We start from the raw sequence: 70876 nt of genomic DNA on the forward strand, positions 1-70876 counted from the left end.
AAATATATTAAAATATAAATTAGATACACAATAAGTATACATGACCAAAACGTTATTTTGCTGTACAAAAAGAATCAGACTCTGAAATATTGTACAATTAGCTTGTGAAGGAAATCAAAAATGCAGGTGTGCATAAATATAGGGATTGGGAATTCAATGTAATGGTTTTTAGTCATCTCCCAGAGTTCTTTTTCTGGGCATAGCTAGTTCAGTTCATTACTGCTCCATTAGAAATGATTTGGTTGATCTCGTTGCTGAGGATGGCCTGGTCCATCAGAACTGGTCATCATATAGTATTGTTGTTGAAGTATATAATGATCTCCTGGTCCTGCTCATTTCACTCAGCATCAGTTCGTGTAAGTCTCTCCAGGCCTTTCTGAAATCATCCTGTTGGTCATTTCTTACAGAACAGTAATATTCCATAATATTCATATACCACAATTTATTCAGCCATTCTCCAACTGATGGACATCCATTCAGTTTCCAGTTTCTAGCCACTACAAAAAGGGCTGCCACAAACATTCGTGCACATACAGGTCCCTTTCCCTTCTTTATAATCTCTTTGGGATATAATCCCAGTAGTAACACTGCTGGATCAAAGGGTATGCACAGTTTGATAACTTTTTGAGCATAGTTCCAAACTACTCTCCAAAATGGTTGGATTCGTTCACAACTCCACCAACAATGAATCAATGTCCCAGTTTTCCCACATCCCCTCCAACAATCATCATTATTTTTTCCTGTCATCTTAGCCAATCTGACAGGTGTGTAGTGGTATCTTAGAGTTGTCTTAATTTGCATTTCTCTGATTAATAATGACTTGGACCATCTTTTCATATGACTAGAAATAGTTTCAATTTCTTCATCTGAGAATTGTCTGTTCATATCCTTTGACCATTTTTCAATTGGAGAATGGCTTGATTTTTTATAAATTAGAGTTAATTCTCTCTATATTTTGGAAATGAGGCCTTTATCAGAACCTTTGACTGTAAAAATATTTTCCCAGTTTATTGAAGAAGCAACATTCTCTCCCATGTTTCTCATTTGAATTGTTCCTGGTACTACCCACAGCCCTAAACCCCCAAATCTTGAAAGAACAAGATGAAGGGAAGGTAGGAATGAGGATTTCTCTCAATTTCCCCTCTACTCATCCCAGTCCTTTAAATAACACTTTAAAATCCGATCAGGGCTTTACAAATATGATCTCATTTGAGCTTCACAAGCTAATCCAGTATTACTTTTATATTCCAATAGATTGGTGATCTTATTTCCAATTATTAATGATCCCTTCAGTATAACTATGTATTTATATTGGATACAGAGTGTCCTTGAAAGTTTTAGTGTCATTTTAAGCTTTATTGGCTTGGGATAGCCAATATATCCTATATTTTATAGGATATCCTATATATACTTATCTAGTTTAGATCCTATATTTACTTATCTAGTTTGTTCTATTATGCCAAAGTTCCCTTTTAATGTTGTGACCCAGTTTCTCTCAATTGTCCTATTTAGTTATTCTGCCTTAGGTTATAACCGTTCCCTCTTAATGTTTGAGATAAAGATTTTATAGACATTCCTTCTTAATGTTTGACAAGATAAAGGTTTATCCATTTTGGATGTCATTAGAATATCAGTAACCTCCCTCCATTACGTTATCCCCAGCTAGGTACCTCCACTGTCATTGTTGTTGTTATTCTATAAAAAACTCTTTGAGATGATAATCTTGTCTAGCCCTGGGATCAACCATGGATCCATTGGTCCCAATATTTCTCTCCATTTAATAAACTATTGAACTGGTCTCTAATCTCTTGTCTTGCTCAGTTTCTTAGGCATTACAGTTCCTTGAATTAATGAGATTGAGAATTAATGAATTAGTGGCTGAGACATATTTCAAGCAAAAAGTCATGTCAAAATAGCTCAAGAAACAATGAGGAATTCTCAGTCAAGAAAATCATTGGTTCATCTCAATCATTTCTGTCTCTGTCTTTCTGTTCTGCACCTTCCCACCCTTTCCTGTCTACCATCCTCACTGATATACTCCCTTCAAGCAAACATACATAAAAAAGAGAAGTGGATATTATTGAGAAATCAAGAGAGTAGGAGGGAAAATGTGTGATGGAAGAATTTTTTTTTACTTTTTTCAGCTTCATGTATGGAAATTATTCTTTCAATCCCACTTATTGAAATAATATACAATTCTATTAGTCTTTAGGACTGTACTTCCAAAAGCGATGTTGGTATTAGCATTCTCATTATAGAGAACAGAAAAATGAGGAACAGAGAGTTGAGGCTAATAAACTGTCAGAAATAAAAGTTCTTTCCTATGTAGAGTTAGATCTGAAAGGGGTCATTAAAGAACATCTAATTCATCTTGACAACCTCATTTCCTCATAAATAAAGACTTCTTATTTTAGGTTCAGCACCCAATTTTTAAGAACAAATTCTATGATACCAAGTCTCAAACTAGAATATAAAACGGCAACCATCAAAATTATTTGGTCCTGGTTATATATATATATATATATATATATATACACACACACACACACACACACACACACACACACACACATATATTGATGAATGGATTAGGAATATATAGAAACAAATATCATGAACTCAAGGCAACCAATATATTTTAAGCACGTACTAGGCAGGGACTGCACTGAACATACAAAGGCATAAAATGGTCCCTTAACTCAAGGAGCTCCAAGTCTAATTATAACATGATGTTTGTTAAACCCAAAGACTACAATTCCCAGGTTAAGGACTTGCTATTCAACAAAAATCACTTGGAAAACCAGAAAACAATGTGGCAGAAATTAGGTTTAGACCAACAACACACATCATATGCTACAAAAAATTAAAAGTTTTACTGTTGCCTTTTAAAAATATATTACAGTCACTTCTGGATACTCTTCTTCTCTACAATCTAGACAATACATACAGCATTCTAAAACAGTAGTCCTCATCTTACTATAGAAGAGAAAAACAATCTATTTTCTCTATCTATCTATAATCTTAAAAAAAAAACTATTGTAAAAATATTTATTTTTCCCAATTGCACGTAAAAACAATTTTAACATTCTTAAAAATTTTGAATTCCAAATTCTTTTTGTCTTTTTCTCTTTCCCTTCTTCCTTCCTAAAATGGTAAGCCATTTGATATATTATACATGTGCCATCCTACAAAACATTTCCATATAAGTCAAGTTGTAAATGAAAACACAGAGCAAGAAACCCAATCCAAAAAAGAAAGTGAAAACCAGGATGTTTTGATCTCCATTTAGACTCCATTAGCTCTTTCTTTGAAGGTGAGTGACATTTTTTAACAGGAGTCCTTTAATTCTTGGATCACTTTATTGCTGAAATTAGCCAAGTCATTCAGAGTTAATCCTTGTACAACACTGCTGTTACTGGGTACAAAATTTCCTAGTTCTTCTCCATGTGTCTATAATCTTAAAAAACAGTTAAAGAAAAGATTTCTTCCCTCATCTGGAGGATCTGAGTTTAATGACTTCCTTTGATAATTGGGATAACTAAGTTTTCTGAAATAGTAGTCTTGGACTTTTTTTTCCTGAATTAATTGGAGTTAAGTGACTTGCCCAGGATCCCACAGCCAGAAAATGTCTGAGGCCAGATTTCCTCCTGACTTCAAGGCTGGTGCTCTAGCCACTTCACCAACTAGCTGCCCCATACCTTAGACTTTTAAAGAAAAAAAAAAAAAAACCTCGTCTGTTTTGACCTTTTTAATGGCACTTCAGCTTCATTGGTTCTGGAACTAAAAAGTTGGTTTTCCTCCTCTTCTTTGAACTTTGAACTTATCTGTTGAAAGATTGAGAGACAAAGGGACAGAGACCAAAACACAGTGTGTGTGATGAATGACTTCCTGAGTTCCAACTAGGTAATCAGCTGGAATTCTGTGTCCTATCAGCAAAATGCCAATCAGCGTGTCTACATCCTCTTGGGGAGGTGTCCTTCACCCGCCTCCAACCCCCAGATAATTTGGTCTCATCAAATTAATCTAGGATTTCCCAGGTCCTGACTCCACCCTGAGATATGTTACTGGATTTCCATCCGGGTTCTTTGCCATCAAACCCAGTACCCTTTCTAGTGGGCGAGGTCTGCCATCATCATACAACTGGTAAATGTCAGACTTGGGAGTTTTTCATTCATTGCTTTCAATCCTTTAAGCAATAAGCATTGGTTAAACTCCTTAATATGTGCCGGGCCCTGAGCTGAGTTCTAGGAACACAAAGGATGCTTCCGTTCTTCCCGGTGTCTCACACCGCACACTAGACAAAGGCAGCCAGGAAAGGTGGCTTTGGGCAAGGCACTGGAAGGAGGATGGGACCTTATCAGGTGTGTTTCCTTAGCAACGGTGCAATTAATTTCAGGTTATCGTCCCTCGGGCATGAGATTGAGGAGGAGATGGGCTCAGAGGAGTGCTGCCGGTGGAGCAGGAGGACAGCAAGATGCCCTCCACTTTTACATGTTCTGCACACTTCTATATATTTACAGGGTGTGATAGGGAGAGCTCAAGCCAGGAAGCCTTCAGTTCATATCTGATCTTCGCCCTTTAAACTGTGTCATCCTGGGAGAATTACTTAATATCAGTCTTCCTGTTTGTTTGTTTGGTTTTTTAATTATAATGACACTTAGTTTCCAGGGTTGTCAAAGATCAAATGACACTAAAAAAAAAAATACTCAAAGAGCTCTATAAATGCAAGGTATTATTATTATTGTTTTCTTTTTCATTAAAATGGGAGTTCCTTGAGGTCAGGGACTATTTTTAGCCTTTCTTTGCATCTCGAACATAATAAGAAATTAACACATGCTTGTTGATTGACTAATCAGTGTCCTGTGGACGGGACTGATGGAGCATCCTCTGGGACAGTGAAAGAGAAGGAGGGTTGTATCACCCTCAAACCCATGCAATTCAATTTCAGCTGAAAACTTAGTGAAATAACTCCCCTCTTGTTGGAAGAAGCAGAGTATCTGAGGACCAGGACGGCTTGGGGAAGCAGCCCCAGGCTGCAGTACACTCATCTATCCGGAATTCTCCACTGTAGAACTATATTCTGGCCTCCCAGATTGGAGGCTACAAAGGCCCAGAGACTGGTTTTCTTCAAGCTTTCCATGTCAGAGGCATCCTGGCCACTGAGATGAGCGGATCTGGGTTCAGATTCTGGATGAGTTGTCAACTTGAATTGGTAAGGGAGTTTTCTCACCTGGAAATTACAGGTCTGGCCCCTCTCTGCTAAATCAAACTGATATTAGATGACAGCAGAGTCCCTGCCTACATAATGGCCCCCTCTGGAGAAAGATATTTTCCTTTTAAGAAAGCAGCAACGATGTGCAGCAAGATAACTGGATAAATATATATACATCTATTATATTTAACATACTTAACATGTATTGTTCTACCTGCTATCTGGGGAGGGGGTAAGGGGAGGGGAAAAAGTTGGAACAGAAAGTTTTGCAAGGGTCAATGTTAAAATACCCATGCATATGTTTTGTAAATAAAAAGCTGTAATTAAAAAAAAAAAAAAGATTTTATCTTAAAAAAAAAAAAAAAAAAAAAGAAAGAAAGAAAGAAACAGCAGGGAGTAATATTAGACTTCCGAAGTACTTGTGGATCAGATGTTGAAAAAAAAAAAAAAATGGAAATTTCCTGTCTCGAGTGATCAGGACTGGAAGGCTTAGGAAAAAAGTCTCTTCCTTTGAAAAAAGGTTTTCAGAACAAGGAACCCTCCCACCCCCACCCCTTACCTCTAGCTCTCGTGGCTGTTAACGGCTTCTGGCCGGTGAGTTAAGAAACGGTCCAAAGACCGAAGCAAAAAGGGGTCTTTAATTTCCAGCAGGCTTTTCCCAATTCCCGGTTCCCCTCTGGGAATCGGGTAAGGAACTGAAACTATCAAAAAAAAAAAAAAAAAAATGCAACCACGAAGGGATTCGAACCCTCAATCTTCTGATCCGAAGTCAGACGCCTTATCCATTAGGCCACGTGGTCGCTGTGAGAACAAGGGCTGCTTGAGACTTTGAAAATACTACAAAGCCTTTTTTTTTTTTTTTTTTTTTTTTGACTGCGGATGCTGAGAAATGATGAAGGTGAACGTCTCCGCGAAATTGAAGCCACAGACGCGGACCGTCTCCTTGGAGACCCACGCCCGCTTCTGGCAGGGATCCCTTTGGAGGCCCGCGTTGCCAGAACCACAAACCACGGTGTCCGCAGGCAGGCTCTGGGAGGGGGCAGACCCTGGCCCGGCTGTCGTTCAGCCACAGCTCGCAGAAACGCCCACACTTCTCACACATGGGCCATTGCAATAGCGGACTGGACTCCATCCGCTCGGGGCCCTTCAGACCCCGCCTCGGGCCCACGCCCGGGCCGTCCTTCCCCGTCTGAGCGGGCGCATACGCACCTCAGAGGCGGCAAACACATCCCGACTTGTTACCTGGCGCACGGAGAGCCCTTCATAAGCGCTTGTTGGGTCATTGATTGGTTAGAGGAGATTTGACCTCTATTGACCATTAAACGTTCTCATATTCGGTCCTGCCCATCCTATGCGAGAGCTGGGGAGGAGTCTGCGAGCAAAGGAGCCAAATGAAGCAAATCCAATGGGGAGCAGGTGCGGAGCTCAAGGCTTGAGCCCCAGCCAGCCCAGGCCTCCCTGGAAGCGCCAACATTTGGGCCACACGCTAGCGCAGCGGGAACGGGAAGACTCGGGGAGGAAGTTTCTCGGGCCGCTGCCCGGAGGACCCACCTAAGCGCGGACGATAGATCGTTTCCCGGAGGCTAAGGGGAGAACCAGTGATAGGGGCGTATTCAAAGAGCGTTTTCTCGCCGAGCAGAGTGGCGCAGCGGAAGCGTGCTGGGCCCATAACCCAGAGGTCGGTGGATCGAAACCACCCTCTGCTACGTGAATTTTGAAAAATTGAGACACGTTTGTTTAAATAATCCTCTCGTCAAATTGCAAGGAACCGGAAAGCTCGTGGGTGGAAAGGAAAAAAAATAAGCTTGTGCAGCTGCGGAGCTTTGCAGGTGGCCCAGTCCCCCTCGCCGGCTTCTTCTCCAGGCGGTTCCCCCGCGGCTTGGCGGAGCGGGACCTCGAAACCTACCCCCCCTTACAGAGCAGCTGCAAGGGCGTGGAGACGTTACTTCTCCTGTAAAACGCAGATTCAATGTAAAATTATTTATTAAAGGCACGCTTTGTTCTCAGACCAGAGGCTGACAATTACATCCCTTAATCAAGTCAACAAGCATTTTTCACAATAAGGTTTTGTTTCTGATGTTATTATTTACTAAAATAGGATAGTTTTAAAAAAAAATAAAAGGTTTTTCAATATCAGAGGCACTCTTGGGATGAGTGGGCATAATCTTAGACTAATATAAAGGGGTGGTCAATAATTACTCCTTGTTTTTCCAGTCCGGAGAGGCTTTCTCTCTTCATATTTGCATCCGAATCTTTATTGCAAGGACTAGTTTTCCCTTTTTTTTAAAAAAAAAATCTTTTTCCTTATTAATTATATTGTGAAAGAAACATCAGAACAAAAGGGGAAAAAAATGAGAGCTACCCCTCCCTTCAAGCAAAAAAAAAAAATAGTATGCTTCCATCTTGATTCAGTCCCAAAGACGTTCTTTTTCTGGATACGGATGGCGATTCCATCCCAAATCTATTAGGAATTGTCTTGGATCACTGTGCTGCTGAAAAGTCTATCATAGATCTTCACATAATCCTGATGTTACTGTGTACAATGTTCTCCTGGTTCTGCTCACTTAATAGCAGTTCATGTCATGAAGTCAGCCTGCTAATTTTTTTTTAAATACCAGCTTTTTATTTTTCCAAATTTCCAAATAGTTTTCAACAATCACTATTGTGAAATGTGTTGCAAAATTTTCTCCCTTCCCCCCTCCCCCCTTCTTTAGATAGCAAGCAATCCAATATGGATTAAATATAGATTTTAACTCAACATATTTCCATATTCATCATGCTGAGCAAGAAAAGTCAGGTTAAAAGAGGAAAAAAAAAACCACGTAAGCAAAAATCAACAACAAAAAAAGGTGAAAACACTATGCTTTGATCCACTTACATTCTCCGTCTGGAGGATGGCTCTTTCCATCATAAGTCTGTGGGAACTGCCTAGAATCACCCCAATATTGAAAAGTGCCAAGTCCATCACATTGGCCATCACATAATTTTGTTGTTACTGTGTACAATGTTCTCTTGGTTCTGCTCACTTCATTCAGCATCAGTTCATGTAAATCATTTCAGGCTTTTCTGAAATCAGCCTTATAAATCAGTTTCTTAAAAACAACAATATTCCATTACATTCATATATACCATAACTTATTCAGCCATTCCGCAATTCTTTGGGCATTTATTCAGTTTTCCATGGGGACTAATTTTCTTGGGTTTACAGTGGGCTTTCTTTTCTTCCAAGCTTCTTCTAGTGTCTAGTGGTTGTCTCCTGTATCAGTGTCTGCCTAAAGAGTGTCTCCCTCAATTCTACTCCAAGATTTTTTGGTATTGTCTCTCCAACTATAGAAAAGGTGCCTCAGAGAGATGAGATAGAAATCCCCTCCTTCTCTGGTGATTCTGGCCTTTTTCTATTGGCTCCTACCAGCCCTGCCTTTTCGGTCAGTAAATGGATCTTTCCTTTTCAGCAGAAAAACAAGTGGCTGCACTTTTTCAGGGAATACCTGCTTAATAGAGGAATGCAAATTCATGTCTGATACTGAACCAACTAAATACATGGGAGAACAGAGCTTTCCATTCACTAATGATGGATTAGAGATGAAATTGTCTGGTAGCTCTTCTCCAGAACTTTTCTGAATCATATGATGAAAGAAAGATCAGAGTAGAAAGTCAAGGATGTTTGGAGGGTTTTTTGTGTTTGCTTTTGTACAAAGGTTCCATTTTTATTTTCCATCTTGTTTTGTTTATCATCTTGAGGATGCTAACCTTATGAGAGGGAGGAGAAGGGGGACACCTTTGGCTAAAAACATGTTCAGGAAATGAGAACATTAAATTATGGTTGAATATATATTTTTAAAACCATTTTAACATATATTAGATTGCTTGCCATCTAGAGGAAAGGCGGGGGAGGAGGGGGATTTTGGAACACAAGGATTTGTAAGGGTCAGTGTTGAAAAATTATCCATTCATACGTTTTTAAAATAAAAGACTTTAATAAAAAAATAGTATATTGATTTTAAAATTATGGTTGAATCCAATATCAGATTGGTATGGTTGCTTTTAAATTCCCACCTGTCACTGAAGGAATTCATTTTCTATTTTAGCCCATTCATCCAGCTCAATAAGATTTTCCTGTTGTTGATTTCCCAATCAACTTGTTTCAGTAGTCTTGCAACAACTCCATGCTTGTAGAGGCAGCTAGATTATGTCATTTTGAGGAAATCTCCTTCTCTGAGTATGGAAAAGAGTCAAAGCAGCACCCCTTCCTGGGTTTTCCTGAATCCAGGGCCCCAACTCTCATTGTACACAACAATGGGGGATACACATTATCTCCTCCTTAAGAATGGGAAAATCCTGACAAGAGAGCCCTGGGGATAAACTGTCCCACTTTCACCAGTTTCAACCTCATTTTGAAATAATAAATAGTCATGATGCCATATCCAATCTCAGAACTTCTGATGTATTCAAAACCTTTTGCTATCACTATTGATCCCTGTTCTTAAACTGACTGTTCTTCAGAAAGGGGCCCCCACATCTGCCCCTGTGTTTCCCTTTTGTCTTCCTTTCTTTGGGCACAGGGGGAAAATATCTTTTGTGGCTATTTAGTTTCGCTTCAGATGAATTTGAATTTTACTTCACTTGCCCATTAAAAAAATCAAACATAGCTCTCTCATCAATCTTTTGCAGTCTACAATTCTGAGTTCCTTAGAAAAACTGGGCCTTTTACTTCAAAAAAGCCTCAGAGAGAAAACCCTTTTGCAGAACACCTTCCTTCCTCCTCCCCCTGCTTTTTCAATTCTCTTACATAACAAGCTAATCTTAGAAAACCTCACACAGATGAACACAAATGGAACAGAAAGCCAAAATCTGAGATTAAAAACAACTTTGTTTCCTTGCTTTAATCTCACTTAATTTACTCACTTTCCCTAACAACTAGAATTCTTTTGACACAACTCAGCCTGAAAAGGTTAAGAATAGGACCTCAAGGTCCTCTTGGGCAATCCCACATATCTTTATACTTTAATTTACTTAATTTTTAAAAATTATTTTTATTTCCCCCATATATGTAAAGCATTATTTTTTCAGTTTATACATGTACATTCTTCCATATTTATATTGGGAGAGAAAAATCAGAATAAAAGGGAAAAAACATGAAAAAAAAAAGTGAAAATAGTATGTTTCCATATAGATAATTTGGATAGTAGTTTTCAGCCAAAGTTTATTGGGATTTCATTGAATCATTTAACCACCGAGAAGAACCATTCTATTATAGTTGATCACTGCACAATCCTGTATAATGCCCAGAATTCATTATTAAAATACCCTGGTCCTATAAGAAATTCAGAAAACGCTGCTAGTGCTTTTGGGGCTCATCAGTAATTGGTGATAATATTTTGAATTTCCCAATTGATTTCTTACTAGGTATACAGATTTTTTTCCTCTCATCCCCACATAGCTTAGTGGAAAGAAGCTTTTTTTTCAATTAGGCATGTCTACCTTATGATAGCCTCCTGAAAATTAGGGGGAAAAAAAGTGACAACACAAACTTAACAACAGACATATAGCCACATGTATACTTACCCATATAAAATGTACTTACTGGTAAAAGGGAGAGTCAGATCATGGTCAGAGTCCTAAGGGAGAACTCTCCTTGTGGAGAAATTCTTCATGTGGACTTATTTGAGAAGGGCTCCTTCTTAAAAATCTAGGGTGAAAAGGTTCTGATTCCTTCCTCGTTAACCATAACTGTGATGATTAAAAAGTTTTGAGAGACATAGTTTCTGGATAATTTAATAATTTTATTAATAAGACCAGCAAGTTTTTTTTTTACATTTTTAATCATTTTTATTGAAGTCTTTTATTTTCAAACCATATGCAAGAATAATTTTTTCAACGATGACCCTTGAAAAACCTTGTGTTCTAATTTTTCCTCACTCCTTCCTCTCACCCTCTCTCCTAGATGGCATGTAATCTAATATATGTTAAATATGGTAAAATATATATATATAGGTTAAATCCAATGTAGGAATACATATTTATACAATTATCTTGCCATAAGAACCATGAAATGCTGGTCAAGTTGGGATATTTTGGAGGTGAAATGGTTAGATTTCTGGATTTTGAATCCAGGAATTTCAGACTTTGTAAAAACTAAATAAATACATAAAACCCATCCCAGCCCCCTTTTCATTTACAGAAACATATCTTTCAGGCAAGATGCCTCATAGAAATGGATGGTAGGATTGTTGACTTAATTTGCCATGAGAGGGAAATGGGACAAGTCAAGAACACATGTTTGCAAGAGAAAGTGTGATCTGTGGCCCTTCTGCATTTCTAGCCATTTAGTGGAAAGTTTTGATTAAGCAATTCTGGAGGAATTTGACTAGGTTTGTTTCTCCAAAAAATTTGTTCCTTTGAAACAGTGAAAAAAGTGTTAGCAGGAAAAAGCTATATGGTACCAGGTCAGAAAGGGATGTAAATTTTCTTCCTTTTATGATTCCTCCCTCCCAATATCTATATATTTTAATTAGTTCTTTATCAGTTATATTCTCTCTTGTGCACTGGTATACATATTAGAAAAGCTTATTGCTGAGAATACATGATGATCAATTCTTTTGAACATGACTCTCTTCAACAATGAGATGATTCAAACCAGTTCCAATTGTTCAGTAATGAAGAGAGCCATCTACTCCCAGAGAGAGCAATGTGGGAACAAGTGTGGACCACAATATAGCATTTTCACTCTTTTTGTTGTTGGTTGCTTACATTTTGTTTTCTTTCTCAGTTTTTTTTTTTTTTTTTGTTTTTGATCAGATTTTTCTTGTGTAGCAAGATTACTGTATAAATATGTATACATATGTTGGATTTAACATATATTTAACATGTATTGGACTACCTGCCATCTATGGAAGGGGCTGGGGGGAAGGAGGGGAAAATTTGGAACAGAAGATTTGGCAAGGGGGAATATTGAAAAATTACCCACGTATATGTCTTGTAAATAAAAAGCTTTAATTAAAAAAAAAAGAAAGAAAAGCTTATTGTTGGTATTTTTCAATGTGCTGCCTTTTTACATAAAACATTTTTGATAATGCTCCTAAATTCTTTTAATCTGTGAACATAAGCCAGCAAAAAGCTGTATCCCATGAATAATGCAGAAAGTGAAAGGGGGAACTTTACTTAGATCTGGAGAATTTACTCAGTAATAGAATAGCATAAGAATAATTATAATGATACCTGACATTTATAAGTAGTATCTGAGCCACACTCTCCCCAAAAGCTCCTTAGGGTTCAAGAGTCAACATTCCTTCAAAACCATATCTCAAGAGCCCCCACCAGTGTGTACTATTTTTAAACCACAAAACCAAAGGTTCAGTGTAGAAAATCTTTAATCAAACAGTTAAAAAAAAAAAGTGACACTGAAGATTCTCCTCCATAAATATTAGCATAAAGTTTAGTGTTTGTGGCCAGGGCAATTTGAGGTCTTAAGTTTCCCCTGGGACAAAATCTGTGGGATGGGTGGGTGGAGAGTGCGCCAAGAACAGTCTGCTGAGGGTACAGTCTTCCCCGAGCCGGGGAAGAGAAGTTAGTCTTCAGAAGAGGAATGTCTCAAGAGTAAGGGCCTAGGTTCAGGTAAGGGAAGGGTTGTAGAGTCATAATGTCAGGAAACCTCCTTCTATTTCAGCTTGGGCCGAGACAGAAGAGTGAGCCATGGTGGTTTCTGGACAGCTGCTTGGAAGGATTCTCCCATCTTCCCTGTCTTGGTTCTCTGGTGAAAAGTCCTACTTATAGCTCTGTATGGAATCATTAGAACTGAAAGGGGTCTCAGAGGTCCCAGATGTTTATTTTTCAGATAAGCGAACTAAAACCCATAGAAATATTTGCCCAATGTTCTGCAGAATTTCAAACCCAAATCCTTTTCCAAATCCAGTCCTCTTTCTGATATACCATTACAAAGTCTTCATCCAGAGGTGTGCTGGTATTTTAACAACTTGTTGGAGGGATGAGGAGTGGGAAAGTACTTCTGATACATTTTAAAGTTTGTTCTGCACCATTAACAGTATTAACATAATGAACATTTTCTCCATCATCTTAAATCTAGACAATCAATAAAGCAATAGACTCAATCCTGATTTTTAGGGTTTGATTTCTAAGGTGTAAATCCTCATCCTGAAAATTTTACAATTGACCTTGATAGGCAATAAGAATGGGATACATTATACCACTGAACTTTTTGTCAACTTCTCAGAACTCAGTTCCCTTCACAGTCCATTTCATCCCCATGCAGAATAGACTTTTGGTTCTATAGACCCAAGATTTTTTTTTTTCCCAATAGTATTTTATTTTTCCAAATACAAGTAAACATACTTTTCAACATTCATGTTTTTGTAAAACTTTGTGTTAACAAATTTTTTTCCCATCCTTCTCTCCCCCTTCTCCAAGACAGTAAACAATCTGATATAGGTTAAATATATACAATTTTTTTAAACTTTATTTTTATTGAAGTTTTTTTATTTTCAAAACATCTGTAAGGATACTTTTTCAAAATTGACTCTTGTAAAACCTTTTGTTCTAATTTCCTCTCTTCTGCCCACTCCTTTCCTTAGATGGCAAGTAATCCAATATATGTTAAATATGGTAAAAAATATATGCTAAATCCAATATAAGCATATATATCTAAACAGTTATCTTGCTTGTGCAATTCTTTTAAATATATTTCCATATTTGTTATGTTGTGCAATAAAAATCAGATCAAAAGGGAAAAAACCTTGAGAAAAAAAACAAGTAAACAACAATAACAAAAAAGTGAAAATACTATGCTTGATCCACATTCGATCTCCATGGTTCTCTTTCTGGATACAGATGGCATCTTCTATCCCAAGATAGGCTCAAGATTTATTTTTTAATTTCCAATTTGAATTTATTTAAAAAAATAATAGCTTTTTATTTCAAAAATACATGCAAAGATAGTTTTCAACATTAACCCTTACAAAATCTTGTGTTCCAAATTTTTCTCTTTCCTTTCTTCTACCCCTTCCCCTAGACTGCAATTAAACTAATGTGTGTTAAGCATATATATTTCTTCTATGTATATTTCCACATTTATCATGCTGCACAAGAAAAATTTAATCAAAAAGGAAAAAAATGAGAAAAAAACCCAACAAAAAGCAAGCAAACAACAAAAAAGGTGAAAAAAACTATATTGTGATTCATATTCAGTCCCCATAGTCCTCTTTCTGGATGCAGATGGCTTTCTCCATCACAAGTCTATTAGGATTGGCCTGAATCACCTCATTGTTGAAAAGAGCTGCATCAATTTGGAACTATGCCCAAAAAGTTATCAAACTGTGCATACCCTTTGATCCAACAGTGTCTCTACTGGGCTTGTACCCCAAAGAGATACTAAAAAAGGGAAAGGGACCTGTATGTGCCAAAATGTTTGTGGCAGCCCTGTTTGTAGTGGCCAGAAGCTGGAAAATGAATGGATGCCCATCAATTGGAGAATGGTTGAGTAAATTGTGGTACGTGAATGTTATGGAATATTATTGTTCTGTAAGAAACGACCAGCAGGATGAATACAGAGAGGCTTGGAGAGACTTACATGAACTGATGCTGAGTGAAATGAGCAGAACCAGGAAACAACAGCGATGCTGTATGAGGATGTATTCTGAAGGAAGTGGATTTCTTCAACAAAGACAAGATCTAACTTAAGTTTCAATTGATCAAGGATGGACAGAAGCAGCTACACCCAAAGAAAGAACACTAGGAAATGAATGTAAACTGCTTGCATTTTTGTTCTTCTTCCCAGGTTATTTATACCTTCTAAATCCAATTCTCCTTGAGCAACAAGAAAATTGTTTGGTTCTGCACACATATATTGTATCTAAGATCTACTGTAATCTATTAAACATTTAACATAATCTATTTAACTGCTTGCCATCTAGGGGAGGGGGTGGAGGGAGGGAGGGGAAAAATCGGAACAGAAGTGAGTGTAAGGGATAATGTTGTAAAAAATTACCCTGGCATGGGTTCTGTCAATAAAAAGTTATTTAATTTAAAAATAAATAAATAAATAAATAAATAAACTGTCACTTTAAAAAGAAAAAAAAAAAAAAAGAAAAGAGCTGCATCCATCACATAATCTTGTTGCTGTGTGCAATGATCTCCTAGTTCTGTTCATTTCACTTTGTATAAGTTCATGTAAGTCTCTCCAAGCCTTTCTGAAATCCTCCTGGTGATTGTTTCCTATAGAACAATAATATTCCATAACATTCATATGATATCACTTATTCAGCCATTCTCCAATTGCTGGGCATCCACTCAGTTTCCAGTTTCTGGCCACTACAAAGAGACCTGCCACCAACATTTCTTCACATGTGGGTCCCTTTCCCTTCTTTAAGATCTCTTTGGGATACAAGCCCAGTATTAACACTGCTGGACCAAAGGGTATGCACAGTTTCATAGCCCTTTGGCATAGCTCCAAACTGCTCTCCAGAATGGCTGATCACTTCACAACTCCTCCAACAATGTTATTAGTGTCCCAGTTTTCCCAGATCCTCTCCAACAGTTATCATTATCTTTTCCTGTCATATTAGCTAATCTGAGAGGTGTGTAGTGATATTTCAGAGTTGTATTAATTTGCATTTCTCTGATCAATAGTGAGTTAGAACATTCTTTTATATGACTAGAAATGGCTTTAATTTCATTGTCTGCAAGTTTGGACTCATGATCTTAAGGAAGATAACAGGAGGAGTGATTTATTCAGAAAATCTTAGCTGCATTGCCTTTTAACTATTGCTGTAGTACACTTGGCTTGGGAAGTCCCCTGTCTGTTCCTATGACTGCCTTTTAGTTTGTTATCTCTAGTCTGACTTAGTCTTTATATGACAGTCACAGTCCCCTAAAGTCCCCCTTCCCCTTTCCTTCTCCTTTGGTTTAAACCAAATTCCACAGTATTACTAAACTCATATTTCACTACTGACTCAAAAATCACTTCCTCATTTCAGCCAGCTCTTCCTCATCTAGCTTCTCCCAGTGGGAAGTGAAAAGCCAGCCCTGTGACCAAAACTTTGTAATAAAGCCATGACATGGAGGAGAGGGGAAGAGATCCCACTTCTGATTTAGTCTTTTTGTGCTGTGTTTAAGAATAGGCTGCTTGGTATTTTGGAAAGGGCTAGAAAATACTTTATAAATGTCAGTTATCATTATTGTTATTGATATTAGTCCTGGCTGTGTGACTTTGGGCAAACCACTTCTCCCCTTTTTCCCCTTATTGTAAAATGAGGGGATTGAACTAGAGAAACAAAAAATAATAGCTTATATATCTGTTGGCCATGTGATTCCAGGTTTGTGTGCTCCCATGAAGAAGCTAGATCTTTTTTCCCTTAAACTCTGAAAAGAATGATCTATTTTATAGAGGAGAATAGAGAGAAGAAAATCACTTAGGAGAATGAAGGAACGGAAGTGGGTCAGTAGGTATCATCCAAGTACTGTACCAGGACGCCATAAGATTTTAAGAGAACCAGAAAAAAGTCTCCAGAACTTTGAATAGACCCGAGGCAAGGATCTACACAGGATGGGAAATTGTCGATGGATTTACAATTGTTATGATTGCTCACATTGATGAAATAGTAGATACGTTGGTTCATTCTGAGAGGGGAATAATTTTCTTTTTAGATCTTTTTAAAAAAAGGAAAACCTATATACTCTACTTTAGGCTTTGAGGAATATAGGAACATTATCTTTGGGAACCAGCTTCTCTTTATAGCCGGTTATTCAGTTAAGGAGAAGTAAAGAGGTAGAGGAGCGAGCTAACCTTATTTCTGACCCTTGGGCAGATAATCATGATCAAAACTGCTTGACTTCTCAGGACTCCAAGACACCTCTTTAAGAAAAGAACCTGGGGGGAGGTTTCCCACCATGGCAGGGCTGCAAGGGCTGCTTTATATTGGTCTTTGTATCCCTACCATTTAGCACAGTAGAAGTCTGGTTTATGATTGGTCAAACGTAATTAATAAGTTACTTTTTGGGAGTGATTGACAGGCCTTGATTGGTTTACCCTCGTTTGTTTGTTTTTCCTACTCCACAACCCCTGCATGCACAAATCTTAATGAGAATTTAGAGACAATGTATACAAATGTTTCCAAAGCATTTCAGACCAAGCAGACCCCTGGACAATACGGACAAGGCTCGCTAATCGGGCTGGCATTTAGGCTGCAGAAACTCTGCAATTACTGTTCCTCAGGGAGGGTAGGTGCTGTTACTATCTCCAGTTTGCAATTGAGGAAATTGAAGCAGAACGCGGTTAAGTGACTTTCCCAGGGCCACCGAGCTGATTAATGTCCCAGATCCTGACCGCTGACCTTCCTGACTCCAGGGCAAGAGCTCAGTCTGTGCACCAACTAGAGCTGGCTTCAAATGTCAGTGACATGATGCGAGTTATTAACAAGGGCAAGTCCTGGGAATTTCGTGGTCCAGGCCTGAGGGAGTAACGTTTTACAGGCACAGGAGCGGGTTTTTCAGAGGACTGCATTTAGCAGCTTCGCTGGGAGTCCAATGACTCCAGAGCGGAGGTTCCAAGGCATCTCCTCGCCTGCCCTCTCCTATGATTTTCCTTTCTTTCCCATGCGCCCCTCCCCCAGTCTTTTCCTCCCCCTTTCCGCCCTCGACTCCTCCCCCCTCCGTTCTGCGGGGGTTCGCGCAGGCGCTCTGGAGTTGCTGAGTCAATCTCAGGCGGGCGGACGGGGGGCGGAGGCGAGGAACGTGCCCGGATTGCGTCTGCGCAGTACGCAGCTCTGGGTGCGCCGGGGTTTAAGCCGCGGCAGATCAGCAGATTCCCCGCATTGCAGATCGGCGGTGTCCGCGGGAGACATGTTGTGTGCTCTGCTCCTCTTGCCCAGCCTTCTGGGCGCGGGTAAGCCGGCTGGGGGCACGCGGAGGGGGTCGTCTCGAGGCCGCAGCGGCTCCCAGCCCCCTCCCGCTCCTCGGCTGGTTCGGGTCCGGGCTGGAGGAGCGCTCTGCGCAGGCGCCGCCCTCACCCCGCGGCAGGGGAGAAAGGTGGGGGGGCCCCGGGCGCCGGGCGCCGGCAGGTACTGCCCCGCCGCCGGCCCCTGGGGAGCCTGGCTTCCTTGGCCCTCCGGGGACCTCCCAGCTTGACCCACCCTCTGCTTCCCTGGGCGGGGCGCGTGACGAATGCGGGGGGCAATAGGTGCAGGGGCGGTGGGAGAAAGGGGAGTGCGTCCGGGCCTTGCAGTGACCACTGTCCGCCTGGGGCGTGGGGTCCTGGGTGTCGGAGCCCCTCCTCCTAGAAGCCTGCCAGCCCTTCGAGGACCAGTGACCTTCCCCCCGTCCTTCAGGTGTCCTAGGCCACCGTCCCCGCCCCTTCCAGCCCACTCCTACCCTCTGGCCTTCTCTTGTGCATTGTAGCCCGCCGGGACGTTCTCTAGGCGTAATAAGCACTTATTAGTCTCCCTGCCCGTGTAGGGCACAGCTACCTTAGCGCGGCCAGATTGGGAGCCGTCCGTGCGGACTAGGTAGGGCTCTGTCTCCTTCGGAGATTGGGTTCCTCCCAGTCCCGAGCCGAGGCCCTGCACCCAGCAGGCGCATGTTAAATGTTGATTGCGTAGTCGGATGGGCACCCGAGGGTTGCCAGCATCAGAGGCTTACCTTCTGCGTCTTGGTGCGGCCACAGTTGTACATAACCCGGCATCCTTTCTGCAATCACTGCCTTCCCCAGTCTGCTCTCGACTCCGGGCCTGGCTGTACTTGTAGGTGGTTCCGGGCTCGGGGAGAGACTGGAGAATGGAAATTTACATGGAGCTTTGCATTCTGTTCCCCGACTATGAAATGCTGACTCATTTCGTGGGCCCCGGGATTGCGGCACCTCTGCGATGCTAGCACGCTACTTTGTTTCAGGGGAGAGGTAAAGGCCTGGAAGTTCGCGCAGGACGCTTGCTCTTCCTACTTGATGGGGTTTTCCCTGAACAGTACGGTTATTTGTTGAACTCTGCGGCACAAGTGTCTCTTGAGATAGAGAGTCCTAGCAGGGGGCTCATAAGATCCTTAGCACCTCTTAGCCACTTAGCAAACTAAGGTAAAAATATGTCAGGAAAAGTGGACCTTTCTTCTCTAAAATAGGCTTCCAGCATCCCAGGTCATTGTGATAGGGGGGAAAACTGGAAATGTGGAAGTACATTCTCTGAGATTCGATTCAGACAATTAGGTGCCTAGTGTATCATGTCCTCAGTTGAAAGATAGAAGAGTGAATTTGGATGCTAGGTGGTTCCTTGGATGGCGAATCAGCCTTGAAATTTAGGAGGACGGGAGTTCAAATTCAGCCTCAGATAGTTATTAACAGCTTAGACTTGGACACAATTGCCTCAAAAAAAAAATGACTAAGACAAGACTCCTTTGGTGGAGTTTATGGTGCCTTAATGGAATTTATAATCTAGTGAAATGTGGTTATTGGATAAAACTGCCCATGTGAGATTATCATACTGCACAATTGAGCATTTCTAGAGCTTGCTTTTTTTTTTTTTTTTAGTCCCTTAGAAGAGGTAAGTAAAAATTTCTTTTTGATAACTAACATGAGTTTTTTGAGATAAAGTTTAATTCACTTGTTTCTGGCCCTTTGTGACCTCTTTTGGAGTTAAAGATATGGAATAGTTTGCCTTTCATTCTTTAGCTCATTTTACAGATGAGGAAACTGAGGTAAACTAGGTTAAGTGATTTGCCCAGGTCCTATAGCTAGTCGGTGTCAGGCCAGATTTGAGTCATCCTGACTCCAGGCCTTCTGCTCTGTCCCCTGAGCCACCTCAGTGTTCCACAGTAGCATGCTATAAGTATATGCTATTTGAAAACAAATGGGAAGACTGTTATTGGGACTTAGTAATCATCTAACTTGTTCCTTTATTCCCCCTTAGCCACAGGGTTAGAAAATGGAGGACATGGCTGGAGATTTTGATAGTAAGTCTTGAGCTATATATAATAATAAGATAAGGGCCATCCATCTGGGAAGCCACACAACTTTTGCTCTACTTAATACTCTTCCATGAGGACCCTCACATGGATATGATCTTTAGTTATCTTTAAAAAAAAAAACAACTTTTCCGTAGTAATTTGGGGGTTAAATTAAAATAGATTGTAAGCTCCTTGATTGAAGTTGGGGATTGTCTTGCTCCTTTTTGCGTTTTTTAAAAACTGGCTGTATGCATTTAATCAATGTTAATTGATTGAGATGTGGCCATCATTGTTTGGAACATTCCATTAAACCAAAGGAATGAAGTCATTCCTTTTCCATTATGGATAAAGGGGATCCCCTTGGCTTCTTTCAGGGTTAAATTCATGTGATATAGTACTTAACAGAGAATTCTGGCTTGCCATAACTTTTCTTTTAACTTTAAGAGCATAGGGCTTGGGACACACGAAGTGATATTGCTTTTATCATGTCCATAAGCGAGAAGCTGGTATCCGAGTTGGATCGTAAAGGATGTAGGTAGAAATAACCAGGTGAGAGGGGGAGGGAGGACATTTCAGGCATAGTTGATGAGCAGAGGAACCCAGGTGGGACATTAGCAAGAGGGAGGGAGCCAGTTGGGCTAGAAAAGTCTATGGCATTAACTAGTGACATAAACCTGGAAAGATGGGGTGGAGTGCCTTAAGTGTAGGCAGAGTTTGCATTTTACTAAGTTTTGGCAATCAATTCTTCTGCCCTTGACCAGATCTCTGCAGTAAGAAAACTGTTCTGGTGGCACTAGGAAGGATTACAACAGTATATGGACAAAGGGCAGAGAGCACAGATAGGAAGACCTGCTGTGCTGGCTGGTTCCATCAGTGGAGGAACTGGAGGTGGGAATGAGGACTCACCAAGATTCATCCTAAAGGGAAGTGGGTACAGTGAGAGAAGTGGGAATATGGGACCACCAAGATTCATCCTAAAGGGAGGGAACAGTGAGAGAAGTGGGAACGTGGGACCACCAAGATTCATTCTTAGCCAGGAGTCTTGGGAATCTAGAAAAAGACTAATGGGGGAGAGTTGGGTGGGAATGGACTTAAGAATTGATATATTGATTCAGAGGTGTAGAAGAGTTAATTAAACAAGAGGACTTGAACTTGGGAGATTGGGGGAGTGGTGGTGCCTGAAGCATGATTTGGGATGGCGATCTAGCTGAAGTTGAGGGAGAAGTAGGTCTGAGGGGGGAAGATAAATTTAGCTGAGCCAGCCCCTGGCGTAAGATAAGTGCAGCTGCAGACAGGTTTCCATTACTAGGGAGACATCTTGATGAAAATCTTCTGTACACCGAAGGGATTGAGACTAGAGACTGAAGTTGGCTGGTGAGCAACAAGGACCATGGAGAGCACCTTGTGGGAACCTCTGTCTTGGTGGGAACCTCCATCTTGGTCCGAACAAGACAGGGCAGCTTTTTCTGGAATAGTTCCTGAAGCCAAGGAAAAACAAAAATTGCCAGAAGGAAAGGTGATTAGCTGTGCCAAATGCCTCAGAAGTTGACAACGGAGAAGAGGAAGAGCCTCTTTATGTGGTTATGGGTTTGGAAGCCAACTTGCAAGCGATTCAAGGAGGTGGAAGACAAGTGTAGGTGTGGGGTAGACAAGAAGAGAATAGCCAGACTTGGTGTAAGACTGGAGGAAAAAGACTTTTGGCAGATGAGGAGGAGCTCTGGCAAGTCACCTGTTACACGTGGCTGGGAATATGATGGCTGGAGCCTGGTCCTCTGAGTAAAGAGTGATTGACCTTAGTAAAGCTGTGACTGTATTTTCTGAACATGCAGACACATCGAATGACACATGATCATTGTTTACAGCCAAGCTCTAGTTTGTATGATACACGTGGAATCGATTTAATCCTAACAATTGTGATGATTTTTTTCCTTGTCTGAATCCAATTTCATCGTAGGCAGCTTCCATCAGAGCAGACAAGCATCTAGTTTTTGAGAATTGATTGAGACACTGAGAAGTTTAGGGACTCGTCCCTGGAGTCCCTAAAGCACAGTTAGGATTTGAACTCGGGGCTTCTATTCCTATGTCACTTTAGAATTGAGGAAAGGTCACATGATTGTACTGTTTAAGTGGGAGAGGCCCGATGCCAGTCCTTGCCTTTTTGTCCTAGAGGCTACTAGAGTTAATTTCAGAGAGATTTTAGATTTTAGTTCCATTTAGATCTTTAGTAAATGCAGAATCAGACTCTCAAAGGGAAGTCAGATTATATTTTCTTTGTAAAAGAAAATTAACAAACAACTAATGAGAACAACGTATATAGAGCAGGAGAGGCTTATATGTGAAATTTAGTCTATTCTGTACAATTTGTTTTTCAAGTATGCAAGAAATTTGAGATGGTATTTTATTTTAGTTTAAATAGAATTGCCATTTTTGTCATATTGGCTCTGCCCACCTATGGGCAAATAATAATTTCCTCCAGTTATTTAAATCTGACTTTAATTGTATAAAAAAGGCTTTATAGTTACATTCATATAATTCCTGAGTTTGTACTGGCAGACATACTCTGGTATTTTGTATTGTCTATGGTTATTTTGAGTGAAATGTCTTTACTATCTCTTTGTAGGACTTATGCTGATTTATGTAGATTTATTTTATATCCTGCTACTTTGCTAAAATTATTTACTAATTGTTTTTTGTTCATCTCCGTGAAAAGAGATGATTTCATTTCCTTAATGTCCATTCTGATTCCTTTGTTTCTTTTTCTTATTGCTATTGCTAGCATTTCTAATACAGTATTGAACAATATTGATAATAATGGGCACCCTTGTTTCACTCCTGATCTTATTGGAAAGGTTTCTTGTTTATTTCCATTAAAGATAATGCTTGATTTTAAGAAAAAAGCCTTCTTTGCTTCTGTTGATGTAATCATATGATTTTTGTTTTTTTTGTTTTAATGAGTTATGTTAACAGTTTTCCTAATACTGAACCAGTCCTGTATTCCTGGTATAAATTCTACCTGGTTACAGTGTATAATTTATATTTTTGCATCTATGTTCATTAGTAAAATTGATGTCTAGAGTTTTCTGTTATTATTCTCACTGGTTTAGGTATAAATATCATATTTGTTTCCTAAAAGGAATTTGACAGAATTCTTTACTTATTATTGCAAATAATTTATTCAATATTGAAATGAAATGATCTTTAAATGTTTGGTAGAATTTACTAATATCTCCATCTACTCCTGATGTATGGAAGCTCATTTATGACCTGTTCAATTTCTTTTTTAAAAATAGGTTTATTTACATCTTCCAACTTGTTCTCAAAGCTGTCCTGTTTGATTCCTTATGGCCTTTCTTTAGTTCTTCTCAGCATTTCAAAAGCAAGTTTCAATGATCTTACTTTCTTTTGTTCCCCTATCATATCTCTTCACCCACCCACCTCCTAACCCGTGGAGAAAAAGCAAAATAGCCTTTGTAACCATTATGCAGTCAAACAAAACAAGCAAATTTCCCCATTGCAGGCTCTCTCATTCTACAACTGAGGTCCACCTCTGTGATGAGGTAGGTCACATCCATCATCTGTCCTCTGGAATCGGAGGAGGGGTTGCATTCTTTAGCTTGTCTTTACAGTGTTAGAATAGAAATGTTTTTTCTTGTTTCACTTTTCATCAGTTCATGTACATCTTCCCTGGCTTCCCCCAGATCATCCTTTTTGTTATTTCTAACAGTGCAATAAAATTTCATTATTGATGGGTGGTGCTCCTGTACCATATTGTGCACTAGTACAGCCAGGCTGAATGGAACAGTGCGCTTATCAAAAAATAGACCTTTAGGTCTTAGAACTGGGGTCCACACTAACCACCACACTGAGCTTATTGACTGTAATTCATGGGGTCTTTTCTTAGGGGATACGGGCCAGGTCTTCTTGTTGCAGAGTATTTGTTCCGGCATCTGGATCCAGTGTTCCCATAAGAGTTATGTCTAAGGAGGTTTTGAAGCTTATCTCCATTTTTGTCACCTGACTTCTGATGATGATCAGGAGATGTTTTTGTTGTATTGGAGAATAATGTGGCTGAGTGGACTAATTGAGATTGTGCTCTTTGTACCTCACCCCACTCCCTTTCCAGCATCACTGGGGCCTCTGAAGACCTCCAGGGACTGGAGCGTCTTGTTTATAAAGCATCCCATTCCCTTTAGAGCATTTTTGGAAGGAATTTTTTATAAAAGGTTCTTAAAACTGGCCTCTGAGACTTGTGCCACACTGTTTGAAATGTGCAGTCAGTGAAAACTGTGCCCTGCCCCACACCTGGCTGTGAGAGTAGAGAAGAGGGAGGTTAAAACTTGGGCCAGAGAACAAAAGGGACAGAGGTGAGGGCTGAGTCTTTGATCTCTTCAGTGTGGCTGTTGTTGCTGATGTGCCAGGGGACAGGAAGGCAGAGCCAGCTCTTGGTTCCTGCCTGCCACAGATCTTCAGGGTCTGACCATTTGTTCTGGCAAGGGGTCTGGGCTGCCTGCACTGGACCCGGGTGCTTGTGGGGCAAGGGAGCTTCCCTTGGAATTGCATCATAGAGGGCAGAGATCCTACTGTGGCCACCACCGTTTGGTGAACCTGAGAGAGGTAATGAGCTCCCCTGTGGAATGTATGGTCCTTTGGGCCCGAGACCTCATTAATCACGGCTTTGTAGCAGCTTTCTGCTTTTTGGAGTGAAGCTTCACCTGGGCAGCCACCTGCATTGTTCTGCTTCTTATGGCATCTTTACCAGTGCACTGAATAGTCTGCAGGGGTTTTTAGCACACATTTCCTAAAATATAGGCTGAAAGGTTCTTTTACCCCTAGTACATATTTCCTGAAATATATGCTAAAAGGTTTGTTATGTACGTTATTCAGTCCTGGAATGGGAAAACTTATCACAGCTGTAATAGGTTAGACATTAAAGGTGTCTTCTCCTTAGAAATCTATTGAACCTGGCTACTTATGCTTATGTATCTTTCTTTCCTTTTGTGGATAAACTCTTTGAGAAGGCCATTTACACAGGTGCTGGTCTCCTGCATTTTTTGTCACCTCGCCTCTGAACTAAAACTGCTCTCCAAAGTTACTAATGATCTCTTCTTAAATAACATTTAATTTTTCCAATTGTATTTAAAGATATTTTTCTCCCTTTCTCCTCTCCTTCTTAAAATGGTAAGCAATTTGATGTTGATCATATAAATGCAGTTGTATAAGACATTTCTGTATTAGTCATAGTTATGAAAGAAGAAACAGACAAAAGGGAAAAAAAATGAAAAAATAATTTGAAAAGAATGTGCTTCAATCTGTATTCAGAGTCGGGTTAGGGTTAGGGTTGGTGGGTAGTATGAGTCCTTTGTAATTGTCTTGGATCATTCTTGTATTGCTGAGAAGAGCTAAGTCATTCATGATTGAATATACTCCTACTCAATATAATGTACTCCTGCGTTCTACTCATTTCACTTAGGATCAGTTCATATAAATCTTTGTAGTTTTTTAAAAAATCTGCCTCATCATTTCTTGTTGCACAATCATTCCATTATGTTCATATATCGCACTTATTTACCCATTCACCAATTGATGGACATCACTTCAATTTCCAATTCTTTACTACCTCAAAAAGTATTGTACATGTTGATCCTTTACCTTTTTTTGTGATTTCTTTGAGATACAGACGCAGTAGTGGAATTGTTGGATCAGAGTATGCTCAGTTTGGTTGCTCTTTGGGCATAGTTCAAAATTGCTCTCAGAATGGTGGGATCAGTTGACAATTCTACCAACAGTGCTTTAGTGTCCCAGTTGTCCTCTATCTTTTCCAGTTATTTATTATTTTCCTTTTCTGCATAGCCAACCTGACAGGTGTGAGATGGTACCTCAGAGTTTTTGCTTTTTTCTACTTAAAAGTGATATAGAGCATTCTTCATGTAGTTAGATATCTTTGATTTCTTCATTTGAACTGTCCATATCCTTTGACCATTTATCAATTGGGAAATGGCTTATTTTCTTATAAATTTTACTCAATTCTCTATTATCTTGGAAATGAAGCCTTTATCTAATACTTGTTGTGAAGAATAGATTGTTTCTCAGCTTTCTGCTTTTCTTATAATTTTGATTGCTTTGGTTTGTGTAAAAGCTGTTTAGTTTAATAGAATCAGAATTATCTCCATTTTATTTCATAATGCTTTCTATCTTTTCCTTCTCCATAAATCTTTCAGGTAAATTATTCTTTGCTCTTCCATAAGAGCAAATTCTCTTCTGTTGGTCTTTACCTAGTTTCTGCTGTATTGTTCCAGTTTTCTCAGCAGATTTTGACAAGAGTGAGAGGCTAGGGTCTTTTGGGTTTTATGTAGCACTAGGTTACAGTGGTCATATATATTACTGTATATTGATTACATTGATCCACCACTTTATTGCTTAACCAAGACCAGGTAGTTTTGATGATTACCATTTTATAATTAGTTCAAGTTCTGATATAGCTTTAATTTTAAAACTTAAAAAAAATTCCCTTGTTATTTTTGACTTTGTTTTTCTAGATGAATTTTGTTATTTTTCTAGCTCTATAAAGCAATTTTGGTAGTTTGGCATGACACTCAATAAATAAGTTTAGGTAAAACTCTCATTTTTATAATTTTGACTTAGCCTGCCCATGAGCAATTGATATTTTTATAATTTAGATCTGACTTTGTGTGGAAAATGTTTTGTCATTGTGTTTGAGAGAGACAGACAGACGGAGACAGAGGCAGACACACCGCCATTTGGACATTATTAGCCACAGCTTCTCTGCCCCATCTTCCCACTCTTCTCCATTCCACTCAGAGCTCAGGTTAGTTTTAAAGTGCTTGTCTGACCTGTGACCTGGCTGTAGCTCCTCCCTATACGTTGTCTCCAGGATCAAGTAGAAAATGCTCTTTTTCCCTTTAAAAACCTTTTACCCTCCACCCTTCCTATCTTCCTCTGCAGCCTGGAGACATTGTGCTCCTCGCTATGCCTCCAACAAGATGAACTCCCCTCTCCCCCATGCATTTCCCGAGACTCTCCTCCTCTCCTAACCCCCCCCTCCCCAATCTCTCTCCTTTGCCTCCTGGACTCCAAGAAGCCTCTCCTTGGCCTCAGTCTCAGTGTCTGGGGCTTCCCCCCTCCCCCCAAGGTCACCCTCCGTTTATCTTTTGGATGTTTCACTTGTACATAAAAGGCCAAGGTCTCCCCGGGCCTCCAGCACCTCCTCTGGTCGTCCTGACCTGTCTCTGGCCCCCGGACCCAGAAGGCTCCGGAGGGGAAGGTGAGGCCGGTGACCTTGCCCAGCCCAACTCGCCTGCATGTCACGGGCCCCTCCCTGAGGTCCTGGGCCTCTTAGAGAAGGAAGGACAAACGGGGCCCCGGGACCGTGCCCATTTTTAAAAGGGTAATCGCCTAAATGAAACCTGTACAGAGGATCACAGAGAGACCACAGAGAGATGACTGCAGTAAATGGGGAGTTAACCAGATTAGGAAACCCCCTAACTCCCTGCCCGAAGGCTGAACTCTGCTTTCCCGAATTTACAAAGGATCCTGTTTTTTTCTAAAGCCGTCCTAGAGGCAGATTTTCACATGAAGTCTGAGTCCCTCTGTGCTGCATTTTATGCCTGATCAGTCAGCATTTATTAAGTGCCCACACAGTAGTAGCAGAATTCCTGCTAATTAACTAGAATTTCCACAGTTAATAACTAGAATTTTTGCAATTCAGGAATAGCCCTTCCTTCAAACTGTGGAGGGAGCTGGGGACGAGCTGTTGTCCCTAAGCACTCCCTGAAAGCATGTGTCAACGTTGCTACTATTCTAAGGCTCTCCCCACCCCCTCGGTAACTTGACTCTTCCCCAACTCCCCTCTCTACTCCCCGGAGAATTAGGCTTCTTGGGGCCTGGGACTGTATCCTGGCTTTTGTGTTTGTGTCTCTGGGGTATTGCACAATACTTAATGAATGGCTTCTACATTCACTTATTGAGTCTATGAATTTGGACATAATAACCTGAATTTTTTTGAGGGGAGGGAGGAAGAGGGGACGCTGTTTTTTCTCCCAGACTCTAATTACTTGTTCATTATATTTTGATACAATAAAAAAATTTTTTAAAAATAATAAAAACGTTATTTAAAAAACTTCACTATTTTTATTGGGAGAAGAGTTTTGAGGTTAGATGGGGCCCTGGAGGTTTTTCCTGAGGGCTTTTGTTTTTGTTTGGCTCTGTCTGGGCATTAAATCATGTAGTGAGAGGATATTGTGCTGGGGATTTGTGTAAAAATCAGCTGATTATAATCTAGATTAAAAAGATGGTTGGTTGGCCCCCTGGAGATAGTGCAATACCTTTTGAAGCTAACTGCTGCTGTTTTAGTTTTCCGGTTTTAATTTTTAGTTGTGTTTCCATTGATATTGCTGAAGGAAATAATCATTCATTGTTCAGTCTGACTGATCCTACCCAGGGTTCTCTTGGCAAAGATACTGGAGGGGTTTGCCATTTCCTTCAGCTCATTTTACAGATGAGGAAACGGAATCAAACAGGGTGAAGTGACTTGTCAGGGTCTCACAGTTACTATCCGAGGCTAGAGCTCAACTCGGAAAGAAGATTCTCCTGACTCCAGTCCTGGTGCCCTATGCACGGTGCCTCCCTTTAAGATTCCTTACAATCTACAATGTGCTGAGCTCTTTGCAGAAGTTTCATTTAATCCTCACAAACACCACGAGGGGGAGGGGCTGTTATTAATCCCCTTTTACAGTTGAGGAAACTGAGGCAGACGGGGTCAGTTCAGTAAGAAGCCCATACTCTGAGCTAATCGTGTCTGAAGTAGGATTTGAACTGAGCTCCAGACCCGCCCGGCTTCTGTGCTCATTCACTTTGTGCTGTTCACAGCAGACCTCTGGTGCTTGCCATTTGTGGCTTTCAGTGCCACTGGTCCCAGCACCTGTTCCATTACATTCACACGCTGCAGCTCATTTCCCAATTCCCTAATTCTTGACAGCTGTAAAATAGAGGCTTTTAAAAGTCCTCTTCCCTGGGGTGGGTACTGGCCAGCTTGGAGCTCTGGGTCAAAGGCTGTGTCTTAAGATAAAGGATCATAATAGACTTTCTTAATGCTAATGGAGATTGTCTGCTGTTTATACCAGGTGATGTTTCTTTTCTAATCAGGAGTCAGAATGAGATTTTCGGTTACATTTAGTAGACCTGCCTATAATCCTGTTCTGAATTTAGATAAAGGACTTATCTAGATTGGCTTTAATCTGTGTTAACTTGACCCCAGATTTATTGTTGCACATTTCTTTTTTTTTTTTTTTTTTTTTTTTTTTAATTTAATAGCCTTATTTACAGGATATATACATGGGTAACTTTACAGCATTAACAATTGCCAAACCTCTTGTTCCAATTTTTCACCTCTTACCCCCCCCACCCCCACCCCTAAATGGCAGGATGACCAGTAGGTGTTAAATATATTAAAATATAACTTAGATACACAATAAGTATACATGACCAAAACATTATTTTGCTGTACAAAAAGAATCAGACTCTGAATTATTGTACAATTAGCTTGTGAAGGAAGTAAAAAATGCAGGTGTGCATAAATATAGGGATTGGGAATTCAATGTAATGTTGCACGTTTCTAGAACAAACAGGCTGTAACAGCTTTTCCTTTTATGGAAGCACAATCTTATTTATTTACCCCAGTATTTTATAGATGGGGAAATTCATGATCATATAGCGGGGAACTTCATACATAGGTGTCTGAGCCAGGACTGGAACCCAGGTTTCCTAACCCCCTCTTTCTAATTTGGCCAAGTGTTTGATCTCTTAACAAATCTGAGAAGCAGAATGAGACCAGGAGAAGACAAAGGCAAGCGCGATGTTACAGAGGCAGAAATGCCGAGATTTCCTGTTGAGTCTTCCCATCTAGCCCTATCCTCTCTATTAAATATCTCAAAAAATGTCTGGAAGACATCTGAAATGCAGCATGTCCCAAACTGAACCCATTATAGTTCCCCTCCCTCCATCGAGAAGCCCACCATTCTCAGAGCCCCCTAGGGCCAGAACTCTCTCGTCTCCCAGGTCCAGCCTGTTGCCCAGGCCACTTGCACGTGGGCCCCTTCACCCCAGCGCTGCCCAGTCCTTATCACCTCACTCTTGACTTGCAGTTGCAATTCCATAGCACGTGACCACTCACAATGTCAGGTGGAAGGCTCTGACCATAGGCAGTGAGCTCACCACTTGCTGCCTTTTACTCCCGGGTGAGAGCCACTGGATGAGCAGGGGAGGGTCGGTTAGTAGATACTCTGTAGATTTTATTATGTTACCTTCACCTTCCATCTTCTAGATCCCCCTGTTTGTGGAAGTCGCCGTCATCCTTCCTACCCTGTGTCGCCCTGCGCATCTCCCTTCACATCCCAATAAGGCAGTCACTCAGCAAATACTAAGCACCCACTGTGTGGCAGGCGCTACCTTGAGCCGTGTGTGTGTGTGTGTGTGTGTGTGTGTGTGTGTCTGTCTGTCTGTCTGTCTGTCTGTCTGTGTGTGTGTCTCTTCCTTCAAGCCCATCCTTCATTAGCTGCATTGCATTTGCTCATTTGTGGCTGATCTTTAGGGGACCATTAATGTGGCCTTGAGTAGTGTGGCTGATCTGAAGGGAATTGAAATGGTTTTTCTCGGAGCTTCTTCCCTCGTCCCCTCCCCATTTGGTGGAGAGCCCTCCACGAGCAGTGCTTTTGTTTCTAAAAGGCATTAATTAGTATGTTGACTGTGATCTTTTAGTCCTTTAAGGAGAGTCTTTTCCCCCCCTACAATCATTTTCTTGGTCTTCAGAATGCAGAGCTTGGAGATTTTCTCTGTACGGATAGGCTCGGTGGGGTGCTTTCACTCAGGAGAACTTTTACTTACCTTTTCAGTTCTTCTCACAAAGTCAGACCCTAGTATAAGGAATATCTGCCTTAAATGTTTTATGGTGATGTTTCCCTATTCTTTACCATATTCATCTATAGCAGTGATTCTCATACCTTTGCTTTTATTATCTTTATACCAATAAAACTAATTGAGGATCTGGGTTTTTTTTGCATGTGGCTTATGTTTGCAGATGCCATATTAGAAATAAAAGTTTTGAATGTGTAAGGGTTTCAGAGACTACCGAATTGTCCAGTCCACACTGCAGAACACTTTGTGGAACCATTGGTCTAGAGAATGGAAATGAGCAACTTGGGGGCACTTCATCTATTGCTTGCACCGCAGCCCCTAAAGCCTAGCACCCGATTCCTGATAGAGCTCTTCAGCCCTCCCACTCACCACACCCCTGGCTCAGGTACCCATCTCTCTCCCTTGCTTAGACTCCCCTTCAGAGCTGGGACTAGTTTTGTAGCAGATTATAACCTCACTGAGATAAAAACGTGGGAACCCACTTGCTGTTTTATAATGTTTCTATAATGTGGAGCTGCTGCCCATAAACCATTTGGAATACACCCTCTTCCTGAGTCGGGGGGGGGGGGGGGGGGGGGGGGGGGGGGGGGGGGGGGGGGGAGAGGTCTTTTGTGTTCTTTTCCTTTTCTTTGCTCCTCCCTCCCAACAACAAATAAGCCAAAGTAAGCATAAGCTGGGGGAGGGGAGGTGCTGTAAGTAACAGGTTTGATCCAGGAGACATTAAATGAGTAATGGGAACAATTTGAAAATTCATTTGATGTCTAGATCATCATAGTAATCTAGTCTGACGTCACCCTCTCATAAAATAGCCTTGCTTGTTTGGCCCATGAGCCTGCCCACCAGCACTTGTGACTTGGGATGCTGTTTCCTTTCAGGAGGCTTCACTGGTGGTGGGGGAGGGAGGAGACTCCTTCACAACCTTTCATAAGATGCCAGTGTCCAGAAGAAAACCCGGCCTGAGATTCAAAGCTCTTTAAGATGTAAGGTCCCTCTGACTCTGCTGTTGGCCACACAAGAGAGTGCGTTCCTGGACTCGGGCGTTCTCACAGGAGCCTTCTGTCATCCCTCTGGCTCCTTAAACCTTCCTCAAGGCTGACCTCTGCAAGAAACCTTTCTTAATGATTCCCCCTTAATTTTAAGCTAGTGCTGTTTAATTCTGTCATGTCCAACTCTGGGTCACTCCATCTGGGGTTTTCTTAGCAGAGATATTGGGGTGGTTTGCTGTTTCCTTCTCCAGTTCATTTTACAGATGAGGAAACTGAGGCAAACTGGGTTAAGTGACTTGCCCAGAGTCACAGCTCAGTATTGAGGTTGGATTTGAACTCGGTTCTTCCCAAGTGCTCTATCCTCTGCACCAGTTAGCTGCCCTAAGTGCTGTACATAACCGTGGCAACATAAAAATCGGGTATCTCAGAACTCTTTAAACCATAAATTAGTGAAAATTTCATCCTAGGTCTACCTAAAATTATGAAGTTACAGAAACCCAAGTGTATTGTTTTAAGAAAGAAAATTTATGCACATGCTTATATTGGATTGCTTGCTATCTAGGGGAGGGGAAAGGAGGGAGAAAAAAATGGAACATAAGATTTCCAAGGGTAATCGTTGAAAACTATATTTAAAAAAAAAAGAAGAAAATCCATTTTGTGGGCTTGGACCCTCCCTGCGTAGGAGCAATCATGGAAAGCTTTCGTTTTCCCCTTAGCCTCTTTTACAGCCTCTGGACACTGGGAATCTTTAGTGTTCAGATGCCTTCTGAGTTAAAATCATCTTCAGCTTCTGCAGGAAGGCAGAACTTATATATCCATTCGTCCATTCATTTAATTATTGTTCTGGACAGTAGATTGTGGGTGAGCTGTTCAAAATACAGGCTTGTCTCCAGTTTCTCTTACTTGAGCTTCTTTCTGTCTGCAGGCAGCTGAGGCGGGAAGGGGTTGCATTGACCTGGAGGGAGGGCTTCAGGTGCCCCTCGCCCCAACCCCGGTGGGTCACCTGCTTCCAGTGTCTTCCTCCAGTGCAGGTCTACCCTCCAGCCTGTTTCTTGGTGCTTCCCCTTTTCTCATTTCTGACTAAAAAACTCGGGATGATTTACCCTCATCACTTAGCTATAACTTACCGTTATCCCTTAGCTAGCATGGCATTTTCTGCCTTCTGGGTTCGATACAGCGATGACTGGTGCTTTGTTTTAGAGAAGGAAAAGAAAGAAGTATCCGGAGGATGCCTTAAAGCAAGTTTTCCATGGAGTTGCTTTTAACAAGATGGTAGATTTATAGTGGGAAAGTTCTTTCAAGACTCGGAAAACTGAGATAGTTTAAGGGAATTTCCAGCGTCAAGGAATTTGTTCAGTGATCTGTGATCTCATACCTTGCACAGCTTAAAACCCGGTTGTCAGGGCCATGTGCCTTCTATCATGAGGAAGCGAGCTGTGCGTGAGGGCCTAGGCAGTGGGTCCTGGCCGCTGCTGCCCAGGAATGCTGAGCTCGGGCCCGGGCAGTCTCCTGGGTGGGAAAGGTTATCGTTTCTTACTGTGCCCTCTCTTTTTTAGCTCTGGCTGGCTCTGTGTTCCAAAAGGAAGACTGTGCAAAGGGTCCCGGGGTCTGGTGCCGGGACCTGAAGACGGCCTCCGAGTGTGGAGCTGTCGAGCACTGCCGGCAGGCCATCTGGAGCAAGCCCACGGTGGTGAGTGTTTCTGGAGCAGACCGGTGGCTTGGGTTGTACAGGGGTAGATGGGGGCAAAGTAGCTTCCAGACTGAAATGGTATCTCGAGCCCAGCCTGGGGCGGGGGGGAGGAGGTCCTTCTGTGGTGATGAAAAGTTTGTCATCTATCCCTTGGTAAATCATCAGGACAGATGGAGTTGCCAGGATTACACCAGTGCTTTTCTAAACAATCATGAATCGAGTTAATTTAGGAAATAATCATTTTCAGATTTAGTTTTTAATCTGCTTTTGGTTTGGAACTTAATAGTGTTCCTTTTTTTCACTTTTGTGTGGCACAAAAGTATCTACTCTGCCTGTGTTGAGACTCTAGGTTGTAGACTGGGAGATCTTTCGAGGTCATTAGCTCATTTTGGAAGGGAGATGCTGGGGGGTGTGACTCGGCCAGTATCACACTGTAGGGTGTAGAACCTGAGTTGGAACCCCAGTGGAGGCCCAGACTTTTCTTTCTACCCGTCCAGCATCCTTCCCTGCTTTTTGGGGCCCCAAGCCAAGCTTTGCCCCTACAGAGATGACATAGGGGCCTTCCCTTAACCAGCCCGACATTGTCTTTACCAGCAAAAAGTGTCATCTGGGGTAGGAGGGGGAGATTCAGGGACAGGAGAGAAGAGTTAAAGCCAGCTCTGCGCAATCCTGCCTTCTGCATCTAAGGGCCCAGAATTCTAATTTCCCCAATTCTTCTAAGAAAATAACTTCTGCAGAAAGAGAGTCTTGGGAGGTGTGCTTTGGGTTTTGGCTCCAGCTAACTCTGGGCCCGCAGGAAAAGGGTTCCTGAGCTTGCTCTGCAGTCGCTCACTTGTACAGGAACGCGGTCAAACCCTCCGATCCTGCGTGCTGGCCTGCCTCAGCCACACCCAGAGGCCCTCGGTCATGACATGAATCTGGAGACGGCTAAGTCCATCAAAGCGCACCCAGCAAATTGGCATTCCCAGGCAAAATCCTGTTAGGGAAGCTCATTCAGTTCAATGTTACATCCATCCAGTCTCTCTGGATGTGGTTCACTGGCTCCCAGGTCATTCTTTCTCTCCTTCTTTTCTCAAGATCGCCTCAGAATTCTCCTCCTGAACTCCTTATATACGAGGGCATTTCACCACATGGATGTTCTCCAACTCCCCAATCCCTCAGTCTCATGGCTCCCTTAGTCCACCTCAGCCCCATGCCTGGATAATCACACTGCCTCTTCTCCCCCCTCCCCCGTTCCTGTGATAATAACTTTCTCCTTATGCCTTGTTCCTTCTAAATCTGTTCTTTGCCATCATCTTGACTCTAGGCAATGTCCCTTTAGTACCTAAAGGAGTGTTACTCCTGCTCTGACTCTTTTCCCCTTATATTCTCAAATCAGTTAAACCTACTCCATCTTGTCCTCTTGTCCCTTCCCACTCTCGTTTGCCTGTCCCTGGTCACCCTTTGCCAATCCTCAGCCTTATATTACTCTCGCCATTTGCCCTCCACCCCAGTCCTTTCCCCTTCAGCCAGATGGAGCTGGAGGTTAGGACTGACGAAGGCAGGTCAACTGGCCACTAAAGGTGATCCTTTTAGCCCTCCTTAATTGAGTCTGTCTCATTGATATGCATGAGGAACATTTTTCAAGCCGTATTTTTCATCTCTAGGTGAATTGCCCTCTAAGCCAAGGCCCTCAATCTCTGTACAAAGACCAGCTTCTGATTTCCTCAGGTTTCTGCACTTCTCTCCAATGCCTCCATTTCCATGTGCCTTCAAGCATGCCCTAGTTCCCCCAAGATGATCCCATTTCTCCTTTGCTCAGCCAGATTCCCTGTTAAAATCCCGTCTTTCAGCTTCTCCTTCTTTCCAGTCCTTAGCCCTTGGAAATAAGACTCAGTTGAAACTGCCCTCGGCTTTTGGCCCTGTTGGTTGCCTGTTTTTTCCGGGTAATCTCGGAGCTTTGGAGTGCGTTGACACTGGGCAGTGCTCTTGGTGGGTCCGGCTAACGGCTGTGTCTGCCGACTCGCCATCCATCCATGGCGTCCGGGCAGCTGTTCTCTGGGCCTCTTTCCTTAGTAAGTTACTATTGGATTAAGCTTCTCTGAATCCCGGGATCTCAGACTGGGAAGGGCCTCAGGGATGACGTTGGTCCCTCTCCTTGTGTCCCTTCTCCAGCCACCCGGGTGGGTGCTTGCAGGCTCCCAGGGCCGGGCGCTTCCCAGTGGCCTGGGCCGCCTGATGCCCCGCGGGCTGGCTTGGCTTGTCAGTGGGTGTTCACTGACCCACACGGTTCCTTTCCCGTTTCTCCCACGTCCAGCCCTGGGCCCAAACTTTGCCCTGTGGGTGTGAGAAGGACGCGGCCTCTCTTTTCTCAGCCTCACAGAACGATCAGGTGCTGCTGCTCAGGGTCTTTGATCAGCACAAGGGGGAAGGAAGGCTCTGCCAGCTGAGCATTTACTGAGCATCTTTGTGCCAGGCACCGTCCTCTGCTTGCCCCCTCCTGGCACTGCCGAGGCGCTGCCTTCTGGGGGGCGCTCAGAGATGGGGAGGGGGTGTGGGGGGCTCAGAAAGCGTTTGGGCCACAGCCCCGACTTCTAGATCTGCCTCCGCATTCTGAGCCTGCACCAGACTCCACCCCTGCTTCCTCTTTCAGAAATCCATCCCCTGTGAGGCCTGTAAGAAGGTGGTCACCATAATTGAGAACTTTCTGAAACAGAATGGCACCGAGGTAAGCCGCTCTTGGGCGAGGGGCCCTGCTCCGGAGAAATGGGGGGGGGGGGTGTTCCTTGGAGAGCTTTACCATCTGGCCCCAGAGATTTTTTTTCTCCCCTCTGCTTGATTCCCCTACCTCCTCCCCCAGCTGCCAAAAGGAACCAGGAATCGGCATTCACAATTCTGCCACTGGTTCCCGGTGACTCATTTCTGCTTGAGGGAGGGATTGATGAAACCTGGGGAGGCAGGGGGAGGCTCCAGCTGAGGGGCAGGTCCTGCTGGCAGTTTCCCTTCTTTCTACCCAGCCAGGACCGATGAGCACTGATAGGGCCTCGGGATCCCCTAAGGGAGCTGTCCCTGGGAAATTCCCCCCGCCCATGGGGGCTGGGAGCCCATCTCAGGCCTCCTGTTGATGTCTCCTTGTCCCAGGCTGAAATTGAGAGTTACCTGGAGAAGGAGTGCGAGATGCTTCCTGAAGCCGACTGGGTGTCTAAGTGCAAGGAGATCATGGAGTCCTACCTCCCGGTTATCATCAACGCCCTCGAAGGGGAGATGGTGAGCACCAGGGCTGCCCTCCCCAGGCGGGCATTCGTGCGACCCAGGCCTGCGGCAGTCCTCAGTGCAGCCCGTCCCCTCACTCCCTGGTGGGGCGGCATCGGGCAGGGCAGCCGGGATGCAGCGGGCTTGGAACCAGCGAGGTTCCTCACTCTGCCTCGGTTCCCTCCTCTGTGAAAGGAGCCAGAGAAGGGAATGGCAAACTGGGGTCGTGTTCCCCGTGGGGTCCCTGTGGACTGAACCATAGCAGAAAAGCTTCAAGCGTGGTTGAAGCCCTGGAGGGCAAAGATGGCCCCAGGAGCTTACGTTCTAATGCCGGAGACAGCTGGGCAGTTATAAATAGATGGGACACAGCCCGGGCAGCAGGCGTGCAGCCAAGGGCATTGAGGAAGAGGCCCCGTGTGGAGCCTGGCCTGGCCCTTAGAGGGGCCGGGGCAGTCAGGATCAGAAGGGAGCTCGGGGGGAGCGTCCTGGGCAGCTCTGAGACTGTGAGACTGGACCGCGGCGTTGCAGAGCGTGCAGGGTACGGCATCAGCAGGGCCAGAGAGCGGCTCGTGTGTGGTCCTCCAGGGCAGCGTCTGGCCCCGGGCCCAGGCCCCTGCTGCTCCTGTCTCTCCTTGGCCTTCACGCTGTCAGACAAGGCTTTGTATCTGGAAGGAGCCTCAGCTCCCGGCACTCTGGGGTTGGGCCTGCACCTGTAGTCGCCAGCCCTCGCAGGGAAGCGGGCTGGGGGCAGGATGGTCACGGCCCCCTGGGGCTGACTGAGGGGGAAGGACTGGTCGGGAAGGCTGGCCCCTGATGGCCTCGGTCAGTGAGGGATCAGGGTCGCGGGGCTGCCCCCTTGGAGGGGAGGAGCAGGTCTCTGGGCGGTCAGGAAGAAGGGGATACAGGTGGCAGAGCCTGGTTTGGGAAACGTGGAGATGGCTGTGACATCCAGTCCAAAACATCTCGAAGCGGAGTGTAAGTGGGTAGAGACGTGTCGTCTTCGGGAGATAAATGAACCTCTGGGAACCATTGAGGTCACTCAGTGAGGGTAGAGAAAAGGGTCCGGGACAGAGCCTTGGGCTGCTCCCCAGTCATTGGTTGTGAAGTAGGCGGTTAGACAGGAATGAGGACAACCCGCAGGCAGAAATGTCGCAGAAATCAGGAGGGAAGGGCGGGTCCTGGAGGCAGAGGCCGGGAAGCTTGGGGGGGAGGGGGGGGGCAGGGAGGATGGCCCACAGGCCACTGGAAACTAAGAGGTCCCTTGTGACTTGTGAGAGTGGGTGTCGGATGGACGCAGAGGCCCTGAGTGGAGATGGATTGTGGAGGTGGTTTTTTTCAGGGAGTTTGTTTATAAAGAAGAGCCAAGGCTGGGGCTGCCTCTGAAACTTCTCCCCTGCTGCCAGGCCGCAGGACCCAGATTAGTCTTCCTGTGGGGTGGTGGCCCCGGCTGGACTCGCTCTCTCCTTATGCACGTCCCCTGTGCTTTGTCCTTACGTTTCCATTCTCTCCTTTATTTTTTAGTGAGTCATTTCTTGATTTCCTTTCTTCGCTTAGTATTGTTTATCGCTCTTTTCCTTGTCTCCCTTACCCCCCCCCAAAAAAAAAAAAACAAAACAAAAAACAAAATTCTCCCTTACATCAGACACACACAGTTCTGCCAGACCTTTAACTGAAAAGGGGAGCAGAGGCATCGTATCGGAGGCGGTGGGTCCTACTTGGGGCGTGTTTGGAGGCAGGAAGATGGAACCAGAAGGTGGGAGATTGCAGATGAGAGCCATACATACAAACATGCACGCAAGCACCCACACCTGCATGTAGAGTAGTTTGTCACCGGGGAAAAGGAAAAACGGAGGGATGTTATCAAGGGATGTGAGGAGGGGAGAAGGTGGGAAGTGAGTGGCCCCCGTTATCTTGGCAGAGGATGAAGCAGGGTCCTGGGGGGAAGCTCTGCAGGAGGAGCTGGGGCATCAGTTGAGAGAGGGGAACTTGCCTGCGGTGAGGGCCCACCCTGGATAATCAGTGAGTAGGGGAACCAATAGGTAGAACCATTCATGGTTTTCTTCATCTTAGGTCTGCAGCCTGTGTCTGGGAGGAGAGAGGAAGCTTTATGGAAAGAAAGCCTCAGGGTTGTCTGGGTACAAGCTGGGGAAGGGTAGAGAAGCTTGGCATTCCAAGGCAGCTTATATTATGGAGTTAAACTGGTTAGCCAGGCTGCACCTCCCCAGCAACTCATTCTGTGACCTCATTTGTTGCTTCATGTGTCTCGTTTTTTTTTTTCCCCTAGAATTTTTGTACCTGAAGAAATGTTCATAATTTGAGTCTGATTTTCCCCAGAAATGTAGAGAAATCTTCCATCTTCAGTAAACAAAGATCCCTCTTTTGTCAGCATTTATAGAATCTTAAATGTCTAAAAAAGGTTTTGATGGGGTTTTTTGTAGTGGCAGGAAAAATTGTTGACAAGGTAAAAAAGCCTGCGTTCTTCACTGTCTCCTCACTTGCTGGGTATCCGCTAGGTCTCCCGGGGCCTCAGAAGGAAAGCCTTTCTGCTCAACTCGGGGATGGAAGAGAGCATCCAGACTGCTGTGCTCCAGGGAGCACCACCCAGCTTGGGACCAGTGCAAGCACAAGCCCCTTGGAGGGCAGAAGCGAGCACAGAGCTCAAGGGTGGGGCATTCCCAGGAGGCCCCCAGCTGGCTCCCTGCTGTTCTCGAGTCCCTTGGCTTTCTGCAGGGGTCCTGACTCCAGGCTGGGCAGGGGGAGCACCGGGGAGCCAGCGTGATGCAGGGGAGAGGGCACTGAGCCTTGGAATTAGGTCACCTAGCTCTCTGGTAAAATGGGAGAAATGGTGTGGTCGGACTCGGGAAGAAAGCACTTCAGAACCCTGAGTCTTCCCCGAGAGGGGTCTTGGACCCAGCCAGGAGGTATTGGGCCGCTCTCGGGCTCAGGCCTGTTATCCCAAGCCCTAACACTGCACACCAGGCGCAGAGGTGACCACCCTGGCTTGGGGTGGAGACGGGGTGCACACTCTTCTTCTCTTGAGGGCGCAGGTCACTCTTGACTGCGCTTTGGCCGGGGTCAAGGGTCCTCATGTCCTGAGCTGGAACATGGGCTAATGGGAATTTTGGTTCCGAGCTTGGGAGCCTGACCACCATTTGTAATGTCGTTCGTGCCTTTGGAGCAAAGTGCGTACATCAAACACTGGACACAGACGTGGCTTTTAGATGCCATGAGCCTGATCCCTCGTTGCTCGGGTGGAGGCTGGAACTGGCTCTCCCGGTCCCTAGAAGTGACTGACGCGGCAGAGACCAGGCCCCTCCTGCAGCCGAACCCCCGGCTGGCCTCTCACAGCCCCAGTGAGGGTGGGCGGCCTTGGGATTGCTTAGCGACCCCTGCAGTCCGCACAGGGAGGGCCAGAGGTGGCCAGACTGCCCGTCAGTCCTGAGCCCTCGGGTCCCTTCCCGTGTGAGGGACGGGCCAGTTTGCTGCTCTTGTTTTGGGAAGGACGGGGCAGGCTAGAGCGGGTCTGGAGGAGGAGCACGAGGGGTTTTTCCTACAGGTTAGACCTAAGGGGGAAATGGTTCATGGCCTCAGGCTGTTTGAAGGAAGGGTCGGTAGACGGCCTCAGGACCAGAACTAGGGTTGTTGCATGATAAAAAGTCAGATTTGGGGTCAGTAAAACAAGGAGCTGAGCAGCCATCAGAGCAACCCCACATGGAATGGGTCCCCTTGGGGTTGTGAGCTTCCTTTCTCAAACCAAAGGGGTCTCTGAAAAGCAGGACCCGCTGCTGGCGACGTGGGGCTTGTGTCAGAGGAGGAGCAAATGGCCTTGAGAATCCCAATGTCCAAGTGTGTGATTCCGTGGATAAAGTGCCTGGGACTCCTTGAGTGCTGGGGCCTGGGGCCTTGATGATGGGGGAGGAGAGAGCACCGGCTGCCCCTGGAGCACGGGCCCCGGGGCCAAAGAAGAGCCTGCGGGTGCTGTGGTCTTGGGGGACTCTGGCACGGGGGCAGGGGGGGGGGGGACAATTCCGAGACCAGGGCGCTGTCTCGTGGCTGGGGTGGTGAGGTAACTTCTGGCTCGCTCTCCCTGTCCCTCCAGAGCAACCCCCAGGAGGTGTGCAGCGCGCTCATGTTTTGCCGGTCCCTTCAGAAGCACTTGTCTGCTCTGAACACGCGGCGGCCGGAAGTGGAGTCCAACATGATCCCCGAGGCGGAGCTGCCCCGACTGATGCCTCCCTTCATGGCCAACGTCCCTCTCCTCCTCTACCCTCAGGGAGAGACCCAGAAAAAGCCGTCTCTGCCAAAGGTGGGTGGCCGTCCGGCAAGTCGCCACCTTCTCAGCCGCTAATGCCCTGGGGGGGGGGGGGGTGCCCGTGGCCCTGGGAGAGGTGGGGGAGCTCTTTCCCCAGCTCTGCCCCCATGACGGGCTGAGCCTTCTCTAGGCTTTTAGCCGTGAGAGGTTTTTAGACTCTGAATTCCCATCAGTTTGAGAGTTGTGTTATTTTTCATCACAATGAAAGTTTGGTTGGAAGAAATCACTTTCCCCTGGGATGGGTGCAGAAAACTAGCTAGCTGGGAGCCTCCTCTCGGTGTCCGTGTGGTTTGGGTTCTTGGGGGGAGTGGGGGGTGGGAGACGGGCAGCAAGGAGGCTTAATTGTGACCTTCCCTTTCCTCAGACCGGAGATGACGTGTGCCAGGACTGTGTGAAGATGGTGACGGACGTTCAGAACGCCATCAAGGCCAACGCCTCCTTCGTAGACTCTCTGGTGGATCATCTCAAGGAGGAGTGTGATCGCCTCGGACCCGGCATGTCGGACATGGTAACTGTCTCTGGCCCCGCAGAGCAGGAAGGCTTTCTGGTGTTCCCAGGGCCTGGGCGTCCGGGTGCTTTGGTGGTCTTTAAACCCAAGAATTGGGGCCTTCTTACCATTTTTTGGGAGGCTTTTAATGGCACAATTTCAGATGGTCTAAGGCAAAGCAACAAGATGAGTTAAGTTACAAAGACAGCAAACCTTGGGGCTGGTTCAGATACGGTTATCTCGTCCGGTCCTCTGATTTAACAGCAAGACAGATGAGATTTGGCCCAAGTCAAACAGATAGTCATGCTAGAGAAGGCTATTTGAAATCTAGAGATTTATTTAAAAATTAAAGGCAAAAAGGCATGCAAGAAATTGATGTTTCTGCTTAATATATGGCATTTCGATATTGAGATAAACTAAAATCATTTCTTAAGGAATTTAGGTTCTGTAGAAAAGAGTAAAATATGTCTATAAAATGACGCTACGAAATCTGAGGATGAGGGGAAAAGCTTTATCTCATGGGTGGGGGCTGAAGAGGGCTAGAGGAGGAAGATCAGGGTAGTTTTCCTTGATCTTTGAAGGAAGGGGTAGAGCCTGAGAAGTGGAATTGAGGACTGACTCCAAGCATGGCAGCAGATGGTTTGTGCAAAGGTGTGGAGGCAAGAGAGGGAATTTTGAGGTCAGGGGACATTCTTGATCCTTTGGGAATGCAGTATGGGTGGTATGTGTTAAATCCAATATGTATGAACATATTTATACAATTCTCTTGCTACACAAGAGAAATCAGATAAAAAAAATAAAGAAAACAAAATGCAAGTGAACAACAACAACAAAAAGTGAGAATGTTTTATGCAGGCTTTTCAGTGCCAAGCTCTTCTGGCCAAGAAAAAACCACAGACGCTTATATCTCAATAAAAGGACAGTGAAGGGAAAGAGATGAAAGAGGGTGGGGCTAGGTGGAGGGTTTTGTTCCTACCAGTGGCTGTTGGCAGGCGGTGAGAAGCTGCCTGGAAAGGTTGGGACTGCCCGAGCCAGGAAGGTGAGCTCAGAGGATTGGAGATAGTGCCGAGGAGATGCCGGGGCCGAGGGTGGGAAACCAGTGATTGGCTTGCTGTGTAGCCCACCCTCCCAGAGTGGCGCATGTAAATCCTGGAGGAGAAGAGCGATGGGGGTCCAGAGCAAGGGAAGGGGAAGGGGTCCAGGAGCCGTGCTTACTAGCAAACCCTGTGGTTTCTGCCAAGCTCCGGCAGAATGGGAAACCTTCTTAAATAGTGGTGCTGGGAAATTCTGGATTTGATCTCTTTTTAGATGGGTGGTTATTCATCTTTAATTAAACTGGACTTTTTTCTCTCTCCCCACTCCCAGTGCAAGACCTACATCAGCCAATATTCCGAAGTTGCCATCCAGATGATGATGCACATGGTAAGTGGCGGGAAGAGCTTCCCGGTGTCTGACCACCCACCGTGGTTTCACCTTCGGCCAGAAGCCGAGTAATTCTTCCAGCTTCAGAATTACGCCGGCTCCCTCTATTGGACCTTGCAGGATTTTGGCAAAATTAACCCTCTTACTAATGTGCTTCCCCCTTAGATTTGAGCTCTCCTTATTTGCAGAGGGGTGTAGCGCCTCTCATGGATTTGGCTCCTCTCGCGGGCTCTGTAGGCCCCCCTTAGCCCGACTGTCAAATTGCTAATTCTGATGGTTAGCTCGGAGGCGGACCCATTACTGGGGACCCGATGCTCCGTCTGCTCTAGAGTCCCTGGATCCTTGAAATTGCCGAGCTTGAGCCTCATGTGGAAGGAGAGGTGGGGGTCGGCGGGATGGAGGGGGCTGTGATTGGGCTGCTCTGTGGGGCGCCTGCACCGGGGCTGGTGCTGCTTAGTCCAGAGATGGCATGCTCCCCCCAAGTGTTCTGCCAAGGCTGGAGGGGGCAGAAAAGGGTTCCCCAGGAATCCCGCAGGCCCTTGGTCTGGTGCCGAGAACTCTGCTCGCCTGCCAGGAGCATGAACGGCCGGCAGCGTCCTGTCCCCATGAGATGAGTGGTTCTGGTGGCAAGGATGGGCTTGTTCCGAGCCACCCACACTCCCCCCTTTTTCTGAGAGGAAGCTAGGGGATAAGGACTGGCTCAGCAGAGATGGTTTCTAAAAACCATCCAACGAGTGAATGAAGTCTCACACTGTCACTGGATGAACTTGGTATTGTCCGCCAGAAATAAACTCGGCAGTATTGACTTCATTTGGTTGGGTACTTCTCTCTCCTTTGACCTTTACCAGTTGGCATTCCTTTACCTTTCACCCTGTAGTTGAGAATCCTTAATCTTTGGGTCTCTGTCCGTTAGAGAATTGGGAATTTATTCCTTCTCACCACACATGGATCCATAGAAAGTGTCGATGGGCTCAAATCACATGTCCTTGGTTTAAGTGGGTGTTTAAATTTAGAATTCACTCGGGCATGTTGAGGTCCAGAGAGTGTGCTTGGGCCGCCTGGGAACCCCTGCCCACGTGGCTGCCCGGCAGGCAGAGCCCAGGTAGGTTGCCACCCCTGAAGACAGGCGGGCTCCTCAGCTTCCTTGTGACCCCTTTGTTGACATGTGGTTCTCGGCTTGATTTTGTTTTATTTAACATTTTTTTCTTGCCTCTTGTGTCCTTTCCTTTCTCTGATTTTCCACTCCGATCTCCTGTTTTTATTCTCAACCACAGGATCAGGTATGTGTCGGGAAACTTGTCAGTCGTAGTGGTAGCGCTGGTTGGCGGCTGTGTTTCCTTTTCAGATTTCCCTTTCCTAGCTTTCTCAAGGGCTGTCCTTTGACCTCTCGCTTATCCAGTCAGAGTCCTGGGGAGGAAGAAGGGCAGGCCCAGGGACTGCAGGTGGTGAGAGCCCACCTGCATCTTCCTGCCGGGTCCCGGGTGTGGCTGCCAGTGAGGGTTGGAGCAGCAGCTCATTCCTCAAAGATGGAGGCCACGTGTCTTTTGGGCTGAGGATTGCATGCCTTTAGACCTGTCTTTCATAACCCTAGAAATGCTTCTGCTGCATGAATGAATGATCTAAAGCCACAGAGCAGGACTCTTGGATCCAGGGAATTGGGACTTCAGGCTCTGGCTGCCTTTCGGGAATCCTGCTGAGGCCGGGCCTGCACTGGTTCTAGCTGGGCCCACCACACCTGCCTTGGAAAGGGACACGGTCCAGGTGTGAGGCTTAGATGTCCACCTGACCAAGAATATTCTTTATTTGAAAGGAGGACTGGGGGACCTTTAACCTGTAGAATTGTGGTGTCCTTAACCCTTTCTCCCCATATGGATGGGGGAAGAATGATAACTTGATTTTTACTTTTATTTTTCCCTCCAATGGAGGATGTTTTCTTTTTTAGCTTGATTACAAAATTATTAATAAACCCAGCTAATCTACGTCATGACAGTTTAGACTATCAGCAGGTTCACTAAACATTAACTGGCACCTATTAATTTTGTAAATTAAAAATCAGTGTGATAGAAAACAGTTGAGAATATTAACACTGGCAATAACAATGAACTTGAAAACTCTTGGATGCTACATTTTTACACATGAGAAACCAGCTCAAGAGAAGTTGTCCGGGCTGCGCAGTAAGTCAGCAGCAAAGCCAGGACCAGTAGTCAAGAAACTCCTACTTTGGATGTGTCTCTGTCAAACCAACGAGTCCCTTCTTCAGCGGAGCTTTGGATTGTTGCTGATTTAGCTGGATTAAGTTTTTATACCATAAAACTGTAGCAGAGAAGTCAAGGCAGCAATAAAAAGCAAGTGGCAAAATTTTAATAAAAAGCCACAGCGTTTGAAATTTTAGCAGTTACAAAAGCAATTTTTAATTACCGTTGAAAAGGAGCATCACCTGCCCCAACCTCAAACCAAGTTCTTTTGTCAATTATGATTATTCAAAAACCCCAGAGGAGGGAAAAGTAGGAAGAAGATAAAGGATTGAAAAGTTGTTGGAGCAAATGTAAAAAAGGAAATGTTTTTGCTAACTTCTAGTTGAAATGTGTCATTTCCTTAAATTGTGAATTTAAAAGAGCACCATTCCAAGAAGCGGTCTCCCACGGGGAGTCGACAGGCACTGCTGAGGGGTCCCAGACTCAGAGCCCCCTGTTTAGTTTGCCGAGGGCCTTCTAGGGAGAGCAAGAGACTCCTCGCCATAGATGGGTTTGGAGCCTGGGCTTCTTTGGGACTTTTGGGTCCTGCTCCTTTCCGCAGCTTTTCACTAATCAGATATTTTGGCATCTCGACTTGCTCTCCCCACGTCCCTGTGGGGCAGAAGCCACAGACCCAGGTAGATTTTGTTGTCCGTGCGGGAGAGAAGCCCCTCCTTGAGCATTTGGGAGTCTGCGCTCACACCCACGCCTCTTCCCCAGTCCCCGTCTCCTGCAGCTGCAGGGCCACAGAGGCCTGGGCTTGGTCCCTCCGAGGAAGGAGGTTCTGGGGGGTTCCGAGGGGGAGCCGCCTCCGGCTCAGACCCGGCGCCGGCCCTCTGGTGCTGTCTGCTTCCCTGTGTTGGCTGCCTGAGGGGCTCTGGGGCCTCCTGGGCAGGCGCCGGGCGCCGTTGTAGGGCTGGAGAGGCTCGGCAGCTCTGAGCAGCTTCTCCACCTTCTCTCCCCGGGCCCAGCCTAGAACAGGCCCCGCCGCTGCCCGCCCGGGGGTCGTCCGCGAGACCCTCCCGGGCCTGGGCCAGAGTGGCCGCTGGAGCGCGCCCGTGCCGGGCCCCTGGGGATGGCTCGGCCGTGGGAGCCGGAGGAGGGCAAAGCTGCCCGGCCGGCACTGATCTCGGGCTGGGGAATTGGGGAGGGGCCTGTGGGCAAGGAAGCCAGAGTGGGGCCGGGGGCGGGGCTGGGTCAGCCTTGGGGGAGGGGGCAGGCTCTTGTCTCACGGCTCCTCCCCCCGCTCAGTCCCCCTCAGGGGGAGGCCGTGGGTTCGTAGGGGGCGCACCGGCCTTCCCTGGAGCTCACTTTCCCCTGTGCTTCTCCAAAGCAACCCAGGGACATCTGTGAATATGCTGGGTTCTGTGCAGAGAAGGAGGTACCTCTGCAGGCCCTGGTCCCGGCTCTCGCGGCCAGCACCAAAGTCATTTCTGCCCTGGAGCTGGTGGAGCCCGTCAAGGTAAGCCGGGGCCAGCAGTTGCCCAGGGAGGGGCAGGGGGCGGCTGTGTGGCCCAGCCTGTGTGGCCCAGCCTGCCTGGGGACGCACGTGGAGTGCCTTGCTTCTGGGCAAGGCTCCCTGTCTGGCCCTGCCCTGCTGCAGGCCTGGGTCTTTCGGTCTTGGGGCCCCTCCTCTCGAGACTGGCTCCGAAGCCCTTGGGGCCAGGGAGCCGGCTCCGTGTGGGCCTGAATGAGGAGGTGAATGTTCCCAGAATCACTCCTCCAGGAACCCTCAGATGGTCCGAGGAGAGTACGCTGAGGCCCGGAGAGGTTAAGTGAGGCGCCTGAAGCCCCCAGGAGTGGCCGGAGCCGGCCTCAGTCCAGGTCTCATGGGGCATCCGTCTCCCAGAGCGCCGGCCGCGCCTCCCGCGCCTCCCAGCCACCCTCCCTCTGCTCCCCTCCCTGGTCCCGTCACTTACCTTTCACAAGGAAAGGCCCAGGCTTAAGCGCCTGTGGGAGAGAGGCAGGGAGCCAGTGCTGCCGCCCACGGACCCTGCGGTCCAGGAACTTGGGTCACTAGGCGGGGGTCGGCCGCGGCTCACAGGCCTGGGGGGGGGGGATGGGGGGGGCTTTCCTCGCCGAGGCCCGGGGAAGTTCCCCCAGGAATCTAGGGCCCTCCCGCCCGAGGTCCCCTCCCCCCGTGGGGTCCTGTGGCCCCACTCTCCCCATGCTTGGGGAGCAGCCTCGGGCAGGAAGCTCTGGGAGGGCCCGGGCTGTGGGGAGGGGTCTGCTGATCCCGACCTTGGTCCCCTCGCTCTCTTCTCAGAAGAACCTGGTCCCGGTGAAGGCCGGTCCCACTTGTGAGCTGTGTCAGTATGTTGTCAAGGAGGTCATCAAACTGCTGGAGGGCAACAAGACCAAGGTGTGTGTGCTCACGGCCTCCCCTCCCCGGGTACCCCCTGGGTCTGGGAGGGCCGGGCTGCCCCCTCAGTTCCAGGGGGGAGGGGGGCTCGTTCCCGCCGAGACTTTGGTGCCCCTGTGACTTATGGCTCTGGCAGCACCTGGGCCTCTCCTCTCCCTCCCCCCCTGCTCCCTGCAAAACCAGAACAAAGCCCCCGGCCCCTCTGTCCCCCTCCCCTCCCCTTCCCCCTCCCCCTGCCCCAGTCTAACTCTGGGTCCCTGCCAGGAGGATATGGTCCACGCCGTGGAGAAAGTGTGCTCCGTGATCCCCAAGTCCATGGAGCAGGAGTGCCGGGACCTGGTGGAGTCTTACGGGCCGGCCATTGTGGACCTGCTCCTGGACGAGACCAGCCCCCACCTGGTCTGCAGCTTGCTCAGCCTTTGCAATAACAAAAAGTCAGGTAAGGACGGGGAACCCCACGTGGCCTTAGGACCCCCCGGCCCGATGATCACGGGGGTCATGACGCCTCTCTCTCCCCCTCCGTTCTGCAGTTAATGTGGCCCGGCTCCGCAGCGGCGTCTTCTGTGACATGTGCAAAAAGATCGACGGCTACTTGGACAAGAACCTGGACAAGAACAGCACGCAGGCCATGATTCTCTCCGCCTTCGAGAAGGCCTGCAGCCTGCTGCCAGGGGTCTACAAGGATCAGGTAACGCCGAGGGTGGGGACGCCTGGAGTGGAGAAAACCTCAGGCAGCGGACTTTGAGGGTAGCTGACAGACAGGCCCCTGGGCAGAGGGGGAGTCCTGGATCCTCCCGGGAGGGGGGTGGGCCAGGCAGCTTGAAGGGCAGCTCTGCAGCCCAGTGGGGGGGGAGATGGCTCGTGTGCCCTCCCCCCCCCCCCCGGGGCTGAATGGATGCCTCTCGTCTTGCTGCACAGTGTGATGAGTTTGTGGAGGAGTACGAGCCTGTCCTGATAGCGGCCCTACACGACGAGATGGACCCTAACTCTCTGTGTCTGGTAAGCAGGGCCTGTCCCCGGGGTCCGTGGGAGTCCTGACAGTATTCTGGGCTTGGAGGCCATTCTGGGGGGGAGGGGAGGGGGGGAGAAAGCCCTTCCTCTTCCTGGTCCACTTGGATGTGTCCGGAAGCCAAGAGGCCCCTCGCTCTCCCAGGAGGGAAGTGCTGAGGGGCAGGAGCCCCGGGCCCCCCTCATTCTGCTTTTGTCCCTGTACAGAAAATTGGAGCTTGCCCCAAAGCTCCTCCTAAGCCTCTGCTGGGAACTGAGCAGTGTGTGTGGGGCCCCAGCTACTGGTGTAAGAACATGGAGACGGCAGCTCAGTGCAACGTAAGTAGCCGCCGCCCTCGTCAAGCCCGGGGCCTCTCACCGGGACGGGCCTTGTGCTCCTCACACTCTCGGGGGCCCCCTAGTAACTCGGCCTGCTCTCATCAAGCACCTCCCAGGGGCGTCGTCACCCGCGCTGCAGAGCAGGCCCGGGCTGGGCAGGCTCCAGGCTGGGCCGGCGTCTGGGGCCTGGGTCTGGAGGGGGAGGCCGTTGGGGGCAATGGGACCTAATTCCCCTTTGTCTCTCTTCCAGGCTGTCGAGCACTGCAAGCGCCATGTGTGGAATTAGAGGAGCCCTTCTCTCTCTCTTGGGGAAATTGCAACTTCTTTCCTGTTTGTCTCTAGGGGAAGGGAACATAGAAATCTGATGGTTTTTTCTGTTTGTAAATGAGCCCCGTGTCATCTTTCTCCATCCCAAACCTCTTTGCTCTATTTGTCCGTCATTGCCCCGGCTCTGAGAAGCCACGCTCCCTCCCCTTCCCCGCTGGAACGTGGCCCGGAGGCGGCTGGGAAGAGGGAAGGAGCAGGCAGCCGAGTCCTCCCCCCTCCGGGCTTAGAATCGTCCTGCCCTGTCCTAGGTCGGTCCCCTTAGCTGCTGCCATGTGACAGCCCCAGCCCCCGTGGGAGGAGCCGCTCTGGGCTCTGCTTTGTCCAGCTCTCCGGTCTCTCTGAACCCCGTCTGCAGGCTCTGGCTTCTCTGCTTCCAAGCATTGGCTTTTTGGGGGAGATTTGAGGAAATGGGCTGGGGCCCTACCTGGGTCTGTCCGGGCGGGCTGGGCCGGGGGAAGGAGGAGGGGTTTGAGGGTGGGGGGCATTCCATGACTGCGCTGGGGGGGGCCCTGCATGGTCCAAGGTCAGGGAGCCCAGAAAGGGTTAGTTCTGGGGGGGGACGGTGGCTTCTGTCGTGGCCTATCTTACTTAGTGCAGCTCTAGCAGAGCCCTTCTTAGTGTGATTTCTTAATTATTATGGTTTTAAAATTAATACGGGTGACAAGATCCTGCTTTTCTCGCTTCCTAGTAGAAACGTGGCTGACCCACCCGAGTGTAAGTTTCTCCCTGGTTACCAAATGTAGGCTGGGCCTCAGTTTCCCTGTGTGATAGCAGCCGCTCTGCCCTGGGTGTTCAGAGGCGAGACCTGGGGTTGCTGTGGAGTGGACTGAATGTTGATTTTTTTTTTTTTTTTAAATTTTGTTCTGGTTTTGCCTTAAAGCTTTCTGTAATTAACAATAAAAGTTCCAGTAAACTAAAGTTGTTGGAATCATTTAGTTGTTGCAGCTTTTTGTCCCGAAAGTAAGGACTGAGAGGGAGAGTGTGGGGGGGGGGGGGGGAAGGAGAGAGAAAGAGGAAAGGAAGGGGGGGAAGGAGAGGGAGAGAGAGACAAGAGAGGGAGAGAAGGAGGAGAGAGAGGGAGGGAGGGAGAGAGAGAGAGTGCTGGACAGTGGATGGGTTAAGGGTGAGGAAAACAGCTGTTCTATTGGAATTTGATTGTTTTTTTAATAGATTAGCCAAAAGTATGCTTGCCTTATCAATGGGGGAGGGAGAGGAGAAAATTAGGAACTCAAAATTTGTTTAAAACGTTTTTTACACATAATTGGGAGAAAAGACAAAACAATTCAGAAGAAAGCAGTATTAAAGATAAATGGAGTTAATGCAATAAAATGAAAGCTAGCAACTGTTTAGGAAAACGCAGCAAGATAAAGACAATCTCAGAATAAAAATCGGCAGCTAGAGCAAAATTTATTCTTGGCAAGTGAGTCCCCCAAAAGCAGGAGTTGTAAGTGTGTTATCTGGAGGAGGAAAACCAGTTGCAATATGTAGATAAAAATTTGTAACAAAAGGAACCATAGAGAACAAGTTGTCAATGTTCAACTTGGATGATACAAATATGATGTTTGGATTCAGGGGAAAAATTTACTGAATACTAACAAGAGACACAAAATCCAGACAAAGGCGAAGAAATCTCTTCTTAGTCTACCTTCTAAGTCACACAAGCCCTATAGACTACAAAGACATTTAAACAATGGAGATATTAAATTGTTGTTGTGCAGGCTTTTTAAATTGACAATTTAGTTTGTGCATAATAAGACCCTTCAGCCCAGAAACCCACTAGCAACCCCCACTTCCCTTTGGTGCTTTTCATCTCCCTTCCTGAGATGTCAGGGTGGTCGTGTTCATCTCCTTTTGCTTTCACCGCCTTTCCTGAGAAGTCGGGGAGGGTGTGATCTCCCCTTGAGGGCTCTGACCTCCCTGAGGAGTCAGGGATGGCATGACCACCTGTGTTCTAAAACAAAAGAAAGCAGGAGATGTAATGGGCTGAGGCTTGAGTTGATGCACTGAGGTCCCAAGCACGTGAGGCTAAATAGTAATTGGGCTATACTCTATTAATATACGTGATTAGATAAAGAATGGCCCACTCTCTGTGCAAGTCCTGATGTGTTGTATAGGAAATGACAATTTTGGTGGGTGGAGGCAGAGAGACAGGAAGAGAGGCTGGGAGAGATTGGGCCTGGGTTCTATTCTGGTGGCTGCTAATCTTGTGGCTTCTGGTCTAGCTAAGCTTCTTGACTCGGCTGCACACATTGCTATCGCTGATTCTCTTCCACCTCTGATCTTTCTTCATCTCCACTGAGAATAAAATTTGACGATTTTCCCCTAACCTGAATTTCTGACTCCAGCTGATTTTAAAATACGTGGTCTACAAAAGGTCAAGAATATCAAGGGAAATTGAAAAAGGTACCTAATGATGCTGGATCTCAAACTATTGTTCATTGACCCACTTGGGGTTTTCTTGGCAAAGATACTGGAGGGGTTTGCCATTTCCTTCTCCAGTTCATTTTTCAGATGTGGAAACTGAGGCACACTGAGTTAAGTGACTTGCTCAGGATCCCAGCAGCCAGTGTCTGATGGCAGATTTAAACTTGGGGTGGGGGGTGGGGAAGGGGAGAGAGAGGGGAAATGCAGGTGTGGTGCTCTATTCTCTCTGCCATCTGGCTGCTCCAAGTTATACTACAAAATATTAATCACCAAGACAAATTAGTAGGTATGAAGTAGGTTTATCATGGGAACAGAGCAGGTACACAATATGCTGAAGGAAATGCTCATATTCTAGGGTATGTTAAACCCAGCAATCCCAGTCCATGGGGGAGAACTTGATATTCAACAAATACTGCTGGGAAAACATTTAAGAAGTCTGAAAGAAATCTAGGTCTATATAAAGTAGCATGTCATATCTATATACTAAAAGAAACTCCAAAAAAGTACATGACTGGCGTAAACATTAGAGGAACAAGGAAGAAATCCCCCATCCTATGGAAAAGCGGAGCGGTTTATTAAATTAAGAAAGCATTCTAAAACCCAAAATGAGTAATTTTGATTACATAAAATGGTTTTTGTGTTTAAAAAAAAAAAAAGTCAGTGAAGCTAGAATGATTAAATGGGGGTAAAGATAAGAAAACATTTGAAATGTATAATGCACTTTATTACAAAAGTCAAAGGGATCTGAATGGACAGGTTTTTGGTTTCTTTTTTTGTTGAGAAAATCACTCATCACTAATTAGAGACTTGCAAATTAAAGCAACTTTGAAATTCCACCTCTGACCCATCACATTGGCAAAAATATGTAAAAAGGGAAAATGATAGGGTGAATGAGTTGTGGGAAAATAAGATACAATAATATGTTGGTGGAACTGAATAGAATCAGCCATTCTGAAAAGTAATTGTGCAAATTCTAACACAGTGAACCAGTAATAGGTCTATCCTAAAGAGGTCAAAAAATGGAAAAAGACCTATATATACAAAAATATAGCAGGGGGTGTTTTGTGTGTGTGTGGCAAAAGAATTGGAAATTGAGGGAATGTTAACTGTGAAATATCTGAATAAGTTAGATTATATGAATATAACTTATTATTGTGCTATAAGAAATGATGGAATAACCAGAAAAAATTGAGAAATCTTGTATGAGTGAATAGAATCAGAAGAAAAATATTGAAACACTTGAAGGATTTAGCAATTGATCCACACAATAACCAATTAAGATTATAGAGTAGGTACAATGAAATATCTCCATATCTTTTTCTGTGTTTTTTTTTTTTTTAATTTATTTTTAACACATTGCTGTATGAATCATGTTGGGAGAGAAAAATCAGAACAAAAGGGAAAAATCAAGAGAGATTTTTAAAAAACGGAAAAAAGAAGTGAAAATAGCATGTGCTGCTTTAGATTCCATCGGCATACTTCTTTTTCTGGTGTTTTCCATCCAAAGTTTATTGGGATTGTCTTGGAGGAAACTCCTTTCAAGAACTTCATGATTGCTCTCTTCTGGATTGCCAGGGGGTAAGGCTTGTTCCTACTTCCCGAGGCCACCAGAGGGCATGGCAAATCAATCAGCCAAGGGCTAGTTGCTCCATCAATTGAGGAATTTCTTCATACTTCCTAAAGCAGTGAAATTGGACCATTTTTTGTACTTCCTTTCCCCGGGCTCATGGGAGTTTGAAAGGAGTGAGCGTTTTATGAGGCAGAAATGAGACTCTCTGCTTCTGATTGTTTAGAATCTGCAGTATGGTCATTCAGGGTGGGAGCCCTCACCCTCCCTTTCCCAGCATTTCCTGTCCAACTGTCCCTCACTGGAAGTCACCTTTGTGCCCCGGGAACCTTTTGTGAGACCTTTTCAACCCTGGAACTAGCAGTAACCCCTCTTTGCCTCTGATTTGAAAGAGCAGAAAGTGCCCCCGACAACTCCATTTAAGGAGGGAGCCTGGGTCAGCCACCTCTTTGTTCTCTATCCAGAAGTCCTTCCTTCCCCCCACTCCTTTTTTGTTTCTTTTTGTTTACACTTTTCTTTGTATCCCTAGTGCCTGGCATACAGTAGGTGCTTAATAAATGTTTATTAACTGATTATTCTCATTAGAAATGTGACATTTTATTAAGTGGTTTGGAGGGACTCAGTGAATCAGAGGTCTCCTTATTATCTCTTCCATCCCAAACAGGAAAGGGAAGGAGAGCCTCGTGTGGCTGGGAATTTTGACAATGGGAATGGAAAACAGGCGATGTATACTTAGCAATATTGTTGAAGGCAAATCAGTGAAGTGAGGCAGCTTAATAGACGCATGTGTGGTCGGAGAGGGTTAGGAACAGGTGGAAGATGTATCTGAACTTGGGTGAGTGGGAGTGGAGGGACTGTGGGGACAGGGGAGATGGGCAAGAAGATGGAATGAAGTTTGGAACATGTTGAATTTGGTAGTTTGGTAGGACGTTGCAATGAAAATCATCTGTCAGAAGGTCTGAAGCTTAGCTGAGACCAGACAGTGTAGTTTGGTACAAAGGGGATTATAAGATCTGGGTTCAAATCCTGTCTCTTATTTGTGGCCACTCTCTCTTAGTTTCCTTCTCTTAGGGGAAAAATAGGGAGTCTCTAAGGTCCCTTCTGGTTCAAAATTTCTGGTCTATTATTGAACGACTATTTGATGGTGAGTGAGGGAAGATACACAGCTCTTTAAGACATTACCCTTGGCTTTCAGATTTTTGCAGTTTAATTAGTGAGGACAGAAAGAATAAAAAAAACTCCATGAGAGAACAGCAGCATCTTTAGAAGACGGGTACTTGCACTTAAATCCAATTCACGTGCAAATAGAGACATCCCCTCCTGATGCCGGAGGTCCTCTTCCAGAATGAAGAAGGTTATTATTACCCATTGGGAAAGTCAGTTCTGCAGGAATCCGGGGAAATGCATCATTGGGAATTGCCTTAGTCAGGAAAGGCTTCAAGAGTAGGCCTTGGGCACGGGGAATGAGCAGGATTTCAATGGGAGAGCCGGAGCAACAGCTAGGAATGAGTACAGAATATTTTGGGTTCGGGAGGAAGGTTGGCCCAGTTGAATATGAGGATATATGAAAGCTATATGTAGTTAATTTGGCTTCCCACCCACATCTGGAGTAGTTTTATGTACTTCCTATACAGAGATAGGACTCCTGATTGAGAGAATGACATGTACCTGCATAAAAGACATTGCTTCCAGATACATTTTTTTTTCCCAGAGAAACATCTTAATTTTTGTTTGCTGTTTAGTTTGGATAAATGAGTATATTTGCTATTCATTATTTTTTATGGTCTTTTGTGTGGTCAGTGTTTGTTTTTTCTAAAAAAAAAAAATAAAAAACAATGCAAATAAAACAAAAAATACAAATAATAAAAACAGTTTTTGTTAGGCATTTATATTATTATAAATACGTTATTAACTTAAAATATTCAGCACTGCACTTAAGCACTTACAAGCATGAAAGTTACAAAGATACAGACATTGTCTTTGCTCTTAAAGGGCCCTTATTCTAAAGGAAAATGACAGACAATGGAAAACTGGCTGTGCCTTTTAGGAGAACCTTGTTTCCTTTTGACTGACTTGTTAGGGTTACTGTACCAGAACAGCTATTGAGAGGGTCATTCTTATGTAATAAAATTAAATTTTTGCTAAACATACTATTCTCTAATAATAATAGCAAGCGTTTATAAATAGCTTTGAGATTTCTAAAATATTCTAAAAATATTATTTCAATTTATCTTCATAATAACCCAGTGAAGTAGGTAACACAGTTTAAGTGACTTGGCCAGGGTCAGAAAGCTAATAAATTTCCAGAGTTGTATTTGAACTCAGGTCTTCCTGACTCCAAATCCATTGCTCTATCCACTTATACTATCTAGATGTTAGCTGTGAGATACAAAGCAAGTCACTTAAGTTCTGTCTGTCTCAGGTTTCTCAACTGTAAAATGGGGCTGATGCTAGCACCCTCTTCCTAGGTTCTTTGTGAGGATCAAATGAGACAATATTTGTAAAGCTTAGCAATTAGCAAGTGCTTCTTCCCTTCCCTTCTCTTTTTCCTTAATTGTGGAATCCTATATTCTTGTTTCAGTCCTTCTTAACTTTCTGCTCCATTTAATACTATTGACTACTCTCTCTCATCTCTGAGTTTTCTTGCAACTTTTAATCTTGGTTCTCTTATCTGCCTGACCTTTCCTTTTTAATATTTTTTGTTGGATCATACCCTCTAATGTTGAGTGTATACTGAAGATCACTCCTTCGATCTCTAATGATGACTTCATTCATTTCACACAGGTTCAGTTCCTGTCATATTAGACAACCAGATCTAACCTAGTAACTATTACTTAACCAGGTAATGGTCAGAGTGACAGATTTAGAGTTAGTTAGATCTGAGATCAAATCCTCACTGAAATGCTCACTAGCAACTCACTTAAATTTTCCTAGTCTTCTCAGCTGTAAAATGAGGAAATCCATGCGGTCAGTGTTTGGAAGAGAGGTCAGATGTTGCATGTAAGTGGACATGATTTTAGTCATGTCCAACTCAGTGACTCCAGTTAGGGTCCAGTTTGTCGTTTCCTTCTCCAGCTCATTTTACAGATGAGGAAACTGAGACAAGCAGGGTTAAGTGACTTGCCCAGGGTCCCACAGCTGGTGAGTGTCTTCAGCCTGAAACTCATGAAGTCTCCTTGATTCTAAGGTCAGTGCTCTGTCCACTGCCCCACCTTGCTGCCCAAGTGAAGGACATCCATTCATGCCATTAAGAGTGATCAGGGAAGTGACGTTTATTCTAAACCAACTGTATCTCTAGACTATAAATATTGTGTGGTGACTTAGAGAGGATTCCAATCCAATAGCCTTCTTTGATGTTGGAAGGGTGATTGCTCAGATTCAGAGGTCATCCACCTTGGCTATTCCTCCCCCAAGACGGCATTCTGAGGGCTCAAATTTTCTGAAGGGCTACTCCAGTTCCACATCCTATTTATTCTTGCTATCTGTGAGCAACATCCACATATTTAGACAACTCCCCCCCCCCCCATCTTTCATAAGTTTGGAAATTCTCTTTAGACTTAGATTATAGAGGGTCTCAAATGCCAAGATAAGGAGTTTGGGTTTTATTTTTCAGTCAATGGAGGGAGAATATTCTCTGCTTGTAAACAAACGGTAAAGCATCCTTGGATTCAAAGTTGGAAAAGGCCTTAAGACCATCTGATCCTCTCTCCCTAGATGTAGAAACTGAGATCTAATGGTTGGGCAATTTTTCCTTTCATCAAGGTTAGATTAGCCCCCAGTACCTTTCTCCCATTTTAGTTCTGCCTTCTAGAGCTAGAGAGAACAAGGCTAATCTCTCTTTCATTAATAGGGTGGTTTTTCAAAGTTTTTTTTTTTTTCCCCTGAGGCAGTTGGGGTTAAGTGACTTGCTCAGGGTCACATAGCTAGATGTGTTAAGTGTCTGAAGTCACATTTGAACTCGGGTCCTCCTGACTTCAGGGCTGGTGCTCCATCCACTGCACCACCTGTCACCTAGCTGCCCCCTGTTTTTCAAATTCTTAGAGCTAGAACTAGAACCTTGGTCTCCAGAGCTCTTTTTACTTTCAATCCATCACTAAGCATTTATTAATCACCTGCACTATGCTGAAAGCTTTGGATGCAAGTTCAAAGTAAGATGTCTAGTCCCTGCAAGAAGTTTACATTCTGTTAATTCAAAGCTTCTTTATTAGATAGATTCTCTGTCTTAGACCCTTTTGATAAGGTCTGGTGAAGACTATGGATTTCTTCACGAAATAAGGTTCTTAAATGCATGCAATAAAACACAAGAGTATAAAAGAAATCAATTATATTGAAATAAAGGTTATTAAAATATTATAACAGAACCAAGTTCAGAGACCCCAAGTTAGACATTTCTGAACTAGGAAAGTACAACCTTTATATACACTGTTCTGTGTGTGTGTTTGTGTGTGAATGTGTGTATGTATAAGTGTAAGTGTGAGTGTGTGTGTATGTATGTGTGTGAGTGAGAGTGAGTTTGTATGTGTGTATGTGAGTGTGAGTGTGTGTGTTTGTATGTGTATGTGAGTGTGAGAGTGAGTGTGAGTGAGTGTGAGTGTGAGACCAGGCTCCTAGTCCTAGCTCCACCCCGAAGCACGCTCCTCCTGCCCGGAATCTGCCCCCTCCTCACGCCTCCCCCAGAGCCCCGGCGCCTCCTCGGACCCCCGCCTCACTCTGTGATTGCCGCTTCCCTCTCCCCGCCCGGCTCCCTCTCTCCCTGCCCTGCACCCAGCCCCGGGGCATCTCCTCAGCGCCCGCCAGGTGAGCGTGGAGCTCCTCCTTCCACGGCTAAGCGCTCCGAGGGCGGGGACTTGTTGGTCCTGCGCTTTTGCCCCAGGCCGGCTCCCCAGGTGTGGGTGGGGGCGGGCGCCCCGCACTGTGCACCCGCGCGCACCTTGGTCCGGCGCTGGTGCCCGGAGGAGGCGCCTCTAAGCCAGCGGCTGGCGGGAGCCCCGCCCTCCAGGCTCAAGCCTTCAAATACGCCGTCCCGGGCCGCGGGGGCACCGAGCTGCAGCCCGCCGGCTCCCCCCTCCCCTCCGCCCACGCGCGCGGCCCCCCTGTCATCTCCGACCCCGGCTGCCTGGGCAGCCTCGCAGGGAGGCTCCCGGAGGGCGAGCCAGTCACCCCCGCTGCGGCCGGTGGGCACTGCCGGCTCCCTCTGGTGCGGAAAGCAGAGAAGAGAGAGAGACAGAGACAGACGGAGACAGAGAGAGAAAGAAAAGGAGAGAGACAGAGAGAGAGACACACACAGACAGAGACAGAGAGACAAAGAAAAGGAGACAGAGAGGAAGAGAGAGACAGAGACACAGAGACAGACACACACAGAGAGAAAGACAAAGAGAGTCAAGACACAGAGAGAAGAGAGACAGAGAGAGACGCAACATCCAGCATCCCCCGAAGGAAGCACACTTGATATCCCCCAAGATGAATTTGCTCCTTGGATACTGGAGGCTCTCGCTCCTTGCTGTCTGCCTACCTTTCTTCCCAGGTGAGTTCACAGTCTTTGTCTTTTCCAGAGAATTGGAGAAAAGTCCACCCTAGATCTCTTCTGGGAGCTAAGGATGCTAAGTCTGGAGTGAGAGGATGCGACTAGGGGCCGTCCTTGTCTCCTGGCCAGTGCTGAGTGGGTGCCCCTCACAGTCCAGCAGCCTCTTCCTGGGGCTGCCATGACCTGGAACCTGTTGGTGTGGGGTCATACTTGCCAGCCTCTGGAGACCCGGGCAATGCGGATTGACCAGGCTGATATTCTTATGTTCTTCCTTCCTCTGTTTCCTCCTCCAAAGTTCTGTCACTGAAGAAAGAAGGAAGCCCAGGCAGACTTGGCCAGCCTGTAGTCCCCGGCCCCTCTATGTCTGCTTCTAGACTTCCCTTTGGGGAGTGTTGCACGGACTGTTCTGCTGGCACTTTGGCTTGGCAGAGTCAAGTTTCCGGTGGGGTCCCTTCTTGAACCCAACTCAATTCAACCCAAGATACTTTCATCATCCCACCCAGGGACTCCAGCTTGATTCAATGAGGTCAAGGAAAAACCATACAGACCAGGGGTTCTTAACATGAGACATCTGACATCTGAGGATAGATTTTGGCAGGGGGGGAGAGGGGAAGGGGGGAGTGGGAAGTTGGGGGGTAGGAGGTTGTGAAATTGGATAGGGGAAAAATAACATCTTTATACTAATCTTGAGTTAAAATTTAGCTCTTCTTTCACTTATGAATCTAGTTCAGCGGCCAACAATGTCAGTTCTTGAGTCAAATCTAGCCACTATTCTCCTTCCCTCCCTCCCTTTCTCCCTCTATGTGGGAGCTTTGGAGCTCTATGTGGCTTTGGAGCTAAGAATAGCTTTTGCAGAGACAATTGGGGTTAAGTGACTTGCCCAGGGTCACACTTCTAGGAAGTGTGAAGTGTCTGAGATAGATTTGAATTTGGTCCTCCTGGTCCTCCCGACTTCAGGGCTGATGCTCTATCCACTGAGCCACCTAGTTTCCCCTTTTGCATTACTTCTAATGGGCCACACAAAAAACAGGGGACCATCCAGATATGGCTTGAGGGCCATAGGTTTAATCCCTAACCATCAGCTGTGAAAGAATCCTTAGCCATCGCCAGGCCGCCCAGAGAGTTCATAATGCAAAGAAGGGAAGAATGCCTGATTTAGATATGTTTTCTTTTTTGCTTTCTCTATCCCTTTTGTCTTTAGTGGCGCTTTCCATAGATTTGTGCCCAGGGCGTTCTGATTGGTATGGTCAAGGAGAGAAAGAGTTGACTTTTGATTCTAAAAAGATGTATGTTTAATCAGTAAGTCTTAAATCTTGTGGCAAAGTGTGAGGTCAGGGGAGCGGGATCTGGATGGAAAGATGCTTTTTTAGCTAAAAAGATAAAGCTGAAAAGCTTATGTATTTTAGCATCAGTTTTGATCAATAGGTATCCTTTACAATAGTTATACCTTTAAAATCGAGTTTACTTGTTATTTTTTCTTTTAAATGAATTTGCTTCTTTTAGTTTGATGAATAACGTGTTTGTGTCCAAAATGATGAATCCTGTTGACTGGACAAGGAACCCCAGCTATAGAGGATAATTCCTTCATCCATAGGACGGCAAAGGTTGGGCAGAGGGTGATTGCACTTGGAAAAGTCATGTTCAGAGACCAGATGAAGGAGGTGGGAGGAAGAATAACCTGCATACATAGTGAATCTTTTCATTTCTGACTTCTGGAGCTCCTTCTCAGGCCAAATGAACTGAATGGGCTGGTGCAGAGAGATGAGAAACCCTGGGCTCTGATGTCCAATTTACACAGATGCAGATGGAATGGGGAAGGTCAGAGGCAAGGCAGGTAAAAAGCATAAGCTTGCTTGGGAGTCTCTTGCTAGCCGTGAATATGACCAATCAGAGAAGCTCAGGGGTAGGAAAGGACTCGGTCACTTAGTCATAGGATGGCCCAAGATCTTCACCTGGGCTTCCCCATGCTCAGCAGCTGTCTCTGCTTTATTCAGGGTCATCAAACTTCCCTAGTGCTGCTCATGGAGGGGTCCGGCAATCTGGTCAGTGCATCTAGTCCAAAGAGTATGGATTTCTCTCTTCTGGACAGAGGTGAACCAGACGGCAAATTCACAGCCAGCACCTTGCAGCACTTGGCCATCGTGTTTAGCCTCCTAGTGTCTACAGGGGTTCAGGGCCATGTGATTGCTATGGAAATGGTTCCCCAGATTCTAGGCTGTCTTGTAAGTGGCTTTGGAAGGCAGAGACTCTCAGCAGCAGGTATAAAGGGTACTGGCAGACTGAAAAGTGCCTACTCTGCCCTCCAGGTTACTAAAGTCCTTCCTGAAGTTTAATTAAAATCTCATTTATCCAGACCTGAACACCATACTTTCATATGTGTTATGATTAGGCCAGGATAATAAAGTCTCTTTAGCCTATGCTAGTTACAATTATTCTTCTCCTTCTCCTTTTTCTCCTCCTCCTTTTCTTTCTTTCTTTCTCTTTTTTTCTTTCTTTCTTTCTTTCTTTCTTTCTTTCTTTCTTTCTTTCTTCTTCTTCTTCTTCTTCTTCTTCTTCTTCTTCTTCTTCTTCTTCTTCTTCTTCTTCTTCTTCTTCTTCTTCTTCTTCTTCTTCTTTCTTCCTTCTTCCTTCTTCCTTCTTCTTCTTTTGTTTTCCCTACCCTTCACCTACTTTCACTCTGGACTTACTCATACACCTGCTCAGAGTGATTGGGCTCTGCCTGAGCAATAGGTCCACACCCTGAGGCTATGGAGAGGTGGGGTACCTTCTCTTTGGAGAATCATCCATATTTTGGCAGTCCAAAATGTGAAACCCAGTGAAGTAATGCTTGTTCTAGTGCAGGTAAGAACAGCAAGGAAGTCGCACAACTATAATGGATCAAAATGATAGGGGATACTAATCCCTGCCCCACAGAACTGAGCCAATTCTGTATAGCCTGGGCAGGTGATGTTGCAACATCCAAGGTTTGTCAAGGGCTTTATATACCATATCTTATTAGCTTATATAAACCATTCCAGAAAAGTAAGGTAATTATCCTATTTTATGAACAGAGAAACAGCTCAGAGGGCAAACTGACCACACAGCTATTAAATAATAGAAATGGTATGGACACCTTACTGTCTTATGACTTGGAGGCCAGTTTGTTTTCTATTGTATTACATTTTCTGAAGACTGAGGTGGCCAGTGTGGGGGCAATTGGAAATGGGATTAAGAATCAGCTCTCAGGACACTGATGTCTGATGATCTTGTCGATATAATGAGTCTGGTGTTCAGGAGATCAAGTCTTTAGGATGGTACAACCTCATAGGGGGAAGAACTGGGGGTTAGTAATGAGATACTGTTGACCACCAATGCCAACATTATAATCATTGCTATTATCAACCACTTGACCAATATTGTCACCATCACCATCAATAATATTGCCATCACTACCTTCACTACCATCAATATCACCGTTATTACCAATATTGTCACCATCACCATCAATAATGTTGCCATCACTACCTAGACTACCATTACTATCACTATTATTACCAATATTGTCATGTCACTGTCACTAATATTGCTTTCAATACCTATATTATCACTGTCATCAATGTCTCTATTACCACCCCTTGCTATCACCAACATCACCAGTGATAAAACCATCACCATCATTGAAATCCCCATTATCACCAGTGTTATAACCACCACCACCATCAATATCCCTATTATCACTATCATTAGGGACAAGTCCTCCCTCCGAACCTAAAAGGAAGCGGGAAGTGGGCAGCCGGGCAGCTCTCCTCACTCTACCTTAACTGATTCCTGGGAGAGTCATGCAGCTGTCCCCAAGTTCCTCGGACCAGGCAGGGCTGGGGGCCTAGTCCTCTGCAGGCATCTATGGTCCCAGGGGAGCTTCTCCCAGATGCCAGGAAGGATTCCAGGAGTCTGGATAGGAAGCCTCTAACCAGTGGAGGAGAGCAGCCTCTGAAGGGAATAACATTGCTGCACCTAGGTCCTTGAGATGGCTCCTTCCCCGAAAGAGGGGGAGGGATGATACAACCCGAGCCCTTTATCTTTACGGATGAGGAACTGAGATTCAAAAACAAATTAATGAAGTGACACAATCAGCTCTCCACATAGTAGCTAGCATGTATCTGGGGGGAATTCGAACCCAGAATTTTCTGCCTTAAGCTCCTCACTTAGGAACCAATGCTGAAGGGTGATTTTTAAACTTTGGGTTTGGGAATGAGCAGAACCAGGAAGATGGCAAGCCAGCCTGGTGTTCTCCATCTCTCCCCAATCCGAGTGAAATCCTGAGGTGTCCATTCAGTGTCAATGGGAAGTCCCTCTTTCTCCCTTCTTTTCTCTGTCAGCCCCTTCTTTCTGCCTGCTCCGCAGCTCTGCTTTGGGGAATGTGGGAGAAAAGGCAACACTTCTCATGGCCATGGGGGGTGGAGGGAGGGAGGCAGGTGGGAGGAGCCGCTGCCCATTCCAGAGATAGGTGTTCTGTGTGGGGACTGGGCTGGCTGGCTCATGGCTAAAGGTTAAGGGCCAAGGACTGACCTGATTGACTGTGGTGTGTGTGAACACAGACTTCCCAAACTCTGGATTCTGGCTCTCTTTTATCCCTCTCCCTTCTACTTAGGACCCATAATAATGTCTCAGCGACAGAGAGTGTTGAGATCCTGTTGATCTGTGGTCTGTGGTCTGATCTGTGGTTGCCAATGAGAGAATAGATCCTCAAATGGACTTTCTAGCCATATTACATGTTGGTTATATGTTGGTCCCTCCCTGCTATGTGTTTATATCCCTTCTCATCCAATCACCACCTGAGTTTGGATCCCACTACTTCAAAGTGGTGCCATGGTGCATGGAGCACTGGGCTTGGAATCAGGAAGAACTCAACTTGAGCTCAGACACCGACTAGCTGTGTGATCCTGGGCAAGTCACTTCACCTTGTGTGCCTCAATTTCCTCATCTGTAAAATGGGCTGGAGAAGGAAATGGCAAACCAGTTGTGTGACCCTGGGCAAATCAATTAATTCTGTCTGCCCCAGTTTCCTCATTTGTAAAAAGCGCTGGAGAAGGAAATAGCAAATCAGTATCTTTTGTGACCCAAATGGGGTCATGAAGAGTTAGACATGACCGAGCAAAAACTACCTCTCACATGGGCTTTTGTAATAGGCTCCTATCTTTTCTCTTTTTACTCCAACTGATCCATCACAACACAGGTGTCAGACTATTGCCTAATTCAGTCTGGGCCAGATTAAAATGCAATTGGGAAATAGTTAACAAAATAAAAGTATAATAGAACATTTCTAGGTCAATATGCAAGAATCATTATGTACGGTCATTGGCTTTTCTTTTTATTTAAATTTGATACCATCGTTCTGCAACCAGTACTGACTTAGAAAACCACATGTTAACATTATCTATGTCCTACTGCCTTTTAATTTATTTTTGTTAAATATTTCTCAGTTACATTTTATTCTGCCTTGGAAACAATGGCAGTTCATTGTTTAATATCATGTTTAACATTTCTGTTCAATGTAGCTATTAAAGTGATTTTTTTTAAAGTGTAGCTTTCATTGTACTTTGCTCTTTCTGTCCCCATCCCAGTGATTCTCTATTACTATGGGAAACAATATAAACTTCTCCATATAGCTTTTAATGTTCTTTGCAATCTACCCTCTTACTACCTTTTCAGTCTCCTTCACATTAATCCTTTCTGGTAACTTTACAGTTTGTTTATGAATGTGGATTGAAGCATAGTATTTTCACTTTTTGTTTGTTTTTTCTTTGTCATTTTTTTTTCCTTTTGGATTTTTCTTGCACGATATGACAAATATGGAAATACATTTAAAATAACATCACATATCTTAGATTGCTTGCTGTCTTGAGGAAAGGGGAGGTGAAGGAGGGAGAGAAAACATAAAGTTTTATGTTTTGCATAAACATGAATGTTGAAAACTATATTTGGATGTATTTGGAAAATTACTATTGAGAATCCCCCCCCCCAATAAAATAAAGTAAAAAGAGCATTGCTAAAGTTATTTAGCATAAAACAAAACAAATAACTTAGTTTAAAAGCCTGTATCTTCCTGTCCTAGCTTACTTTGTGTCTATTTTACATGAGTCTTGCATGTACATGTAGGTATTAACTGTCCTAGTAGAATATACTCTTTAGAAATTGTAGCATTTTTGTTTTTCCTCTTGTCCTGCATACCCACCATGGTTCCTGCACACAGTAAGTGCTTAATAAATGCCTTGTTGGTTTATTGATTGCTCTATATAAAATATTATAGGGTTAGAACTGAAAGGTATCTTTATTTTATAGGCAAAGAAATTGACATCAGAGAGAAGTGATTTGGCCCACAGCCTCACAGAATAGACAATATTGGAATCTGGATGTTCCTCACTTCAAGTCCATCCATTTTGGCACTTTGCCTTTCACAAAAATGGCTATTTTTCAGTCGGATCCCCTATGAGGTTTTCTTGGCAAAGATACTCTAGTGGTTTGCCATTTCTCCAGCTTATTTTACAGATAAGGAAACTGATGAAAACAGATTAAGTGACTTTCCCAGGATCATACAGTTAGTAAGTGTCTGGCCAGATTTGAATTTGGTCTTCCTGACTCCAGGCTCAGCACTTAGTGCACTGTGATTCCAGTTAGTTGCTTTTCACATAGAGGCATTAGCATGGGATGGGGAAAAGATCACTGGATCCAAAATCAGGAGGTCTGGGTTGAAGTTCTAGATGTAATACTCACTGAGAGCACCAGTAGTCCCACTTAACCTCAGTTTCTATGATACTATGATTCTTATCTATAGAATAAGGAGGCAGCTGCACTCTAGTGGAAAAAGCCCCATTTGGAAAGTCAATAGATTGAATTTGAATCCTATATTTTTCTCTTCTTTTCTTTTTTGATGCTTTTTAAAATTGCCTTGCAAATTCTCTTCTTCCCTTTCTCCAGCTCCTCTACTCATTTAGAAGGCAAGCAGTAGGATACCCATTCATTATACATATGAAGTCATGTGAAACATATTTCTACATTAGCCATTTTACAAAAAAAAAAAAAAGCAAAAAATAAAGTAAAAAATATTTCAATCAGCACTCAGATTCCATCCATTCTCTCTCTGGTGGTATAGGATTTTTGGAATTGTCATGGATCATTATATTGATCAGGATTGCTAAATTTTTCAAAGTTTTTTTTTGTTACAATATTGCTGTTACTGTATACAATGTTCTCCTGATTCTGCTTACTTCACTTTGCATCACTTCATAGAAGTTTTCCCACAATTTTTTGAAACAATTCCCTTGTCATTTTTTATAGCACAATAGTATTCCATCACAAATTATGCCACAACTTGTTCGGTTATTCCCCAATTGATGAGCATCTCCTCAACTTCCAGTTCTTTACAACCACAAAAAAACTGTTATAAATATTTTTGTACCAATTCTTTTTAAAAAATCTTTTTTGGATACAGATCTGGCAATGGTATCACTGGATTAAAGGGAATACTCAGTTTTATAGTCTTTGGGGAATAGTTACAAATTCTTTTCCAGAATGGTAGGATCAGTTCACAATTCTACCTACAATATATTAGTGTCCTGATTGTCCCACCTCACCTCCACAAGCTTGACTTCTTATTAGCAGGAGGACCTTGGGACTTAACATGTCCTCTGTAAAATGAAGGCACTAAATTTGATGCCTAAAATCCCTTTGAGATCTAATATTGTATGGTTCTTACATTCTTCTAGTAGACTAGAGGTTCTCTGAGGGCAGGAATTATATTGTTTTATTATTTTTCTTTATTTTATTTTTTTATTGCTATCTTTTATTTTTATATCACAAACATTTCACTCTGTATCTACTGCCCCCACTAAGAACAAAAGAAAAATAGGAAGGAATGAAAAAAAATTCAGCAGAACCAATCAACACATTGAAAATATCTGACATTATGTGTCAAGTTTCCTACCAGTGCACTCCTACCTTCTCAAAGGAGCCAGAGTCTGTTTTTTTCATATTCTTCTTTAGGGTCAAGCTTGATTATTATACTTTCACAATATTCATCTTGAATTATTTTGTTGTTATTGTTCTTTCCATTTACATTATTGTTGTCACTACAGATATTATTTTCCTAACTCTGTTTATTTTACTTTGAATTAATTCATACATGTTTTTCTCACTTCTCTGTATTCCTCATGTTCATTATTTCTTATAACACAATAATATTCCATTACATTCATGCACCATAATTTGGTTGGCCATTTCCGAAACTGATAGGCAGTCACCTTGTTTCTAGTTCTTTGGAAATAGAGTGAAGCCATCAAGATTTTGGTGGAGCCTTTCTTAATATTAATGACTTCCTTGGAATATGTGCCTATTAGTAAAACTTCTGGATCAAAAGGTATGAGAATTTTAGCCACTGCATTTGCCTAGTTGCAAATTGATTTCCAGAACTGTATCAGTTCACAGCCCTACTCACAATACCCTCATGAACTTATCTTTCCACAACGCCTCTAATGATGAATATTCCTATAGTTTAACTTTTTTGCCTATTTGCTTTGATAGGAAGTAAAACCTCAAAGTCTTTTGATTTATATTTTCTTTTTTTTTTTTAGTAGTAATTTGGAGTATTCATTCACATGATTAATATTAATTTTCTAATTTTGACGTTTGTTCATGTCCTTTGATCATGTATTTACTGGTTCCTGGTTCTATAAATATCTATTATTTATTTATATATCTTGTATACCTTATCAGAGATATTTGACACTATGATTTTTTCCTCTAGAACACTTCCCTGTTTTCCCACGATGCATTCATTTTCTTTGTGCAAGAGTTTGTCAACTGCAAGTAACAAAAGCAGTCTATTTTATCTTTCATTGTTTGTAACTGACTCTTCCCATGTTTAATTAAGAATTCACTCCTTGCCAATAGCTGCAGTCTGTTTCTCTTCTATTTTTTTTTTAATGGTATGGTCTTTAATATTCAGATTATGTATCCATTTTGAATTTATCATATTACTCGTAATATGGTAGAATATGTTGGTCTAAATCTTATTTCTGCCTACTGCCTTAGGCAGCTGGGTGCATAGTAGATAGAATTCAGAGCCAGGAAGACTTACTTTCCTGAGTTAATATCTGGCTTAAGACATTGTGTGACTGTGCAAGTCATTTAATCTTTTTTTTTTTTTTTTTCCTGAGGCAACTGGGGTCAAGTGTCTTGCCCAGGGTCACACAGCTAGGAAGTATTAAATGTCTGAGGTCAGATTTAAACTCAGGTCCTCCAGACTTCAGGGCTGGTGCTCTATCCATTGCATCACCAAGCTGCCCCTATTTAATCCTTTTTTATCCTCAATTTCCTTACCTGTAAAAAAGAGCTGGGGAAGGAAATGGCAAATCATTCCAGGTTCTTTGTCAAGAAAACCTCAAATGGGGTAAATCACAAAGATTCGGACATGTCTGAAATGATTTTCCCAGCAGCTCTAACCAAATAGGTAGAACTAAATTTAATTTTCTGACCTTTCCAACTCAAGATCTGTGATTTGGTGATGCATGATATACTGTGCATGTGCAAGCCTCTGTTTATGTGCATTCTACTTCCTTTATCTTATCTCTCATCCTTTGACCCCAAACCTGACATTTTAAAAATGTGAAACAAATGAAAAAAGGAAGTATTTTCTGCCACTCAGGGTCAAACCCAGTAATTTTCTTGGCTTTTAGGTACAGCTATATATGGAAACTCTACCCTGGCTAAGGTGACATTCCAGAAATTCTCCACCCTTTTCCTCTCAGTGTTGTTTTTCAATAAGCTTGAATCTCAAATGATTCCATTTTCTTGTCCTATTATCCCTTCGTCTGATTCCCTTATAGTCTGTTCTTATCTCCTTTTCTCCTTCCCTCTACTTCCATACTTGCATTTCAGTATTTTCTCCTTTCTCTGAAAAGGGGAAGTGGTCCCCTGGAAGATGTGAAGGGTGGGATGGGTAGGGAAAGGGGAGAATAAGGTATAAGCAGAAGTGGAAAGAACAATGTATTTGGAGTCACCAAGTTCAAATCCTGCGTCTGGCATTTACTATGTGTCTGGTTTTGTGCAAATCTCTTTATTGCTTTCTGCCTCAGTTTCCTTATCTGTAAAATGAGAAGTTTTAGCTAGATGGTCATTAAGGTTTTTTCAAGCTTTAAATTGGTTACCTCATGCTCTTTTCTCCTTTTCTTGTTCATGGTCCTTACTATTCTCTCCACAGGGGAGATGATGGATGAGTCAGATGGAGCTCCCAAAGAGCACTGAGGATTTTCTGGGTTCTCATGGTCAAATCCTACGGGTACAATCCTCTGGTTTTTTTTGGAGCTAATGCTGATTGCTTATATTTTAGGTTCATTTCTAGGGACCGTCTATTAACTGTGTGGTTGATTATGTGCAGAGGAGGTTATGTGGGTTATATTATGAAAGTAGATATGAATTTAAGATTAGACAAGGAAAGAATGAAGAACTGGGGCATGAGGTGGAAAGCTAAATGGTAAGTGTGTTTAAACATTCCAAAGGCACACCAATGATTTTTGTGTTATCTGATTATCTGTTGTTTTGTCTGCTGTGGAAGAAATCAACAGATAACTGCATTTCAACTAAAATCTATCAGAGATAATTTATTAGAAAAAAAGCATTTCTGCTTGGATGGAGATTCAGATGGGCAGAATTTGGACTCAGGTCTTCCTGACTGCAGGTGGAACCTTACCCATGATACTCTCTAGCTTTCTCCAAAACTAAGATATATAGTTTAGCTGGCTTTGACTTACCAGGAAGAGCAATATTCATGTTAATAGTGACCCATCTTGGGGGAAAATAGCTTCTCGAAACGTCCTCTAAAAATGTCCCTTTCCATCTGGACAGAAATAAATGAAAAGATACATCATTTTATCGAATTAAACAAAGATATTCCCATTCTTAGTTTGGCCACCATAAGCAAGACAGACTCTAATGATTATAGAATGGGAGAAAAGTGAGATTCTTTCTGAAAGTGATGAGGTCTTTGATGAAGGACTCCAGACCCTATAGATCATATAACTTAATTTTTAGGAAACCTCTGAGGGCTTGGTGCTGTGTGTTTCCCATAGTATTTTCTAGGCTCCTTCTGCCCAGAGACCATTAGAATGTCAATGGAAGAGGGATCTGAGAACTGATTGGCATCTTGGTATTTGTAGTTCAGAAGGATGGGCTATAATACTCTCTGCCTGGTAAACAACACGGGTCTATCTCTATGTTTGAGCCAGGAAGCACACTTGAGTTACCCCCTGGAGTTCTTCCAAAGATATACATAGTCTTTGAGAGACCGACTGAGAAGATGGGAAATCTCAAAAGCTGAGCACTAGCGGTAATGGGGTCAAGCTTCCCGGTCCTATTCACAACTTAACAAGCTGAGCAAAAAAGGACTGAAATATCTATAGCAGAGAAGGAAGAGATCAAGAAAGACCATAAACCAGCTCAAGCAGTGTTAGCGCATAAAGTGAAAGCATCTTTTTAAAGACTGAGGGGAAGTTCTAAGAAAAGGGTTGCTCATTTCTCTACTTTCTCTCCCAGGGCCTGTCCATTAACAGACATTGTAAAATATTCTGATTTTGTCTAGAAATATTTCCAGCTAGACTGCCCAAAATCTGTTTTTTTTTTCCTTCACATTCTTCTTTAGCTTGATTATTATAAAATTTCCCAACATTCATCTTAAATTATTTTGTTGTTATTTGTTCTTTCCATTTTCCATTGTTGTACAGGTGCACTCCAGGCAGATGAAGTCATTCCTAGCTAGAGATGAACATCATTTTATTATTATTATTTTTTAATTAAAGCTTTTTATTTACAAAACATATGCGTGGGTAATTTTTCAATATTGACCCTTGAAAAACCTTCTTGAACATCAG

At 44.4% G+C, this 70876-nt stretch overlaps 2 protein-coding genes and 2 non-coding genes across 5 annotated transcripts in view; 3 read left to right on the forward strand and 1 right to left on the reverse strand.

The window, feature by feature from the left end:
• Positions 1–5939: 5939 nt before the first annotated feature.
• On the reverse strand, positions 5940–6012 carry TRNAR-UCG. The gene has a single exon. It is a non-coding gene; the product is annotated as a tRNA-Arg (tRNA).
• An 834-nt stretch (positions 6013–6846) lies between these two features.
• On the forward strand, positions 6847–6918 carry TRNAM-CAU. The gene has a single exon. It is a non-coding gene; the product is annotated as a tRNA-Met (tRNA).
• A 10816-nt stretch (positions 6919–17734) lies between these two features.
• PSAP (prosaposin) lies at positions 17735–50389 on the forward strand. 2 transcript variants are annotated; one of them, XM_031956550.1, is made up of 15 exons: positions 17735–18107; positions 33624–33757; positions 36390–36464; positions 36878–37003; positions 41088–41294; positions 41665–41808; positions 43153–43209; positions 44484–44489; positions 46777–46905; positions 47710–47805; positions 48070–48244; positions 48336–48493; positions 48724–48804; positions 49021–49131; positions 49382–50389. In XM_031956550.1, exons 1-15 carry the CDS (start codon positions 17750–17752, stop codon positions 49415–49417), a joined length of 1893 nt encoding a protein of 630 aa, XP_031812410.1. In that variant the 5' UTR covers positions 17735–17749; the 3' UTR covers positions 49418–50389. The 2 variants fall into 2 exon arrangements, with proteins under 2 accessions (XP_031812410.1, XP_031812411.1); XM_031956551.1 differs by lacking the exon at positions 44484–44489.
• A 7641-nt stretch (positions 50390–58030) lies between these two features.
• LOC100925836 (prosaposin) overlaps positions 58031–70876 on the forward strand; it is a 29065-nt gene continuing 16219 nt past the window's right edge. The window contains exon 1 of the mRNA XM_012540604.3: positions 58031–58973. Coding sequence (XP_012396058.3) covers positions 58910–58973 — 64 coding nt within the window. The 5' untranslated portion in view covers positions 58031–58909. The remainder of the gene's footprint in view (positions 58974–70876) is intronic.

This window comes from Sarcophilus harrisii, chromosome 2 (assembly GCF_902635505.1).
Source record: "Sarcophilus harrisii chromosome 2, mSarHar1.11, whole genome shotgun sequence".
NCBI classification, from domain to species: Eukaryota; Metazoa; Chordata; class Mammalia; order Dasyuromorphia; family Dasyuridae; genus Sarcophilus; species Sarcophilus harrisii.

Bases quoted from the DNA above. Each gene is read 5' to 3' on its own strand.
- PSAP (XM_031956550.1), top strand. From the start codon at position 17,750: ATGACTCCAGAGCGGAGGTTCCAAGGCATCTCCTCGCCTGCCCTCTCC. The intron at 36,465-36,877 runs GTAAGCCGCTCT...TCCTTGTCCCAG, and splicing joins TGAAACAGAATGGCACCGAG to GCTGAAATTGAGAGTTACCT. The intron at 46,906-47,709 runs GTAAGCCGGGGC...CTCTCTTCTCAG, and splicing joins AGCTGGTGGAGCCCGTCAAG to AAGAACCTGGTCCCGGTGAA.